Raw genomic sequence first — 72,089 nt, forward strand, 5'->3', positions numbered from 1 at the left:
CCATAACATAAAAACTGTTTGCCACCTGTTGTTGCTGTCTGTCAGGTGTGGTATGGGCATGCATTGCCATAGACTGTCAGTTGCCACCCAACTGATTTGCATAGCTGATAACTCAAAAACTATAAATTGTTACCAAATGAAAGGGGTTATACATTTACTCTATATACCCATATCTTTAATATTCTACAGTCCTTTCTGTGAAATCCTGTTCTGAGCAATTGTTGCTGTGTTTCTAGTGTGGGGTGGCCATACGTTGCTATTGACTGACTATTATGAATGCCTACCCTGCACCTGACACACAGCAACAATTGCTGGGAACAGGATTTCACAGAAAGGACTATAGAATATTAAAGATATGGGTCCAGCTAACAAATGTATACCCCCTTTCATTTTGAAACAATTAATAGTTTTTGAGTTATCAGCTATGCAAATGAGTTGGGTGGCAACTGACAGTCTATGGCAATGCATGCCCATACCACACCTGACAGACAGCAACAACAGGTGGCAAACAGTTTTTATTGAAATTTGTGCACAATTTTATATTCTCTGCAAATACATCACAATCATATCCAACTGTATTAATTTAACAATTACAATTGACAAAATTACAGTTCATACATAATTTTATTCACCGAACTTTTATTTTGATAAATGCGAACCGGAAGTCTCCAATTGTGGCCAGCAACATTTGCCAACTTCACGGAGCTGAAAATATAAATATCTGTTGCTTTAGTTAGCAAGTCGGCATTTACTACATCGCATTTTCATCTTGAAAATTCAGGTTAAAGTGAACTTCTATATTGTCGTCGTCAAATGAAGGATCGTGGTTTGGTGCTAGCTAAACAAGGTGCCTAGCTGGTAACTGGCTGCACTGTGTAAACCACGCTATTACTTTTGCCCTTCAGAGCACAGAACAGTAGTGTGCTTCAGACAGACCGTCTTCCGTAGGCCGGCATTCGCTAGTTCTTTTGTAGCTCATTTGTTCTCAGTTTTACTCAGATGATCCCGTTATTTATCTGGTAAGTTTGCACGTCTTGCCAGCTGTAAGTTGGTTAAACAGAAAATCGCTTCTGTGAAGCGAATGAACGACTGAAAATAAGTGTTGGCTAACTGGTTACAAAGTGGCTAAAAGTCTTGATGCAGTTCAGAAAAACGCAAATGTCATGTCAATCTGTAAAAATTGTTCAGTTAACGTCGGAAAATTGTTATGCTGATGTTGCTCTGAGTAGGCCAGCTGCTAAGCTATCCAGACCTGCTGTCATTACTGTATGAGGTCGATTTGGTTTCTATTGATTAATCTGTAAAAAAGCCATATGCAGATGTACTTACCTGTGGATATTTAATTCATAAAATATATACTGCAGTGAACTGGCTGAGAGAATCAAAACCTATACCGACCTATAAAGAAATTAAGGAACCCGCCTTCTCCTCCATAAAACAGCTGTACACATGGCCTTTTTTGACACTGCAGTCTAAATGTTTCACGGCTAAACGTGAGCATTCAAACAGATCTTATTGTGTGCAGGTAGTTATTCTTCCGTTCATATTGTGCCCACTGCAGAGGATTGCATACTCATTCTATTACATTGTCATTGCCGCTAAGTGAGCTCCCTCAGTGAAAGTCAACATGGGTGCTGAGGACGGAATGGGCTGGGGAGGTAGCAGTATCCTTCACTGCTTTAGTGTGCAGTTTGATGACTTTTGAGGAAAGCTGGGACAGAAAGAATCTGTTCTCTTAGTTTGTCAACAATTTGAAACTGCTGATAGTTACCGATGGTAGGATCACGTGTGTTTCTTTCAGTATTATTGGAGAGGTAGGACCTTAACTCAGGATGCACCCAGACCTTTCTCCACATTTGCACACGGATGAATGCAATGAGCTGATCACGCAACTGAAGCAATGTCACACGGAGGTAAGGAATGTTTCCGTCTGTTAGTATACATTGTTGATCGCAGAATAAATGCATTAGTTATGACAGTAGGGACATTTGGACGCATTGTTATTGGCAGGGATCACACACAACATGCTTACAGATACAGTCTTATTGTAGAGTTTTAAGTACCAAATGGGAATGCAAAGGATCTAATTGAATTAGGTAGCATAAGGTTTTTCTTTTTTGACAATGTTAATACAATTATTTGAGTTTAAAATTTAAAAACGAATGTACTCATCAAGCAGCAATATTTTAACATGGATGCATTCAGCTTCTGGTGTTTTTTCAATAACTTTCTTTACTATGAATGATTTGACACTGGATACATTTCAATTCCTGAACTGTACACAGAATAATCCCATAAATGTAGTTTTTCTTGTGTATGGATCCAGTTATAAAATGGTATTCACTTTAACCTGCATCCTCTCTGACTCGCACCACTGCACACCTTGCAGTTTTAGAGTCCTAACAGACACACATAACATTGATACCTGCACCCTGTTGTCATTTGCCTATACACGAGTGTCGTCACAATATAGGGGTTACACAATTACATCATTGTAGGCTATACATGCCAGATGCCTGTCCACGCTTACCCAGATATAGGGATTAGTATAGAGCCATACTATTGGCGGACATTTGCAGTTTTTTATGTTTAACTGTAAGAACAGTTAAACTATTAGTCTTCCAGTAATACATGGTAATACATGGTAAGATGACACGCATTTCCTTTGCCTCTCAGATACTTCCGCTTTTTGGTATATTTTGGTATATTTCAAACATTTGATCACACAGGTGTGATTAGTTGTCATCGGTAGGAATTTTACAGTATCACTATGACAATATAAACTCTCATAATGCTGAGCATAGGGTACATTTGATAAACAAAGTGAACATTATTCAGTATTTATTTATTTTTTGCTCGTATTATTTGAGTGCCAATAATTCCCGAGGGCACTGTTTGCAAATTTGCTGGGAGTTTTGCACTTGGAAGTTGCTGCTGCTGTCTGTGGTGTGTAAAGAGCATAGTTATGCTTTGAGGAGTTTTATGACATCTCTTCTCGTTCATTGTCATCTTCCATTCATATTTGCAGCACAATGTCCTCAGGTTCTTTGGGACTTGTAACGATATTGACCGAGCCATGCGACTGTGCCTGAAGAAAGAGGTGAGCTTTCTAGAATGTTCTTTAAAAAAAAAAAAAAAAAAAAACTCTTAGTAATGTCTCACCCACACCAGATCATTATTTGCGGATGCGAGTTCTGTAAATACATGGATTTGGATGAGTGCCACCGGCACCGATTGTCAGATTTTGGATAAGTGAAGGAAAAGGAAAAATCTTGTTGCATGTTTGACAGCCAATCCAAAAACTTTGCTTAATGGTCGCTTTTAGAATGGATTGGCATGGGCAGCATGTCGCATCACACACATAAGTCATGAATATTCATTATTTCACACATCGCTCTGCTGCCAAAGTGAAGCTGATTCAATGAATAACCTTTTTTCTGTGCTCAGAATATGGAAATGATGGAGTATGGCAGTGCATATAAACTTGCGCACCAATTTTCTCCCAAATTCGGAATGCCCAAATCTGCTGTTCTCCTCTAAAGCACGTTACAGCATGTCACCAGCTGCTGCTTTTCACAGCACAGCACACAGGCCAAGGCGCTACCGCTAATGAGGGCCATCAACAACAGTTGGCATTGCACGGCTGGGATCTTCTTGGCCCATCCCTGCACATTAGTGCCTTAACCGGTTGAGTCACCCAGCAAGCCCCCAGTGGCACTTTTAGAAAGGGTGGCAGCATTAAGCGCGGAGTCCAGGTAAAATTTCCACAAAAAACGTCACTCTACAACTGGCTGTTTTGGTCACCCCCCCTACATCTATGCCTTGCATTTCCAAAAAAACCTTGGTCCCCAGGTAATTACTGCAAGTGAGAATTGAGGTACTAGTTGTCCTATTGGTAAATAAAGATTAAATATGTGGTTGTCTGCATGGCTCTAGCTGTGCTGTTGATGACAGTGACTCTGCTGTGCAGTGAGGTGAATGTAACCTCTGTCCGTCTGTCCTGCAGTACAAGGTGAGAAGGCAGCGGAGCTGGGAGCACGCACAGGAGATGAGGCAGAGGATAAAAGAGGGCCCCAAGGATCAGGACTGAGCCGCATTCAGATCGACAGGACTTCAAGCACCAGAGGGTGCTCATGGGCACTCACAGAAGAGCTTACCTTGATTTTAAACGATTCCTTTAATCTGAGGATCTGATCATTAAACTATGAAAAAATCAAGTTTTGAAGACTCTGGACTTCATGCTGCAGTGAGCCATGTTGAGTTCTGGCAGATCACAGTGAATGGACGAGGCAACTTTCCCACTTTCCTGGTGTGTTTAGGAAATTCATAATTTAAATGAATGGGGTGGAAAAAAAAGAAGAAATAAAATGAAGATGCCCTCTTCACATTGTTCTTGATTTAATCAGGAATATATGATAAACATGAACATGCAACACCATGTCTTCCGTTAACCCCATGAGTCACAGGTTGGAGTGGGTTTATTTATTTATTTTTCCACAGTGACATTTTCAATCAATATGGTCACGTGATGTACAATTTAAAAGAGTTAAAACCCACGGTTCTATATGTATAAACTATTTTACGATACCTTTGCAGTGCATGTGGGGGGGAGGGGACATGCACAGATTACATGAATCGGGTAAATTTGGTATTTCTTTCATGGCAAGGGTCCAGCGAACCCTTTTTTACATTTTGCCTTTGCGTACTTGTGTAAAAGTACTTTTTTGTAGGCTCTCCGGAACACGATCAGCCTAGCTATAATGTTCTCTGACCAGTACCGGTAAAGCAGTCACATCGTATAGCCAACGTCCCTCTCCGTGCGTAAAAACTAGTGTAACTTCTGCTCAGCATACAACCGGCTAGGAGTACGGTATAAAATGGAGGACCAAGTAACATTTCAGCATATGAAACTAAGCTTCCAACAGTGTGTTGGGCTGGCATAAAATAAAATTTTTTCACCTGCATAAACAAACCGTAAGTTTTTCAGGAGGCAAGCTGAGACTATTATGCACTGGCAAAAACAGTTCTTGAGACTTAATGCCTATAAAGGTTGATGTTTTACAACAAAAAATTATTAGTCTAAGTAGAAGACTCTGCCTTTGGAGGCCTTGGAAGAAATGGTGAGCATCTAATTACATCCCCAAAGTATTTTATTATTATTCAGTGTACTAATAAAAAGGTGCAGGCTTCCTTTTGAATAATAAATGGCATGTGAAATTGTGGGATCTTTGATTTGTTAATGGGGTTTGGGTATTTAATAACTTCAATCAATGGACCTCAAGCAATATATTAGTATACTAGATGTTATTATTGTACTTTTTTTTCCTTCCGGACCTGCCAGAGCGGAGAGCAAGGAGAGGGAGGTTGAGAGGGATAAGTAGGGGGAGGGTGACCAGCAGGGGTCCTGTCTGCCACCAACCACCCTGTCTGCCACCAACGATCATTCCATGGTCAAATGTGACTTAGATCACATTTTTTCCCCATTCTGATGGTTGATGTGAACATTAACTGAAGCTCCCGACCCGTATCTACATGATTGTATGCATTGGACTGCGGCCACACAATTGGCTGATTAGATAATCGCATGAATAAGTAAAAATGTTCAAAATAAAGTGATCGGTGACTGTATATTGTCTTAAACCTCACTACACCTATAATATCATTTACTTACCATGTGTCCTTTTGGAGTCCCCAAATGGCCTATTTGTTAAGCTGCCTAGACATTGCTTAGAAATATTTTTGGTGATCTGCCTGACTCTTAAATTTGTCTGACTCCTGGAAAAGAAACCCCCAAAGTTTACTTTTCAGAAGAGACCAGGATTATTCCTTCAGTCAAAAGGGTTCAAGAATAGTAACCATTTTATTTTGGGCATGTCATACTCAAACTTCTGTTAAGAAAAGGGGGCGATACTTAAAGGGTTACTTGACCGTATTTTGTGGTAAATTTCTTGGATTTTGAATGAAACGTTGAAAGTGGCTGTTACTGTGGTTGTGTGGTTACTGTGTGTGAAATAAAGATAAATCTGCAGTGGCCTTGTTTTCCTGGGGAGGGTGATTACTGCTAGCTTACTGAAGTGACGCTCTATCTGCTGACCAGGAACAGGGCTAAGCACCCTCACTGTGTGGTGTTAGCTATCCTGTAGTGCGCATAGCAGTAACAATCAAGAATAACATACAGTAACTGCCCATTCCAAACAGGAATGGATTAAAAGGACAATATCTTGTCAACAGTTCAGTTACATGTGTTTTTCAGTGCTGAACTTTCTGGGAAATGTATTTTGAGAAACAAGATTTAAGAAGTTGGCAATGTTTGTATTATACAACAAAACTCAAATGAAGAACGATTGAATTGTTCCTGCTGAGCAGAGTCCAATAACCCCAGAATCCTATACATGTCTTCCATTATCTGTAATGAACAATGAAATTAAATTGTGATTTCATGCTGGGCCTGTTCTTGTTGACTGCAGCTACGCAGATGGCTAGCCTCTGCTCCTAATTTTCCTGTGGTACAATCTCTTCTTGTTTTGGTACACAGCCTGCCTGCCTCATTTCCCATGAGGACCAAAATCAGGACCCTTTTTGCCTTCAGTAAGAATTTGGGTGCACATTACAATCTTCATATTCCAAGATAATCATATTATTGCCTTGAGAGCAAATGAATGCATAACTCATAAGAAAGGCATATATAGAGTATTATACAGCATACAAAATAAGTTGGCCTAGTGCAGGAATGTATATCTCAAATACAAGCAATTGTAATTTTAAAAATGTTTTTGCACAAAAATGCTTCCGAATCAACTTCCATTTGTTTGTTCTGGAGACCAAAGGACCTCATGTTTAAAATGTTTAATTCATTCCAAAACACTGGGCCTTGCAATGCTCCAAGACTAAAAATCAGTTGTGCATTCAAAGGTTACAGCATTTGAACAATGCATTAACCTTTCTCAGTTCTGAAGGTTATTAAAAGGGTATGTATCATGATTAAGGTGCAGATTTACAGGGAAAATATTTGTGCACAAAATGTATACAACACAAAAAAATTAATAATCTTTTCTAACTTGGCAGTGACTTCAGTCTCCACTTTCAACTAAAATGTTTTTTCAACTTACTGTAAAATGTAGGTGAAATACCATGGTGTGTAATTTAATTTAGTTGAAAATAATTTATGTATGGTTTGTAGTCCCGCAGACTTGAACAGAGTAATGAACAGAGCTGACAATGGCATACTGTCCAACAATGCAACTTATTTTGACCAATCAGAATTGGGAAACCATTCAGTCAGCCAAGGACTGTTCCTGACTACACACAGTAACACATGGGCCAGAGAAGTCAGTTGTGACTATTCCTGACTTCACACAGTAACACACAGGCCAGAAGAGTCAGTCATGACTATTCCTGACTACACACAGTAACACACGGCCAGAGGAGTCAGTCATGACTATTCCTGACTACACACAGTAACACACGGCCAGAGGAGTCAGTCATGACTATTCCTGACTACACACAGTGACACATGGCCAGAGGAGTCAGTCATGACTATTCCTGACTTCCCACAGTAACACAAGGGCCAGAGGAGTCGGTCATGACTATTCCTGACTTCACACAGTAACACACGGCAATAGAGAAAACCTTAGCGGGAGAAAGAAAAAGCAAAACTGTTGAATCAATTTCATAGTTTATTGAAAGAAGCTTTCCCCCTCCACTATACATAGATATATAAATAATGCATCTCATTGACACACATGAAAAATATGACTTCTAAGGCACCAAGAAATGTGTTCCTAAATTAGATACAGGAGCATTGACGACACATGACTTAGAAACTAAAAATCTGAGGAGCTTTAGCAAAGTTGGGCAATTGAGAGAAGTCCATTTCACTTAACAGTGCAACCAAATCATACAAATATAGGGTCATTACGCATCAGTGCCCTCTACAAACGGCACCCTTGATAAAGATGAGCAACAACAGCTGCATAAACATGACAAAGATAATGAGACAGTGTCTAATGTGATTGGTGGACATATTGAGGAAGGGGATCTTATCCATACAAGATCCTTCAGATCCTTTGATATTTGCTTATGGGCTGCCCTCTTCTTTTCCTGATTTTTAAATTCTAGCCAGAAATCTATGATTGGGTTCAGGAAATTGAGATGGCCATTGTAATAATTTAGTGGTCATTTAATCATTTCTTGGGTGATCTTGAGGTATGTTTTGGATGATGCCATATATTCTTATTTCACACACATAGAATAAATATTGGCTTAACTGCACTTCTCACAAAAAATAATCAATTATTTTAACCCATTGCACCGAAAAGGAAAGGGCTGATTTAAAAATGTTTTTATACTTATAAATAGGAAAGAAAATCTCTACCCTCCAGTGATATATTATTTTCAGTGTGTGCATTTCAGTATTTCACAATATTTCATATTCTTTCCAGGATGTAGTCAGTAATGTGCTGGCTTATGGAAATACTTCATTTGCTGAGATTTAAGTTTAACATGCTTTGTACAGTAAATAAAATAGACAAAGTGTCTTTTGCATCATAATTATTGAAACGTTTGTATTAAGTCTTAAACTTCTGGACACATGAGGAAATTAATGTGCAGTAATTAAATATAAGAGTAATTCCTTTTCTTTCACAAAATATTATATAACAGACATCGGCAGGAATTGAATAAATGAGTGAATACATTTCACTCTTATAATATTTACATATTTTCCATAAAGCTGCTAGAAATTTTAATCACCAAAAAAATCTACTATTAATTAATTCTGGGAATTTAACTAGTTTAATTAAATCCATTAAACAAATGCTGTACAGTGATAGACAGATTAAGATACCACTTTCAACCAAATGCTTCAAGGGCACCATGAACTCTATTGTGGTCAGTACTTCACTTTTCAATTATAATTCACCATGACATTTGCAATCCGACTGGAACTATGACACAACATTTTTTATGTTGGTAATGTTGTTTTGACTCTGTACTCCAGATCTAAATAATAATGTGAGGTTAAAGTGCAGACTGTGAGCTTTAATTCAACTAAAATTGCAGACTTGTGGACTAGTTAGTATGTAAATCAAGTGCAGAAGTTAACAGTCATGTGATCAAGTGCGTCCCAAACTCAACTACAAAAACTGGCAAGCATGCATTGAATTCACCGGAAGTTCTCTTGTTGTACTTGGGAGGACCGAAAATTCTAGTCTACTTTGGAGCAAACTTCCCATTCCCAGTAGCCATTGCTTTTTCAGGGCCCACAGCAAAGAAAAAAATTGAATTTTAAATACGCAATCAACTATAAAGGAATGTAAGCTATCTAGCTAAAAATACAATGCTGCAGCTAATGTTGGCACAGAATTTGAGACACTGCCCCCATTCTAGGGGAGCAAAAATAATTGGGCAATTTCCTGCTTGCTTTTTCTTGGCCAGCTGTTTATGTTGGCATCATTAATTAATGTACAATAAAACTAACAAAGGGTATCGAGGTGATTGCAGGTGTGAAATTTGCATTTGGAGTCTGGTGCTGTTGTCTCTGAACATGAGGACCAAAATGAGTGTCACTGCCAGTAATGCAAGGCATCATGAATGTGAAAAATCTGAATATATTGATCAGAGACAGAGCTAAAACAGTGTGTGTGTATTTCATACATTGTTAGGAAGCAAGGACACACTGGCAGACCAAGAACAATCATCCGGATGCATAGATGTGTCTACACAGGAAGACTACCATAAAGAGAAGACTCCACCAGCATAACCTTAGACGGTTCACTGCAAGATGCAAACCACTGGTAAGCCTCAAGAACAGAATGGCCAGGTTAGAGTTTTGAGTTATGGACAGATGAGATAAGTATTAACCTGTACCAAAGTGCAAGTGTGCAGAAAGAAAGGAACTGCTCATGATCCAAAGCACCCCCCTCATCTGTGAAATGTATGTATGGCCACTACTGGAACTGGTTCATTGCTTTTTACTGAGGATGTGACTGCTGACGGCAGCAGCAGGATGAATTCTGAAGTGTACAGAAACATCTTATCTGCCTATTTCCAGCCAAATGACTCAAAACTCACTGGACAGCATTTTACCTTGCAGCAGGACACACACATCGCGACAGCAACCAAGGCATTTTGTGGAATGTTCTAGACTAGCCAATCCAATCACCCAACCTGAATGGAATTGAACATGCATTGCTAATTCCTACACAGATCACCTGATATGGAAGTAAATATCTTCAATTTAAAGCCGACAGTCTGCACTGTAACCCACTGTATAACCTCTAACCTATTACCTTTTCATTTCAAATCCAATGTGCTGGAGTACAAAGCCAAAACAAAAACAAAACAAATATCACTGTCCCCCTTCTGCATTTAACTGAATACCATTAATCACATTAGAATAGTCAATCAACAACTGAACCCCAGAGAAACTGTTTAGTTGGTTATGCAAATAATACATGTGTATTGCCCTTGTAAGTCATGTGTACTTTTCTATAAAAATGAAAGGTTTCCTAATGAAAATGTACACAACATTTTCAAATGTATATATAGCATATAATTATATAAATTACTTTTACCCAGTATGTGTGGGGTTAATTTATACTGGAAGCTACTTGTCTGAGTAATGGATTTTTTGCAATGCTAGTCAAAAGGGATTTAATTTAACATCATCAAGTATCAATTTGATGGCCAAGCTCATTAAATAAGAAAAACAAACAAAGGAATACAATTCCATCATATGTGTTCAAATCAAATAAAAATAAAAGGTGAACGCATTTTTATACTTAAATGATTTTTGTAAAGAGAAAATGTATGGCACTATAAGCTCCTTAGGAATAAGTGGACATTAATTTTGCATTAAATAAATACATTGTGCAAGGTTTCAAACATTGCTCACTATGGCAATACAAAAAGCCATACCCTGAAAATATGATTTGACAGGCAACTCATTTATCTACAATAGAATATTTACAAGCATAATTACACAAATAATAGCAAACTTTGTTTATATATGCACACAAGTTGCAACATTTTTCACAAACCTACAACATTGGTGGTTACTGTATTACCCAATATAGATAGATACCCATACAAAACATAGATTAGCTGAATCCATCTTCACATGCAATTCCACTCCTACTGCACAAGTATTTCAATAATACACACAGCCTAACTGAGGACAAAGTGCAAGAAGTGAAAGAACACTTTGGGAATAACAAAAACAAAACAAACCAAAACTACTAAAGTATTAAAATAATTTGTCATTTAAAATAATATTAAACATGTTATACAATAAGTTAAGTATATTCAATTAAATAAATGTCATATATTTGTGTGCCACAAAGACAAACCAAAATTAAGCATTTCACAGCAAAAAGGGAAATAGACTTTCTGAGATTTTCTGGCTTCCAGAAAAAAGAAAAGATTGCACTAGAAAAAACGTATCCAGTTAAAAAGGTCTGGTGCTTACAAAATGACTAAACATCTTGCGGCAGGATTTAAAGTGGCTTCATTAACTAATGGAAAATTAAATACAGGTGGTGAATTTTGAAATAGGACTCTTATTTTGAAAAAGAAAAAAAACAGAACAGACTGATTGAACTTCAATGTTTAATTCTGCAGTGCTGCACTCTACTGCTGGTGCCACTGGCACTTCATGAAGCCACAAATGACTTAATACACCACAGAATAATCAGTTTATATTACGGTACAACATCTGTCCCTCACTATGGATTCAATATGGACTCAGTCCATAGTCCCTGCACTGCACTGATTTAATTCAAATAGACTGTATCCTGTTGGCTCATAAGCGTGTTAACCCTTCATATCCTCGCTGTATGATCTGGGATCAACTGTAATTATTGTGAATGATTTTTTAGAAAAACAAGGTAATCAAATAAATAAATAATAAACATAGAGATTTAAATCGGAAAGTTCTATATCACAATGGTTACAATAACATTACTTCGGAAAGACTAACGAGAAAAACTGCTGCTTCAAGTCATTCAACTCTCAAGGGGGACCAGAAAAGAAAGGATTTCATTACATTAGGAATTCACAAACTTGTTCAAATTACAAATATACACTGAATTATGTAAGTGACTAAGCCAACTTTTAAGCCTGTGCATTTATGCAGTGATTCTCAATCTGGCTGCAGTTTCAGACCACATAGCCAACTGAATCAACAAAACGATGCCCTTCCTGTCATCCAAGTCATCTTGCTTGTATATTGTCTGTTTTTCTTCTTACAACCAGTGATAATATCGGTGCCTTTCCAAAGCAAATCTCTGTGAATACCTATTCCTGACTACTGTCACTTCGTCAAGGACCCTGAGCCTGATCAAATATCCTTATCAGGAAATTTTGCACACAGCATGCCATAAACGGAAATCATATGAAACTTAGAAATTCTTTGCTCTTAACTCAAATTAATTAAACAAAAGTCATCATGGGTCTAAAAGACACAACAAGGAACTCATGATAATTTTCAGTTTCTTCACTACCGGACAACTAGCCTGTTAAACCTCTTACTATGACATACAGTGTATTGGCATTTTTCAGGAATGATACAATGTCATAATTAGTCCATCTAGCCCTGTCACAGACCTGTCACAGACCTGAAACACACTCACCTCACAGTATCCTTTGGCTTTCTGGTATGTGGTTTGGAAATCATGCAATTATAAACATTTTTGGATTGAATACAACTTGTTCGTACCAGTAACTTCACTTGACTAGCACATAAGACTAGCACATATAGTATTTCAGTTTATGCAACCGATGTGAATATCATGTGCAGTGGATATGTTCCTCTTCTTGGCATGGCCAATGGGTGACTGATTTCTTATGTCTTTATGTTTAAAAGACATAAGAAATCATACTTTATACTTTTAACTTTGCCAAAAAATGTTCTGCTATTCAAGCTGCTTCCGAGTTATTTGAAGTATATTTTTCTCCTCCAAATACAACATACCACCAAATACCCCAACACCAGCAATTTTAAAGCCAGCAGGTCATCAGAAACTCTTTGAATGTCCTTCTGTGCGCATAAGATTATGCGCACAAACAAACAAAAACATACACTAAAACTGAAATAATGTAAGAAATCAAACTACCTCTTTGAATCTCTTAATTTATGTTGGCTATGACTGAAATCTTTGAATATTACTCAATGTTATCTTATATAAGCTCTTCTACCATATGGAAGCCACATCAGGGACTACCCATTTGGTCTTTCCAACCCCTCCAACTGCTAAAGGACTGATAGACATACTACAGTGAGGTGAGCACATGATTCTTAAATGCCACGCATAATTGTTCCATACAGGAAATGCACACTGCATATATGACTGTTAATCATCAAACTACACACAATATAATATACTTTTACACAATTAATTTGCTGACTGCATTTCCAACAGTTACATACTGAACACATACGGCGCATTCAGTATAAATGGCTCATCTCAAAAACTCACCAAGGATCTGCACATTCAAAGAAATCTTCCACACATACGTATGTGCACAGGCACATATACAAACACACTCACACACACACTCACACTCACACTCACACACAAACACATACACATACAAACACATACATTCACACACCCACAGTGAAACTATCTGTGTGGTTCACTCCCCTTTCCATGGATTCTCCATGTTTGTGATAAAACCCACAATTCTGTAATTAAACCCCATGACAGCATTCAAATTGCTTCTTTCCGGGGTATTTCCCATCAATTCATTTTGGTTCAATTCAAATCAAATCAAATATGTATTAAACTCACCATCTCGAGACTGACAATTTGGTGGGCTGAGTACTGTATCATATCTGACCTCAGGCATGAGAATAATGTCCCTTAGACCAAGCCTACCCTTGGACTTGGAATAAGCCAGACCTTGTTCTCGGACAGGTTAATAACCTGTGTGTCAAGACTACAGAGAAGATTAAGCAGCTGGCAGTTCTATCTTAGAAAGGTGACAGCTCCTATATACAGGCAGTTGGCGCTGCAGTTCCCAACATATAGCAGCTGGGAATCAGTTCAAGTCTGGATGAGCCCTTAAGTGAATAGTTAAAAAAGAGGACAGACAGAATGTATTTGCAGTCATCTCTATTGTAAGGTGCACTCTAATGCAATTTGAATGCAGCCAAAGGATGGCAGGAATCTGATCAAACTCCTTTGTTCACTTCAAAGGATGGCTGGGACCCCACCATACCCTGTTCATTTTTAAGTCCCTACTCCACCCATATGACTACTATTACCCCATAACCGGCAAGTGCCTATAATATCATAAATAATCCACAAAAAATTCATCTCTACATTTTTTTAACAAGTCTCCAGCATAAGTCAGCTCTGTTGCACAGAGAGGAGGAATGTGTTTGTGAGAGAAGATAAATATATATATATATATATACATATATATTTATATAGATGTCTTCCAGCTGGTCTGTGTGACCAATAAATGAAAGATGCCCTGCGTAATGAACCAATGTTAATGTCTCCTGACAATTCTTGAAAGCATAATAATAATCAAAAACAAAAAAAAGAAAAAATATTTTTTTTTAGGTCTGTGGAATGCAGTGAATGGACACCACCGGGCTGGAGTGTCCAGCTATGGAAATGTCAGCAGGTGTAATCATGGTATCAAATGGGCTCTCGCGCTATTCCTTGGTGGTGGAGCGTCTCTCACCCAGAACGTCCCGCCCCAAGCTCCCGTCATCCATTTGCTGTACATCCTCTCCCTGCCATAAGGGGGAGACACCACTCACTGAGGCAGGCGGTTGGGTGCGCCTGCCAATATTGCCACAGTAATTTGCACAAGTGGGAGGCCATGTTCAGATCTTCTCGAATGTGTTCTGCAGGTTGCCAGAGGTTCCTGACTTGGGCTGTAGAGATATGACCCTGCTGTTTTGGGTGACAAATGGAATTCAGACATCATAGACCTTTTCCTGTAGGTAGGTGAAAAGAGACTCCAGGAATTTGGTTGAGCTCCACATCTGTTTCAGCATCTGACACTCCCTCTCGTTCACCTCCTCCAGGATAGACTTCAGGAAGCTACGCACCAGGGACTTGGACTCCTCCAGAACCTTCCGGACCCAGAAATAGACCAGTGTAGGAGAGTGTGAGCCATACTCACCTTTTTAAGTAACACATTTGATTTATGTTTAATTTATTTTGGAATATCCACTGACAGACACATGAGATCCTATTCTTGGTTTGTTCACTTCACAAACTAGAGGGATGTCTGAATTGAGAAGCAGAATAGTGAAATGAAGATAAATTATAGCTTTCACCCTCTCCCTGTCATAGCTTTTCAATATTGCATTTCTGGTTAAATATTCTCAAAACTTTAGGAATAGTGTGGCCTGCATTGAATTATCACGACTCTAGTTTAAAAATAATTTTTTTTTACTGGCATAAGATCATTCTCAATATAATCAAACTGTTCATAGTGTTCTACCTTTCGATAGAATTGTCCTTTAAGACAATAAGTCACCAACCAATATTAAATTACATTACATGTCATCTGGCTGACACTTTTGTCCAAAGCAACTTACAGTTGAATAGACTAAGCAGGGGACAATCCTCCCTGGAGCAATGCAGGGTTAAGGGCCTTGCTCAAGGGCCCAGCAGATCTTAGTGTGGCTACTCCAGGGATCGAACAATCGACCTTCGGGCCCCAGTCATGTACCTAAACCACTAGGCTACAGACTGCCAATACTTAACCAGCGCACAGTTTCAGGACCTGGTGAAAGTTCGTCTTACCACAGCGCTGCAGTTTGCCATTTCCTTCACTCGTAACATCACTTCCTGGCTGAAGGTGGTTGGCCAGAAGACCTGGGACACTAAACCCCGACTGCAGGCCTCCTGGGCAGTGAGTTTCCTCCCGCAGAGCAGCATCTCGTTTGCCTGTCGCAGAGAACAATGTGAGCGAAACGGCCGAATGTTTTACTTCAAAGTGAACAGAAATTGTGAAACTAATCAGCATCACATCAATATCTGTATTGGCTGCGAGCCCAGCGTTCCAACATTGGTGCACACTGCACCTGTTCCACGGAGCTGTCTTTCAGAATTCAAAAAAGCGTTTGTCAATGAAAAGCATTTTTGCACGCGGGCGTGTGATTTGTTGAAAACAAAAACCTTGGTGTTGCCTATCAGAAGCAGAGACAGCTCTGTTATATCTTCAGAAGATTATCAGGCCCAACACGCCAATCAGACCTCTTCTTCTGCTGCCTCTGCATACCTGGCTTTGTTCTGGAAAAATCTCTTGTCTGTCTCGGCTTTGCGATGGTGCAATGAGCATCCCACTAGAGTCAGTACAGCAGGCCTGCCCATCATCCAAAACAGACTGAAAGTCAGACTGCATCCCCTTTCAGATACTGTTACTGGTCTGGTTGCATAAAGACAAGTTAGCCGTTAAGCTGTATTTACTTTTGTTGTTGGTGAATTAATTGTTGGGTTTTTTGGTTAGCTTTACACATCTCTAAAATAAATGGGCCTTCTATGTCTTCTTTGTGATCTCCACATTTATATTCCTGGGACTAACACTGAAGTTCTCCACTTTTATAAGGTGCAGTGGAGAAGAACATCTTCTGAGTGATAGTAATGTAACGTAACATAATGTAAAATACATTTCCAGATAACTGCAGTCTGCAAGTGTCATAGGCTAAAAGTGTTAATGAAAATGTTTGAAACAGGGTGATCTGTCCACTTGTGCAGAGAGTGAAGTGGGAGCAAGGTAGCATCCCACAGGCAGATTTACAGCTACAACACTACTGCAGCTTGAAATCAAGCAAACATGAAAGCAGTTATCAGCAGTTATTAAGGTTGTTACCTTAATTATTAATGACCTATTAATGAGTATAGCCAAGCAAGCTCTTAACCCAGCTCAAGTAAGATAAACATTTAACACACACAGCTGTTTAGCTTTCTGTGTGAACAACTGCAGTGTTACAGACTGATGCAATAGTGATGTAGTATCCGGTAGTAGTATTGTTGAGACAGATCTCTATAAATACCTTATAGGGATTTTCCTTGCCGTGTGGAAGGGGGGGGGGGGGGGGTGTTTGCAGAGTGACATAACACAACACAGTCACCACAGAGACATCTGGTGCTGACCTCATGGAAGCCACCCAGACTTCCATGAACTATATCTGACTCCAGAGTTGCTGACTCACCAAAGCCACGCCCAGGATCTGAGGAAAGGTGTAGGACGAGCAGCCAGCCGGGGTCAGGCGGATGGAGGCTGACGGGGTCTGGAACCAGGCCTTCTCGCTGGCCCACACTATGTCACACAGTGGAAGGATGGAGGCTCCCAGGCCGAGGGCCGGCCCATTGATCGCCACCACGATGGGCTTCTTGAAGTGAATGAACGCCTTCACAAAGTCCCTGCGGTCAGACACAAAATGAAGAAATGACCACCGCCCTGCTGGGAATGCAAAATGTGCAACAGTGACATTATTTAAGTTCTGTGTTTTAGCACTTGAAAGAATACAATGACAATTCTGTACAGACTGTTGTCATTTTTGGGTGTTTTCATATCAGATCCATATCATATGAACCGTTTCAAAATGTTATAACCTTTCTTTACATACAGAAATACGCCCTGATTTTCCTAATTTGAAATAGCCAATTTGCATGTGTTCCTGCTCATCGTTGTGTGGCAAGTATGTACATTCAGATGTTGAATCAATGCTTTTTTGCTTCTTTTCACCTTGTAGCCTACTGCTTATATTTGAACACACTGGGTCACAGGAGGACACTTAATGTATAGTTTGACTTGTGGACAGTAGATCTCTTCCTGATGCTACGGCCAGTTGTGTGTTGCAGTGTGGGGCTGCCAGTCCCAGCCAAAACCGGCATTGTCCAGGGTTTCTGTTGGTATTTAATGGAATAAATATGGGGAGTCTGGGCAATTGCTGGATGCAGTAATTATCATTTCACTTTACCAATAAATGACTGCTAAATATATCCCAGGTGCAGACTGTAGGAAAACTGCCCTGGTGTGACTTTTGCAATTAACTGATTGTTTTCCACTATCTACTGTTAAACCAGAAATGGGCCTGTTCATGTGTCAGATACTAAATAGACAGCCTGTTTATACATCCTTATACCAAAATAAGGTGTTTTGATTGGTATTACTATTCCTATAGATTAAGAAACTGCAAAAGTACACAATTCAGTAGCCAACAGTATCTGCATTTCTGTCAGGTTTATGGACGGAATAAACTTTTATGCACACACCTCAACATCACCATTTCAGATCCTTTGGATTACAGGACTTTACGTCCATCTGTTTCCAATCCCAATAGAAGTGGCTCTAAATGCAAATGTAATAAAGAAATCATTGTCCCTGAGAGTGCCTCTGTTTTAAATGAGCCTGTGTGTTTTAATTAGTTTAGGAGAAGCAGAGGAGGCTGGTGCAAGGCTCCCTGCTGGATAGAGAAAGGGAAGTCTAGGGTCCCTAGCTGCCAGAGCAAAGCAGGGTCACAGCCTTACCGTCTGTTACAAAAACATGTTCATACCATCCTTATTTTCATCTCAACTAATTATCACGATGCTGGGCATAAGCACATTTGCACCAAACCACACATACACACCTTGGCCTGAATTCAGCCAACATTTGCCCTCACAGTCAAAATGAAAAGTTTCTGTCTTTCTTCACAAACCTAGTTTTATTAGTGTTGCCATCACAAAAATAAACGTGCAAGGTATGTCTATGATGAACAAAAGAAACGCATGCCCTGACATGCAAGTCAAAGTTAAAGGCAAGTGTTCAATCCTGAACTTAGCCAAGGGCTCCTGACTTGGGCATTCATTTCAAAAGAAATGTCCTTGTCATTTTTTGCTATCTTCAATTTCAATCCAGTTCAAATGAGTTGTTTTTGTTGGGCTTTTAGCTTCGGAATGCACACAATACCACACCACCATAAGTGGGCTGAGCTAGCTAACATGTATGAAAGACTTGAATGTGTAATATACAAAGTATTTGGATTTGTATGCCCAAGCTAGTTTGTCAATGGATCATAGATCCCAGTCTAGTATTGAGCCATTTGTAAAAAGAAAAAAGAAAAGACTCTTTTAGACATCTTAACGACCTTGAGTGCTGACACATATCCATACTGACAATGAAGAACCCACAGTTAACGGAAGAAAGAACGACTTCAACTATGTTTCACAAAGAGACCACATGCCTGTTTAAGAATATGCAAACCTGATTCATGAAGGGGAAATGGCATATGGATGTTTAACCCTAAGAATAGACATGCATTTACATACAGATCTGTATAATAATTTGAATGTATCTAATATATATTTACATTTTGATTCACTTTTTGATAACGACATAATGAAAATTTTCACATTCACATTCCATACATTCTGCTGCAGGGAAGAAATGAAAGAGGTTATAAACATCTCTCTCCTTAATTATAACCGCACAGGCAGTTGTGTAGTTTCATTTACAAAACAGGGGATCTGAAAACATCACAAAGAGGAAAAAATAAAACAAATGACTCAGAACTTAAGAGTAAGACTGCAACCCGATCAACAGCAAAAGGAAGATTGCGTGCCAGCCTTCCAAAACAATTTGTTGGTATGGAGGCGGCATTTTATGGTTCTTTTTGAGACCTGGATACCTCAAAATGCTACCAAGCTCTGCAATTCTTAAATTGTGATGTTGGGTTCCTTATTGCCTGCCACACTACTACCTGCTACATCTACCTCAATGTCTGTGGGGACAATGTGTACTTGACAATGTCCTCTTCCTGGCAAGTTTACAACCGTTCCATACGTTTTGCATTTTTTAAATTATTGCCCTCATAGTAGTATGTTTAACTGCATGCTTCTACCCATTACCAGACAATTTCCATCTATCTCTTGAATTTAGTTATTTGGCTTTTCCAATGCTGATGGATGACAAAGGGATTTAGCATGTTTTCTACCTAATTTTCATACTTTCATACTTCATAATCTGTTTGATTTTATTTACAGTAATTTTTATGGGTGCAAAAAATTAAACTTAATAAAAAACATAGAAACATGAGAGTAAATGTATTGAAATAAACATACCGTACATAGTTTTCCCACATGTTTGAACATCACACACAGATTATTATCTGTAATGTTTATCATAATTATGCTTTTTTCTCTTTTATAATTTCTTTACAATTTAACAGGTGCTCTGTTCCATGGATTGGTGCAAGGAGCAGTGTGATGGTGGAGAGGGTTCAACCACAAGGCACAGGCTCTCGGTCTCCCTGTGACTAACATCCAGCCAATTTCAGCAAAGAGGATGGTTGCCAATCCAGGTTACATATCTCTCATGCCCTCTCCCGGACTCCAGCTTTATACCAAGTAAACAGCAGGCTGGGGGGCTCCAGTGCTGTGAGGAAAGTGTTTTGAGGTAGCTTGCTCTCCTAAGTAGGATTCATTCAGGACAGCTTTAAAAAAAAGTTATTTCTTATGCTGCAATATTTCACCAGTCTTGCAGAAAAATGGTAAACTGAACCCTGGTGCAGATATTTAGCAATTCAGAGAGCAGAAAAGCACTGTCCAATCAACTGAAATGTATGTTTATATAATTTTTTATCCGCCTGGACTGCCATCGCTTGGGCTGTATGCTGAACAGCCGAAGGACTGTGGGCATTCTCACCGTATGGCCTCAGCAATCCGGCTGCTCTCTTTCCGCCGGTCCGTGGACAGCCGGCCTATAAGGTAGGAGGGATCCACCCCGCTACAGAAGTAGCTGCCCACTGCACTGAGGAGCAGCAGCTTGCTGTCATCTGCTGCTGCGTTTCCCAGTGCCCTGCTCACCTCCTTCATTATCTGTGGAAAAATAAGGAGAAGAAAAGTTGGGCTGCAGAACCAAAATGGCTCCCTTAGTCACCACTAACAGGATCGGCAAACACATGGTAAAACTGTGAGTGCTAAAAAGGAACCTTTGGACTGCAGAATAATTACTGCTATTTCACTCTCTTATATTTCTCATTCCAAATGGGTAGAAAGTTGATAGCCTTTTCAAAGCTGATTTGGCAATTCCTATGCAACAACACCGGTTCAAAGGATTTCACTTTTTATTCCACAGAACTCTTTTGGTACTCAGTAAAATGTCCGACTACAGGGGCTCCATTACATTTTTATATTGTCCAACTGCTACTGATATTGTGGCAAGTGTACCTTTCACACAGATGATCCGCAGATAGGGACTTCTATTAGCAGACGCTATGGGCTGGGAACAGATTAAGATGCTTTTTTTATTGTAGAATAAGGCCCATTCACAAAGCATTGGGCCTCATCATATACTTAAGTGGAGAGCAAATAAGCAGTATATACAGTGTCTTTGCAAGGCCCAAGGTCACTGTCATTTAGTTTGTGTCTGGGTACCAGCAGTTAAGGTTGGCTGGTCAGTGTAATGTGTCCCACATGGATAAAGTGGGCTGTTGGTTGGAGATTCATGACTGTTTTATTGTTCAGGATGTTGACTTTTCTGGCATATCTCTACAGTGACACTGGTCCAGCACCTCATGTTTCCTGCTGCACTAGTGGCCTCACTATGATTCATGCTTCAGGTTTGGTCAGGGTCCCAAGGGCAGGTCAGTGGAATAAACTTTACAAAGCTTCTTCCACGTTTGAAGATAGCCTTTGTGGGCTAGGATGAAATAATAAACAATAGTAATGTTCACAGTTAACCTCTATAAAATAATCTGTTTATGAGTGTGAGAGATGGCAGTATTAGAAAACCAGATTTCAGGGCTTGGTTTGTGCACTAGCATCACGTGGGTGAGCTGTGTCAAGCACTAGGTTTGTGGTAGGATGTATTAGGATTTCTAGTCCACTTGGTTCCGAAGACACAGTCGTGTAATGTGATTTTCTCCATTTTACACAGCCACCATCTTGGATTTCAAGGTTGACCTGAAATGCTAAACCACCAACACCATTGTATCTGCTGACCTACATTCATGTCTCAAGCCCATCTGGTTCAAACAATACAGCACATCCAATTTATAAATGGCCAACGGCGGTCATCTTGGATTTTGCCCCGTAATGAGAGTTACCAGAAGTTTCCAGAGGAGTATAGGAGCTATTTTTTTCTTAAATCGTAAAGCAATCACCAATAAAAAAGGTACAAACAAAGTGATCACAGAATCCACTGAAATACTAAAAGCCTTGTCAGACAAATGAAAATAGAACCATAATTCCAATATACCTATAACCTACAAAATATACAATTAGGCATTTCCTAGATGACAAAAAAGACTATATTCACACCTTCAAGCCATTTTACAATTAAAGAGATCAATAGCAAAAGATTTTAAAAAAAGATGTATGGCCAGAAATGATAGAATCTATGAGAAATGTTAGGATTCATTATTTGTGTGTCTATGTGTGTTCCCCTCTCTTAGTTAATTGATGTTTTCATCCATCCATCCATCCATCCATCCATCCATTATCTTAACCCGCTTATCCTGAACAGGGTCGTAGGGGGGCTGGAGCCTATCCCAGCATACACTGGGCGAAAGGCAGGAATACACCCTGGACAGGTCGCCAGTCCATCGCAGGGCACACACACCATTCACTCACACACTCATACCTATGGGCAATTTAGACTCTCCAATCAGCCTAACCTGTGTGTCTTTGGACTGTGGGAGGAAACCGGAGTACCCGGAGGAAACCCACGCAGACACGGGGAGAACATGCAAACTCCGCACAGAGAGGCCCCTGCCGACGGGGATTCGAACCCAGGACCTCCTTGCTGTGAGGCGTTTTCATTAAAAATGGAAATAAAAAAAAAAATTAAAATAGTATATGTCTATGTCATATGCAATGTGGTTCTAAAAAAACATTAAAGTAATTATAATAATGCTGATGGGTATGGAAATGTATGAAAAAGGGCAGTAAATAACAAAGACTACCTCAGAGCAATGCAAACACTTGAGATGCCTTTTGGTGTTTTGCATAAAATAGCAGCAAATGATAATGAGGACCCTTCTCTCAGGTGTGAATCACAATCACAAATTGGCAACAAAAAAAGGCTTCCCAGGCTAGAAGTAATTCACAGCATAATAGAGGGAGGGCAAAACAGACAAAAACCCCAGAAACTCAGTATAAACTCAGAGTCTTACAATCCAAAAATTCTCTCTCAATCCAGGATAAATATTATTTAAGATATTGTGCCTTTCATTGTGCCAACTGAAAGACAGTCACTAATGTGCTTCTGGTTATTAAATCAGTGACATCAATAAGACGTCTGTTCGGAGCATAATAAGGTGGCAGATGAATTCTGTCATTTGACAAAGAGGCCCTGTGCTTGAACTGTCATCCAAACTCAAATCATGATGACTGAATGGCCCTGATTTTTAAAGTGAAGGCGGAAAAGCTCAAGAGGGAACAGAACACTGACTGAAGTAGTTTACAAATCTGTTATCCTTGTCCTTACTTATCACTAATGCACTAATTTCAAGGTGACTTATGGCACAGCTACCAATAATTCACACACATTTAAACAACTTATTAGAGTGTCTGAGGTTATGTGCTTTACTCCAGAGTGCACATATTGTGTTTCCTGGGATTCCATTCCAGAGGTCTAGGCACAATTTATCATATAATCTAGGCCATGAGTATAATCTAAACTAAGAATGGAGCTCACTGCTACTTGTGGAACTACAGCAGAACAAAGCAGAAGACTGTAGTTACCTGGTATGCATTCACTCTGTTGCTATGGGTCCAGTCAACAAGGGATTACATAATATTATGGAGGTAATTTAAATTATAACCTTTCAGATCTTTCTGATATTTGAGAACCATAATATAACCTTGGAGTAATGCTCATTGGTATTACATTTGAGAAAAAACACAAACCATCATTAAAACAAATTGTGACTGAGTATCCATTTTTACTGTACTTTTGGCCTGCCCACCACTACTCCCAAGATGTCCAGTTTGAAAAACGTAAATGGTAAGAACAAAAAAATATCTTGGTAATCACAAAGACCTGTTTGCAACATAGGTGATGTTTGAATACTTTGACTTCATTCTTGTATAAAAATGTTTTTCATATGTTGCTCTGTAGATTCTGAAGTATACACATGCCAATTTACAGTGGGATCTCTTGTACACTATTACAAGGGGTGATTGACTGGTTAAAGGAACAATTCACCCTAAAACTTATATCCAATTTTGTTCTGAATTTTGATGAATTGTTTTCACATTTTTACCATACTTTTCTCACTGACAGGAGAATTACCCATGGCAGATAGACACTTCTGTGCCCATCCAATTACCTCACTCCTCATTACATGCAATTATTTAGGCACAACATAGGTTTCTTGTGTTTTTATCTCTTCTTTGTGATGGCATAGAACATGTGAAAAACTGACAAAAGTTTAAAAAGTAGTGTTGAGATAATGATGAATTTTAATTCTTAATTAGAAACATAGATTTACACTTTGTTCCTAATTTTCTTAATGATGGTGTGTGTTTTTTTCCTTAAAAGTATACCACTGGACATTACTCCAAGGTTAGGCAACTCCCAATGAACTGCAAACTATGAGTGACATATGATAGGATTACAGTACGTGGATATAGTATATCATAATACTGTCTTAAAAAAAATATTGGCTCCAAGCTTGGGGCTGAACATTCCCACTCTTATGCCTCGTTGACACCATTGACTTGTTGAGCACAGCAACGAAAGTGACAAGTTCCCATTCGAAGGCTGCATATTAAACTGAAGGCAGCTGCCGTGCTACCTGAAGGTGTCTTTGGAGGTGCTTAGGCAGGAAGATGTCACAAAGAAATAACATGATTACGTGATGCCTGACGACGCGTGATTACAAGCAATTTAGCTAGCTAGTTCATGGCAAACTCACAGAGACTTACAAACATTAAAATATGTTATTCCAGTGTATTAAATAATCATCTGACAGGGATGTTAATACCCTCAAATTAAAGGTGACAGTCTGCAGTTTAACCTTTAAGTCTCACCGGCTCAGGGTGGTGAGGTTTTTTCACATTCATTCCTTTTTTTCAGGGTGCAGTTTGGTAGCAGGATATACCGTTTCAAAGTGTTAAAACTCACGGTTCTGTCTGTATAACCTATTTTAACATGCCGTTGCTTTAGTGACAACAGTTCTGATTTTGTAACATGTGGGTGGCAAAACAAGGGCGGGGGGACCTTGCCTTCTCTGCATATTGGAAATCCACATACTACAAGAAATAAGGTAATGTCAGTGTCCTTTTCAAGTGTACAACATTATAGTTTCTCTTTCATTCTAGCAATTTAGCTAATGACATTACTTTTAGAATGGTGTATAATTTGTTAGGCTAGCATAAAACAAGCCTTTATTTCTCACAGCATTTTTTAGCCTGCGTAACAAAACTGTAGCATTTTCAATATTCACGCAGTCTGTCGCACATCTCGAGATTTTGTGCCAAAAACGGTCGACGTTTTACAACAAAATAAATATTTTGCGATGTCTACATCTTCCTTTTCAGGCCTTCGAAGAAATTATTCCTCTGAGTGAATAGGACATTTTCAATGACGTGACCCCATTTTACATCAATGAGCATATAAATACATTCTCAAAATATTATTGCCGTGCTGTTGCAGTTGCACACAGAGGTTCAATTCCCCGTCCTGCCAAAGGCTGAGTTTGGCCGGCTCACGTGGAGTGGCATAATTGGCTCGGCGCTCTGGGGGGGGGGCTCAGCGGGGGCAGGCTTGCCGCGTACAACAACAGCGCCCGTTTGCCTGGGAGTCACAGTCGTGGTCAGAGATGATGTGGCTTGGAGAATGTGTCACTCTCCGTGAGATTCATTTGTGCTGCCGGGGGATGTGGTCACATGTATGCGGCTATCTAGGTTATCCTAGATAACATGGGTAATTGGTATAGATAGGGTACAATTGGCAACCAAAAAAGAGAAAATCTGAAATAAAATATTAATAAATAAATAAATAATCTTAAATTAATGAACCTCAATGAAAATAAGTACAAGATGGTATTATTGTGATTACTGTACTTAGATTCATCTTCTCGACCTGTTGCTGTCTGAGGGTAGGGGACAGAGAGGTAGGGGAGGCTGACAGGCGGGGGGAAGTGCAAACACTTCATTTCAGGCTTGGCTCCATTGTGCTTCTAAGTGCACAAGCCACAGCTACAATGATCTGTATCTAGGCAAAAACAGAACATCTTTTCAGTGACAAAACTTCCACTTTTACTGTGTTTGAGCTTCTGTAATATTGTTTCAGTAATACTTGGGAGTAATTCTGACTTTCAGAAGAGACTAGGATTATGCCTGTAGTCAAAATAATTATTTGGGTATGTCCTTTTTCAGCTTGTGTCAAGAAAAGGGGCAATACTTAAGGGGTTAACCTCATATTCATTGTTTCATTTTAAAGCCAATGTGCTCGAGGACAGGAGGAAAAGAACAGAAATTGTGAAACTGTCCTAATACACTGTATATTGCATGATGTATGAGTAAACAAAGAAGAGGGCTTCAGCTATTTATCATTATTATGCCAGAAGTTGGCTGTATGCTGTATGCATTGTACAGATGGAGACCTGGACGAATCTTGATGTAACTGAATAATAAGCCTTTTTTATTTTCCTTGATTATCAAAGGCCTAAGAGCATGTTTTTTTATGGCATGTCAGTTTTTGCCCCCCAGGCCACCGTTTGAATAGCCAGAGTGTACTGTAAAATATTACAGTAAAATGCAGGCTGATGTTTTCCAAAAGAGACAAACTAGCTAACATGTTCATATTATTCTTTAAAAAATGTAATCCACTACCCAAATGAAAACCAGAAAGGCCAGAAATGGTTTCCAGACACGAGGAACATGTTGTGTAGGTTTGGTCTGGTTGTGCCACATTCTACCTCAGTAAAACATGAGATAAAAACTTTTTTTTCAGTCAAATGTCCCCTTTCCCAATATTCTGCTTTCCAACGGTTGCCTCAATATTTAAACAGAAACCCATGAAGGCTGCATATTCCCACTAGCCGAACTCACCTCAGGAGTGAGTGCATTGTTGTCAGACGTTTGGCTTGATAGTAGCACGTGCGTGAAGCCGTCTTCTTTCCTCACCACAATGTCCCGAAAGCGGCAGTTGCTCTCGTTCTGCCGGACGCTGTACCTCAGCCTCTTGTCAAACACATAGCCCTTATCTTCCACCAGTTTTCGCTTCACAGAACTATGCAAAGTAATTCCACCATTCGAAAGTGTAGATCCTGTTTGAGAAATAATAAGGGACGTGAAGGATGAAAGATGAGAGGTGGGAGTGGTTTTTAAAAGTTTTCTATGGTCTTTAAATATGCAAAGGCAATGACCTTTTTTTAAAGCAATGCACATTTATACAGTATGCAATAGAAATAATTGTTTGTGATATTATGAAATAATACCATAATCACTTGCATACGCTGAAGTACAATGCTGAAAGACAATCAGTTACCACTTAAATCCTATCACAAAATAATATAAAGAGTCAAAAAATGTTAAGACATGTATGTAGGGATCCAAATCAAGATAAAAATAAAAATAAAATGAAATAAAAGCTGAAATTCAGATCTGCCATCTCATGTACATCTTTTGACCCCAAACTCAATTGACTACAGCATATAGCAAAAACAAAGGAATTGACCTCCAATACTTTTGCAGGGGACTGTACAAAACATTAATATGTACCAAACATTATGGTGCCCTAAAATGGATGTGTAAATTGTATAAAAAATGTATATATGTATAAAATGTGCTGCAATTTTTACAATGTGAAAACAAAAAATATATAGGAATATGCTTTCATAAAAGCTGAAAATGTGTACTTTAACCACAGGTGAATGGTTTGATTAGAAAACTACAATTGTGGAGCTCAGAGCTGAATCAAGAAGAAATATGTCCATGTCCCATAAATTATTGAGTTAACAATCTCATCTATCCAACAGTAGTATGATATCTTTCTCTTGTGACTTTTGACTGTATAACTCTCATAAGTGATTTTATGGTGTGCTTTTCGGCCTTGACTGCCAAATGCTGAATACGACTTTTTGCCTTAGTGCGCCATCTGATATGGCCTCTATGTCCTATTAAAATGAGCCTTTGCCAAGGTCAAAGTGGCCTTGCCCAAAAATGTTGAAATTCAAGGCCTGAATAGTGTTTAATGACATTTACGAACATAAGGTGAGTGATCATTTCTCCACAGACAAGATCCTTCAGTGGCCTGCACTTGTGGACAGCCCATTTCAATTCAAGCCACACATTTCTGACCAGGTTCAAGTCCAGAAACTTCTGCAGCAATTCTGTGGACAGTTTACCATAATCTTGGTTGATTTGAGGTACGGTGTTGGTCACAGTCTGGTTGATCCATTTGTGGCCAAGTTTCAGAGTTCAGGTTAATTTTGTTTGTACAGTGCTTTTTACAGAAACGCTTATTTAGGAATAAGTAATAGGTTTAGTTTTGGTTAATTTCTCTCGATATTGGCTTTTTCTATGATCAATCATTCATTCATTCATTCATTATCCTAACCTGCTTATCCTGAACAGGGTCGCAAGGGGGCTGGAGCCTATCCCAGCATACATTGGGCGAAAGGCAGGAATACACCCCGGACAGGTCGCCAGTCCATCGCAGGGCACACACACCATTCACTCACACACTCATACCTATTAGACTCTCCAATCAGCCTAACCTGTGTGTCTTTGGACTGTGGGAGGAAACCAGAGTACCCGGAAGAGGAAACCCACGCAGACACGGGGAGAACATGCAAACTCCGCACAGAGAGGCCCCGGCCGACGGGGATTCGAACCCAGGACCTCCTTACTGTGAGGCGGCAGTGCTAACCACTGCACCATCCGTGCCGCCCTATGATCAATCAAATTATTCTAAAAAAGCAATTCTCAGGAGACCTTTGGGTACATCATGGTCACAATGAATTATATTAATCACATGCTTAAAGGCACAATAGGTCATATTTTTGTGTTCATTGTTACAAGACCATTGCTTCCCTTCCTATCATTGAAAAAGGCTCGCTGACATGCTGACTCACCCTCTGCCTGTGTTTATAGTCTTTAAATTTGGGTTTCAAAATATACAATTGACAGATCAAAAAAGTACATTTTTAATCTTACTCCATCATATTGTCATTTAGCATATGCTGTTATTCAAAGGGATATACCATACAACGTGCAAAGATTGGGGCTAAAAGTTTTGTAGTTTCCAAGAAGGGGAAAGAATAGTTCCAATGGAGAGAGCAGGCACTGCTGACCTGATTGGGAACTAATGGTCAGGAGGCTATAATTGACACACCCTATTGAACATTAAACAAAGTCATGCAGTAAAGAACAATCAGTTGCCATGGCTACTGTATGTTTAAGGGTGGAGGTGGAAGAGCTCAGGAACAGTATGGAGAGGTGGGTCTTCAGTCTCTACGGGAAGACTGCCAGTGCCTCTGCTGTCCTGCCCACCATAGGAAGCTCATTCCACCACTCACAGGCTCGAACACACAGCAGACCTGACTGGGAATTCCAGGAATGGAAAGGGTTTGTGGAACAGAGGGGTTTGGCTGGTATGGTTAAATTATGGACACATTATTTACAGTTAATTGTTATGTTGCTATCCGTAAAATGCTCCCCTCGGTGTAAATTAGTTCTCTTCCCAATCAAAATATATACAGTGGAACCCTGTTACAATGTGAAATCTGATATAACGCAATCGCATCATGGCTCCTGTAGTTGCAAGTTCTAAGCCACGTAATCTAAGCCTCATGGATCCCCAGATGTAGCTTCAATGAGCCACAGACGCCAATGAGATTAATCACAGGGCTTTAAACGTCGCCTGAAACTGCATTTACACGTGGGACTGCCTTTGCAGAGAAAGAGATTAAAGCCTGTTTCAATGCATTTTCATTGTTTGTGGTGACGCGGATGAAAGCTGAGGTGAAAGGAAGGAAGATTGCAAAGTAACTGACAGGTTGTTTTCAAGCTGTATGATCCAGTCACGGACACTATGATCTCGATTTAGAGCATCACCTATGTTATCTGAAAAAGTATGCTCAAGCAGTTAAGTCGATGTCATATGTCTTCAACCTTAATCCCTGTCACTATATTTAGTTTCACTGGCAGTATCAGCCTCCTTAGATATCAACCAATTTCAGTGAATTAAAAAAAGAATAATCCACAGAAGTTTCAGTGAAATATTACATCATTAACATTTACTTCTCTTGAGAAATCTGGTAGAAAATGTAGTTAAAAACAAAAAACTTTTAGTGTTAAAGATAAACCGTATGCACTAGGTCAGCAAAAAAATCAGCAACAAAAGCAGTTGGCTCCTGTTTTATGCATAACTGAGGCTACCCTGCGTGGTTGGAAAAAAGAAGATAGATAGAACCTTAGAAAACAACCTTCAATAGAAACTGCTTTACAAAGGAGGCTGGTTAACAATGGATTTGCACTAGATGAACCACAGTGCTATACCAGCGTTTTCTACTAGCACAATCTATGCAAACTATGCAAAATATTGAATGTATGAAGTTTTCGTGGTGGTTTCGGCATTAGACGCAGTCAGTTCAACAATCCGGCTATAACAACCCAACTTTCAACGGCAATTCATGCACCCAGACTATCGCATTATAACAAGGTTCCACTGTGCTCTACAGCCTTGTCTGCCTCTACAACATCACCCTCCACTATTAATAGGCCCGCAGAGACAGCTAATTCTTCCATTCATCAGCGAATATTCTTTTCCTAACACCCATAATGAGCAATCATATTGTTGACTTTGAATAGGACCTATCTGCACCACAGAATGGAGATCCTCTGTTTACCTTCACTCACTTTACGGACCATGATGCAAAGTGACAGCGTGAAGTCTTAACGGGAGATAACCACAGACAGGAATGCAGCACTAGGAAACGAAGGGCTATTAAACTACAATATTCATGGAAAATCACCCCAAATATCCAGTACCTTCCTCTGCAGGCAGTTTTTAAATCATTCAGATTCCACTTCCTATTACTTTGTAACCACCGCCGGCTATTTCTTCAACACTAGTCTATAGAGTTCTATTTTTACATTATCTCAGAAATGTCTGAAATCCAGCATAATGTACACATGAAGAGGGTCTTGGACAATGTGATATTTCATAGGATAAAATAATAGGCAGTTACTTCAACACGACAACATGCTATTCCACAGGGATTATCAGGTTGTCATCCATCCAATTTGATCTGATCTCCCATCTGAATGCCATTACAAGGTAAAAAATCGAGTCCAGAGCTTACATTTTGTGCTTATAATGATACCAGTTGGGCTGCTAACTCTGCAAGCAATGTTTTTCTTACTATCCCCTCTGTGAATAGGGCATAGTAGCCTTTTAATTTTCACTCAGCTGCTACCCTGATAGCACTGAACTGAAATGTTAACAACCTTATAGCAATGACAGAAAGCCATACAGCTACAGCTACAGACAAGAGATCTAAAATTAAATCCCTTGTATTGACAGGCTGTTTCGTGAAAGATACAAATAAAAACATAATTCATGTATAATGGATAGGCTGAGGGGCAATAATGGACTGGTCTCTATAGGAAGCTCTATGCAAAAACATAAACATGTACAATTAAAATATAAAGAAGAGATTTTTTAAAAGCTTATCTCTGAGTATGCGAGTGCCTGTGTGTCTGTGAGCATGGGTTATTTTCACATTACTTTGACAGCATTTGGTCTTTAGTTTGGTCTTTCGTATTACAGTCAATATTATAGAAATTAGGCTAAGGAAAAACTGTGTGATTTTCATACTGCTCATATGCAATAGTTAACTATGGGGAAGAAGGTTACTCCTTCAATGTCCCTAATACACAAATTAATCTTACTGGATGCCACTGTAATTAACAGATGCACGATAATGTCCGAATCACACTTGCATTCAAAACATATTATAGGCTACATTTCAGTTGTTTTGCAAAATAAGCTTGTGAGGATGCCCAAAGCACATAAATAATATTAATATCATCTAGGCTAGGCATCTCTAGCGATGGCCCAATTGTTCCCACTCCCTCATGTGCTGGTTATACTCAGCTCCAACAGTGATATGGTCGGATACAATGGGCAACTGTAGGTCCAAAGTCCAAGCATTAACAGGGCGCCACCGAGAAAACATTTAACTATGATGCAAATGATTCCACCTCAAAGTAATTGTAAAATACTGTAGCTTAACCTTCTTGATGTCAACTAACATTACATTACAGCTCAATAATAAGCATAATACTCTATATGAGTAGTTACAATGAATGCTTGAGTTAATAAAAGGAATATATCAGTTAAACCTCTTTCCTGTGGTGCCATAACAAAATCTAGTCTTGTGAGGCTGGCGAATGAAAGAAAGTGACCCAAAAGAAAAGAAACAGTTGAAGTCATACAGTTCATACAGGAGGAGGAAACCTTACCTAATTCGTTGACGATGGGTGTCTCGCTGACGTTGAGCTCCAACACTCGGTCCACAGTGTCGGTTGGGATTTTGTGCGCTCCGGCGGCGTTCCCGAAAGCAGGGGCGTCCAGGTCCCCGTTCTGTATTCCGTTGTGCGGCTTCCTGACGGACACAAACTGCAGCCCGCCGGGCGTGCTCCTGTAGGTCATGGCTTTGGTCACCCTGTCCGCGGCCGGCCTGCCGCCAGCCCCAAGCCTCTTCTGCTTCTGCCCGCCGGCCGGGCCGGAGGCGCCAGGTTTTTTCCTCTTGCGCGGCTCCCCTCGGCCCCTGACCGCCTCGCCGGGCGCCGTTCGGCTGAGGAGGCGAGGCCCCCCGCCGTGCTTGCCCTGCCGGGGCCGGCGGTCCTTGTGGAGGTGCAGGGCGTTGAACTGGTGGATGAACTCCTCGCAGTGCTGGAGGTGGTGCTCCGGCTCCCAGGTGTCCTCGTTGCTGCCGTAGCCCTTCCACCGGATCAGGAACTCCCACTTCCCCTTTTTGTTTTTCCGCTTGTCTACTATTCTGTCCACCTGCGATGGCACCGTCGGGAGCAGACGTGAAAGAGACGGAGAGAGACGACGTCAACACAATTGCCAGAGCAGACGTACGACTGAGATGGAATCCAGGATGAATTCTGCTCTGAAATTCTGTCTTTACTCCAAACAGTATGGAAGCAACATAGCCTTACATACACCAGCAAATAGCACAAACTTTAAATTTTTTTGCTAGTAACCTGTGAATCTCTGCTTCTGTATGTCCACATCACCTCCTGTCTGGCTTAAATGCTTCTGGACCTGTATCATTTACAGTATATATACAAACTATACTTAACCCTCTATAATTACACATTCCCCCTTGTGGTACCAAACTGAAACACAAAACAGTAAATACAAGCTATTTAAAACTAGACCACACTTAAAATCAGCAACCAATTAAGACACAAGAAACCAGGTCAAGTGATTTAAATATGTAATGAGCTACTGTACTTCAATGGATCATATGAGCATTGAGTCATAACAAAACTCAACTGACCCAGCAGCTCTCCGGGACCAAGGGTTTAGTCCCATGAACTAGAAAATAGAAAACTAGTTAGCCAGATACAGTAGCTTTATGTTCACAATAACATTCATTGGACAAATTCCAGGAAGCTTTCTTTTGAAGAGCGGTTGTTTCATGTGGTAAGGTTTCATGTTAGGTGATGCTTCAATGTACTGGTTAAGGTTACACAAGATAGTACACATATTTCAAGCTGAAGTATTTTTTCTTTGCTTTTCATCTTGCTGAAAAAATAAATAATTCATCAATGTCATTAATATATTGTGCATTGTATTAATATTTTATGTTTTGACTGTGCAAAAAATAATTATAATTACACAGAGAGTATTGAAAAACTCTTTACTCCTATAGTTTTCATTAGTACATCAGGGTTATTCTTGCGTCCAACATGCTTTCAAGGGGATGGCACTGTACAATTAAGCAAGGACCAAATGTGGGAACTTGGGAAATATAATTTAGATATACTGTCGCCTAACTACTCAACGCATCCCTTCAATTAACCTCGGTTTCATTGCTGTTTAGATCGCACATTTTCATTAGGATCCCCTGACCCTAAACGTTTAGTGAAAACAAAATCAGGTGAGCTCTACCTGCCACTTGGATAGAGACCCAGGTAGACTAATTAGATTAAGCCCAAAACAGTGTAAAACAATCAGGGAAAACAATGTAGCACAATATCAACCACTTAAAAAACAATCGCTATCTAATTTGCTCAAGTTAGTTAGACAAGACAAAAATAACAATGACAAAAAAAGGGACTAAACTGATTCAAAATACTGATGCAAACTGTAGGATGAGAGTTCATTTTCATGTGAACTGTCTGTAAGACGCATACAGTGCTGTGCAAATGAATTTGCCCCCTTCCTGAATTCCTCTATTATTGCAGAATTCTCACACTGGTTTCACACTGGCTTGAAACAGCACATACTATTAGACAAACAGATCCTGGGTAAGCATTTTAAAATTTGTATTTCATTTAGTTATGAAACACCATGTTGGGGAACTGAAGTTTAAAGATAAATATTTCTAATGTTTGAATTCAGCAGTTTTTCCAAATAACTCCCTTGTTTAACTTTTGGCACTCTGAATACCAAACACAAGTGCATCAACTGTTAGAACTCTTCACTTATCCAACATGTAAAATACATTTATTCAATATAATTAATTTAATTAAAGATATCAATTATCAAATAAATTGCCAAATTCCTTGATGGGCAGAGCAACCTGATAGATCGACCTTCATCAAAATGCACAACTCACAACGATTAAAGTTATTATTAAGTTACAACAAATGAATGAAAAGAATGAAAAAAACCCAAACTACAGCATGTGTCTCTGAAATTAAAGTCCAAAAACCAAAAGACAGTCCTCTAAAAGTCAGGGATGAAACTGTGAAAATGTCAGTTCATTTAGTTAATCTGAGACTGTGTCCAAAATGGCTCACTATTCATTGAATTACTAATCCATATCTAGTGAATGTCCGTATAGTGTGCTATATAGTTTACTAAATAAACAGTGAATTCGGACAGCAGATGTCATCTTTTGGAATCGTTCAGCATCATCATACAGGCTTCACGCAGCTGCTTATAGCCACAATACCATTAACAAGCATACTATATAGCCAGTTCTTAAAACATGACTCAAGAGATATTAAACCTATTTTTTCTCTTACAATGCCCAGTCAAGATGCAGCTCACATAACCGTGAAATTTTATTTTTACGAAAACATTTTTTAAAGCATGAAAGTACATGGCTTATTCTATGTGTGGAACATGTAAAAGAACACATTTTCACTGAGTAAACATCTACAACACATCCCCCCTACGGGGCGACATGGCTCAGGCAGTAAGAGCAGTCGTCTGGCAGTCGGAGGGTAGCCGGTTTGATCCCCCGCCTGGGCTGTGTCGAAGTGTCCCTGAGCAAAACACCTAATCCCAAAATGCTCCTGACAAGCTGGTCGGCGCCTTGCATGGCAGCCAATTGCCGTTGGTGTGTGAATGTGTGTATGAATGGGTGAATGAGAAGCATCAATTGTACAGCGCTTTGGATAAAGGCGCTATATAAATGCCAACCATTTACCATTTACATTTATATCCAAAAATTGAACAGAGCACAGCTCCACCTTTCTAATGACCACAGTTGTACACTAGATTTTACAGTGCATTGTGGGACATTTCTAGTGCTCTCAAAAATGTGAGTAAAATGATTTCTGAATTCAAACACTTGAACAAGATGGCTGACGGCCAATCTAGTTCACTATTTAGGAAATAGGCAGCCATTTCAGACATAAACAAATATCTAAATTAACTATATTGAGTAATTCCATCAATTCCTGCATCACTAGTGACAAGCCAAAACTGTCAATTCAAAAGAGACAGGTGGTATTTGACCTTCACAAGCCTGGTAATGGGTACAAAAAATACAGAAACGATTATACATACCAATCATCACAATACAAAAATGGAAAATACATGGAATGGTTGAAAACTTCCCAGGTAGAGGACACAAGAGTGCGGTGTCCACATGGAGGATGAGGAAGATTGTGAGGGAGGCCATATAGAACCCAAGGAACATAGTTTAAGAATTGCAGAGATTGGTTGCATCTCGATAGAAAATGCACTGCTGTTACATTTCAACATTATTCCTGGGTGATGAATGTAGAGAATTACCTCTCGTCAAATTCACACAGCAACCACAGCACAGCAGACATCTTCAGATGGAGTGTACATTCCCATTGTGCATAAGATCTGTGAACTATCTGTTCAAACATTCTTTCAAGGCATCTGTTATGCCTTTGTGACACATTTCCAAAGGCTTTCTTCACCTTCTCACTCTCCCAGCATACATTTGATTTTGGCTGGATCACCATTATTGCTTCTCGTTAGTCTCCACATGCCTAGCTCATTTAGGTTATTTTCTGCATGTGTGTCTGTGTATATACTATAAACTTTCCTGCTCTCCACCAGTCATGTTCCTGCTCGCTCAAGTTTTCACCCATGTATTTTCCCTATTCCGCAGTGTCTTATGTGGATTATTGGATTTCAGTATTCAGCCACAAAGCAGGAAGCTGGCATCAGGAGGCATGAAGAACCTGCCAGCGCAAACCACTACATTGCAGGACCTGCCTACTGCCCCCAGAGCAGAAACATCCTCTGAACCCTCTAGTCCTCCTGCTCCGCTATCCTCCCGGGAACCTCGTTCACTGTCCCAGAATGATAGGATGGTTGACTGGGTGGCTCTGCAGCCTTTCAGTTTCCTTTTGGAAAGTGCCATGGATGCTTTTGTCCTGGCCTAACACCTACTGATGAAGGATGAACTGTCTACTAAATACCTCCTGGGTGACTTGGATCAGTTCATCCCCCTTGGCATTCACATTGACGATAAACTTTGCGACTGTGGGGTAAAACTCCCAAACTGCTACCAGCGTCTGATCTTCCCCTTAACCAGGGGCGCTGCCGCCCCGGTACCAGCTGGGCATCTGGGAGTGTCACCAGGACCCCCTGAGGAACCTGTGCACCTAGGACCCACTCGTCTGATCTGTCAGGACAAGAAGCACAGGGTGAGATAAAGGCTGTGCATTGGGACACTTCCACCTTTCTTGTCCTGCATTACAGGGAAACAAGGCTCTATCTGGTTTAACCCTTCCCAGTGCCGGTATGGGTTCCAACCCCTGCTTTTTGCTGAATTGGAGGAGGAGTTGGGGGTACTATTCGCCATGGCCCACTGCTGGAGAACCTGGCGGTGAGCTCAGGTTGCACTCCTCAAAGGGCGACTGTGCCTCCATAAGTGCTCTGTTCTTTTCCACTCAAAAGGTGCGGTTACCAATACAGCACATTCCCCTACAAGTGGAATCCTGCAAGCTGGCACTCAATTTTATCGACCGAACCTGGTTACTTACTCTCTCCTGCTGCCCAGATCCATACACATACACCCTACATTTCAAGTATGCCACCTAAGGCTAGTTGTCACCAGCCCCCTGTCTTAGCTTCCTCCTCCCCCAGATTGTGGCTGGTCAGCCCACCTTCACGGTCTGCCAAATCCTGTCCAGTTGCCAAATGGGTCGGGGCACCCAATACCTACTAGGAGGGCGGTAGTCCTGAGGAGTGGTCTGGGGCCCTGGTGCCTGTGCTTATTCAGGAGTTCTGCAACCAGAACCAGCTGAGGAATGTAAGGAGCCCAACCAAGGGGGGAGGAAGGGTCCTTTGTGTTTTTGCCTGTGTATTTTCCCCTGTTCCCCCATGTCTGGATTATCTCTTGTGTTTTTGTTGGATTCCTGGATTTATGCATTTTGTTGTACGTTGCTCTGGATAAGAGCGTCTGCCAAATGCCATTAATGTAATGTAAAAGTAAGACACTTGTATGACTTTTATGCCTGCCTTCTGTGCATTTATGAATTTGGGGTCCACACTGAGCCAGTGTGACAGAATAGGGATAGAATTTTAATACTTCCCTTTTCTCGATGTTCAAAAAGGCATGGAACCACAAAATTTAAAATGGCCTGAATCCACATTATGACCATTCCTACAACACAAAAGCTTATTCTATTGCTGCATTTCCCCATTTCTGTTTTCAGTCTAGTTTATAGAGGAATCAGGATTTGAAATCTTATTGTTTGCTGGGCTGTTGTATAACATTGAGATTTCTTGCTATGTTCGTTGGTCTTGTCTTCACAATTTCAAAACAAGCTTTTAATAACGGGGTAATACCTACACCGATATGCATAAATTTCAGACCTGTTCAGATTAATTTCAGAGAATAACTTGCAAAATCAGCAGCTTGCAAGCACATATTAAAAAGTAAGTAGTTGTGGAAAACATTAATAAATCAGCATTTTTCCAGCAACAGTTGCAGAGTTAAAGTTTTTGTTCTCTTTTTAAAAAACTCTTTAAAACCATTTGCATTTGGAAGAAGGTTTGTCAGAAGAATCAGTAGTTGCAGATAAAGCTTTGGGCAAGACAAGATAGTAGAATGCTGTTGTGATAAACTTAGAGACAATATAAAAACACAATAAAAGGGAATTAGATGAAACTGTAACCTCTAATACAACAGACTTGACAGTTTGATTTGATAATTTACCTTTAGAGACCAAAATTGAATGTTTTGGTCAGATACATCATCGGCATGTTTGGCATCAAAGCAGAGAGGTGTAAAAGGAGAAAAGGATGTCTAGTTTTGATTCTAGACTTTGCAATTGCCTTAGGAGATTGTTGTTGGGGTGTAACAACATGAGGAATGCAGCAGTGCCGATGCAAATTAAGCTGGCCATCATAAGGCTCAGAAATGAAAATCAATCAATCAGGAACATTGCACTGTAGTGGATGACCAGAGAAGACCACCCTGACAACAACCCAACAGATCATAAACATTATCCTGGATGCAGACTACTGTACGTAGAAGAATACACCAACAGGACAGAACAAGATGCAAACTACTGATAAGCCTGGAGAACAGAAAGCCGAGATTACAGCTAAAAGAGCCCCAAGAGTCTTGTGGACAAAAGACAAAGATTAACATGCACCAGAGTGATGGAAAGAGGAAAGTGCGGAGAAATAACGGAAATACCTGTGATCATGTAATGATTAACAGGAAAATGCTGAAGGAATTAATCTATCACAATCCCCTCCAAAGAAAGAAGTGTGAACATTTTGCTGTTGAGTTTTGCCTAAATTGGACAGATGCGTTTCAGACACAGCACAGAAATAAAAAAGGCCTGCACCCAGAACAGGCCCAAGCTGTTTTTATAGTAAGGAATACATGAGCATGTTAGTGTTATAATATTTTCAAGGTGAAAATCCTGCATAGTATGCCTTTAAGGAAAGGCTGTTCAGCTTACTTTCCTGCTTAAATTCTACTGAAAATGAAATTCTGCCTTCTTGTAGTGTGGCAAATTGCAAAGTGAAACAAATACACTTTTGGCCTCTTCTTGGCATCACCATATTAAATATGAAGCCATTTCACAGCCTAAATTCTCCTCCGATAGTGCTCCAGGGATTGAAACGAGATAGCTTGTTGTGGTGTTGTAATACATGATGCTGGAAATCAGTGATAGTTGGCCTGCCTGTCTATACTGTAAAAAAAGTTACTCTTACAGTATAGACAGGCAGGCCAACCCAGACAGTTTATTTATATACATATTCACTGTAAAGAATATACTGTACATACTGAAGTAATTTATTGGCAGCAGAGTTGCTAGTAAAGTACTGTAATGTGTACAATTTTTACAGTGCACCTGGGGTATGGGCATAGGACCCTTCTTCCGTCCTTGGTTGGGCTCCTTACATTCCTCAGCTGGTTCTGTTGCAGAACTCCTGAATAATGGTATTAGCCAATCAGGTGCATGCCTTCCTTTATATAATCTTCCTCTCAGATTAAATAAAACTGACATCCACATCTTTGTGGTGATCTGTGGAATCGTAGCATATGCTCTACTCCAGATTCACAAAGGCAGGGAAAATACCTGCTTCGTAAAGTAATTTACCTCCTTTCTAGTTCTTGTAAAGTTCTGTTATCTATTCCCAAACTCTTAGGTGACTAGCTGTAGTAGCTAGCAGCCTACCGGCCTAGCCTGTAGGGACTCCAACAGAGACTTCTTGGTTGGGTTTGTAACGGCCCTGTCCTTTGACTGACAGGTCTTTTGACTTTGAAAATGCAAAGGAGGGTTTGCATTATCAATTCCATTCTTGGCAGGGTTTTTGACTGACCGCGTGAAAATGATAATGCAAAGGGAAACAATGCAATTACATTTGATTTATGTCACCCTTGTGCCACAGAAATATGAAAATGAAATGATAAAGGGCCAATTGAATTATCATTAGATTTTTGTCATGGGTAATGCAATTACAATAAGAAACTAAAATGTGTTTTTTCATTTTGACGCAGATATGCTTCCATATAAAGAAGCCCTTCATTATTTATTCTGAAATACATATTTTAAGAGACCAGAGGTTTGCTGATAAAGAAGGCGATACATTGTTAGTTAAATGTACTCAATCCACCACGAACTGAACCAAACCATATACTTTCGATATGAACGTTCTTTATATTCCTCCAGAAAGTGAAATGTTAAAGTAATATTTGGAAACTACAACATTTGTGTTAGTGGCAATGGCTGAATACACACAATAACTGTATAACATGCTGCATCACTGTCAACCAATACCCTTAAACATAGTTTAGAGGTCAGACCCACAGCTGGCTCAATGGTTTACACAACAGCACAAATTATTATGCTGTAGCTTCCATACAAAAACAACACAGTCGCACACTGACAAACCACCTAAAAATGATACAATACAAGAAAACGCATTGCAGCACAGAAGTCCTTAAAGGTACAATAGGTCATTTCGGACTTTTAAGGGTCAAGACAGAAATTGCGGCAACAAACACCTTCCAACCACAACACTGCCCCCCCCTCCCCCCCTTCTCTGTGAACGTGCTGACGTTGAAATGCCATTGGTTGGCTTGAATTATTGTACAACTATACAATGTTTTGGTACAGTACCAGCCCGTCAACTGCATATTCTGAAACCCGAATTTAAGGACTATACACTCAGACAGAGAGTGAGTCAACATGTTAGTGAGCCCTTTTCAATGACAGGAATGGATTTTACAATGGTCTTGTAATGTTTTAACATGAAAATGTTACCTATTGTACTTAAATAAACACAAGAAACATTATTACAATGAAATGTTACAACATCTTGTGTTTCTAAAACAACTCAGTATTTTGTGTGACCACACTTGTCACACAGCAATTAATCTAAGTGAGAGATCGACTGATTCTGAGTTTCAGTCGTGAGCTTCCTCATTATTCCCTGAAATGGTGGAATGCAAGTCAACAGCACTCCCACTGAGAAGACCCACTTCCTCCCTCCACTGAAGGGCTGATTATGTGATGACAACCAGGCTGCCACATTAAAGAAGAGGCTTGATCTCTCAGCTCACAGCCACATTATTAATCAATCTCATCTGTTTGGGGGGGGGGGGGGGGGGGGTGGTTCACGTTTTATGAGATGCACTGAAATTGCAAACGCATCTCCATGTCATACTCTGTGGCGTCCTCAGTGGGTCCCCAGCCAGTGCTCCTGTTGCTAATTGTAAGACTGAAAGCTGAAGCGAAAGCAAACAATGAAAGCTCTTTTTCACCCAGGGCTGACAGAAATTGGCTCTGTGTGATCTCCTCTGTTTGTATCTGCTCGTCCAGGGAACAATTCACCCCATGGGTTTCCTGCAACAGATATTCGGTTGCAGGACATACTGTATGAAAAAAGAGATGTTTATGGAGTTCATGGAAATGCCATTTTCTTTTTCTTTTTTTTTTAATACACAGTGTTCTCTCATGAGAACCAAAAGGAAGTTGGCAAAAGCTTTGTAAATAAATGATGCAACTTATTATCAATAACATGTGATGCAAGGCAAATCAAAGCGGAATTACAGCTTTGAATGTGTTGAAGGTCTGGCAAAGGTGTGACTCTACCGTGGTCAATAAGCATACTTTCTCCATTCCCTTAAATAAAAAGTTATGAGAAGTATCCTTGTTCTCCATTCTTTATTTAAAAGATTAACCCTTTATGTAAACCCTTTTCTTGACACAAGTTTAAAAATGACATACCCAAAATAAAATAGTTATTATTCTTGAACCCTTGAATCCTGGTCTCTTCTGAAAGGTAGCCTAAACCTCAGAAATACTTCAAATATTACTGAAACAAAGTTACAGAAGCTCAAATACAGTGAAAGTGGAAGTTTCTTTTTCTCACCGAAAAGATTTTCTGATTTGACGGGACAGATTATTATATGTAGCTGTGGCATGTGCGCTTAGAAACACAACGGAGCCAAGGCACAACACTAGACAAATCCTCTTTCAAATTTGAGGACAATATCACCAAGAATTAGAATTCTGCATTGTTTTTTCTAATCTATATCCAGGCAGTTTTTCCCAAAAAGGACATTTGGAGACTCCAAAAGGACACATGGAAACTAAATTATATTACGGGTCTTATGAGGTATAAAATGCTGCATTTTGCTTACTAAATTATACAACAGTTCCAGAAAAAGTGTTTGCATTTTCTCCCCCGTCACCCTCTCCTACCTTTCTGCCCCAAACTCCCTCCCCTTGCAGTGAACCTCAGACAGCAACAGGCCGAGAAGATCAGGGACATGACATGAAATTCTAACATCCAACAATATTGTCGTTCTCACCGATAGTTTGTTTCACCCACATCCGGAGTGTATTTACTTTACTCGGGGCTTTAAGCGAATATAATACAATTTAAGAACAACGGATTATTTCACTAGGTGAAACCAAAATGGTAAAAATACCCTTTCTGTGAATCTGTACGTCAAGCACGTGTGCACTGTTTGATTACAATTTTAAAATGGTGGAGCACAGAGCCAATAAAAAAGTACGACTTTTTCCCTATCATCCTGTTAAGTCGCTTTGTAGTTGTCACATTAATGACTAGATTAAAAAAATAAATATTTATATTTATTAGGTATTTATTAGACTTATTTTTTAGACTTCTACTGCTGTAGCCTATCCACTTAAACGTTATGATGCGTTGTGTGATCAGAGATGCTCTTCTGCATACCACTGTTGTAATGTGTGGTTATTTGCGTTACTGTCACCTTCCTGTCAGCTTTGACCAGTCTGGCATTCTCCTCTGACTCAAACCACCCTGTCTGCCACCAACAATCATTCCACGGTCAAAGTAACATTTTTTCCAACTATTTATTGTGGTAAGCATATTGTTTTGGTGTATATTATTTTCTAATTTCTAATTTATAATGACTTCCTTGACTGTCACTGGCACAAATCTGGTCCTCATGTTGGCTCCAAAGGCTATCAAAAGCCTTGAATCAAGACTAGATCCTGAAAGCTTTCTTATACCTGCACTATGCAATTGAATACACCTGACTAATCAGAAACAGCGGAGAAGCCAACTGTCCAATTACATTTGGTCACCCAATAAGGCTGTAAATGCCCTCAAATTAAAGATGACAGTCTGCACTTCAACCTCATATTCATTGTCACATTGAATATGAGGTTGAGTACAGAGCCAAAAGAACAGAAATGGTACCACTGTCCAAATACTAACAGACTGCACTGTAGTCCCCCACTTCAGGACACCCAACATTTTGGGACATATTAAGATGATGTAAAATAAAGTAGTTGTTAATTCATTATCATATGATATCGTATCTACTTTTATCTACATATTATCTACTTTGTGACATCTTCTCTTGTGATGCTTTTCCAAGCATCTTTAGCTTTTGCCTTTTTTCAGTGGTTAGTTGCCTTAATTCCTGTTCAGCAGATGAATTTCATGTACAATTGGATTCAAATCGGATGAATGACATAGCCAGTCAGAACTTTCCTGTTTTGGCTTTGAAAAACTCCTTTGTTGCTTTAGCAGTCTGTTTAGGATAATTGTGTTGCAACAGGATGAAGCAACATCCAGTGAGTTTGGAGGCATTTAGTTGAAGCTTCAGAATTCCTTCTGCTGCTGCTATCAGCAAATACACCATCAATGAAGAATAGTGGGCCAGTACATGTGGCCACAGTAGATGCCTAAACCACGAGAGCCCCACCACCTTTATTCAGAGATGGGGGGGTTCTTTGGTTCTTGGGTGGTTCTTGGGCAGTTCTTGGGATGTTCCTTGGGCGGTTCCACAGTTTTCTCTTGCCATCATTCTGATACAAGTCAAACATGGTCTCAGCAGTCCGCAAGACCTTTTTCTAAATCCCTGCATGCTCCTTTATGTACTTAGCAAAGTGTAAGCTGGCCATCCTGTTTTTGCAGCCAACTAGTGGTTCTGGTTTGTGGTAACTTGCAGTGTAGCCTCCGTAGTTCTGTACCATAGTCACTGACACATTTATTACTGCCTCCTGAAGAGTGTTTCTGATCTGTCAGACAGGTGTTTGGGGACTTCATTATAAAAATAATTTATCAGTCATCAACTGTAGAGGTCTTCCTTGACCTACTAGTTCTTTTATGATTATTCCTTAAAAATGTCCCAAACATTCGGCCATCTTGAAAACATTCAAAACTATTTCAGATGGTTTCTCAATGTCAAAACTGACATTCAGAACCATTTCAGATGACAACAAATGTGCAATGAAATTTTTTTATTGGGAAGTAGATCATCAAACAAGCATTTCACATCCATAACGCAATGGTGTCACATCCATAACTCTGGTATCGCCTCATAAAAATCGAGACAAAAATTCAAAATTGCTATTTTAATGCTCAGCCAAGCCTCCTACATTTCAAGGATATCAGACTTTCTGCATTTGATTTTTAAATTCAGAGTTTTTAGAAGTGTATAGTCTCCTCAAAATACCTGTCTTTAAGTTATTTGTCAATATCTTTCTGGCTTAACAATATTTCAAAAATTATTTTTTGGCACTTCCCCTGAGTTAAGGTGGGTGCTATGATCATATTAATTTTTGTGTCCAAATGTCACATCCATAACGCTGTGTGCCCAGCTCATCTGTCCTCTCAGGGGTGTGTTACGGCCTCATGTTTTACGCAAACGTGCTCATACAAGCCTACAGTAAACCAGAAGAAGATACTTGATCAAGGCAAGCTATCACAACACTTTAAATGAAAACAAAAACAAATGATATAATAAAAAAATACATATTAGAAAATATAATACTGAAATATCAAAAACATTAGTGTAGATTATTTTCTGAAACATGTAAAAAAAAAAAATTAAAAAGATTGGTAGATATTTCACCCACTGATGAGTGATGAGGCAGTCTATTTCAATGACTCAAACAAGGATATCCCTCAAGGACAGCCAACATTTTAAATTAATTTTCTAAGATAAGATAAGCTGATCATATAAAGTTACAAAAAGCACCACTACTCTTGAAATTAATGGAAAATTATACCATGCACAGTTAAGAATAACAAAGGGCAACTACTTTACATTTCTTTATTCCCATGGAAAGCTATTGACCTGTCTAAATACTCCTTGCTTCTCCAGGACATTGATATCATATTCTTAGATATGTCACCACTTTGTTATAGTACTGACCTATAGGAGCTGTTGATGACTTGTGAATTCAAAGGACAAATATTAATTAACAAGTCATTCTGTTATGAGTAATTCGAAAATGGCTGTGCCAGTATAAGGATCATAGTTTGCATACATGATAGCTTTTTAAATAATGATAATTTTGATTATGTAATCAAGTCTTCCTCAATAAAATAAACACCACACCACAGCAGTATCTCCATACATCCAGACCATATTGTCAGCCCTACTTAGGATAAGCCTGAGTACAATGAGTCATGTGCCGGAATACACTCACAAACGCACTGTTCATGTCTCAACATTTTCTCCTCTGTGATTAAACACCACATCTAGTAAATCAGTGACTTGAATGATTATTATATGCAAACTGAACATGCACAGAGACTGAATGTGACAGCATGACAGCTCGTTTAAACAAATGATCAATGAGCCCTTCCCCTTCACGGCCAACCCCTCAGCACATATCAGGGTCGGACAAATTGAAGACACATGTCCCCAGACATGACAAGCATATTGAAAAAACTCCTTCCCCAGCAATAAGCCAAGTGTATAGATTGTGCGTATGGCCATATTTTTAGTTGCCTGAAGCATTTACCAAAAAGGAATGGTCACTGCAATAGCCATAAGGTAGTCTAGCAGTCCAAACACTTTACAGCAGGTGCCCAAGAACTGCAGATGCCCAAGTTGATGTCAGAATATAGTTCAACTACTCACATGCAATTACCTTCAAGGCCATGCAGCCTAGTCTCACCTCTGAACAGAGTGGATTAAGCACACAATGACAACACCAACAATGTATGCAACATCAAAGGTATGCCAACTATGCAATGAGAATAGATTAAATACATTTTTAAATCAATATTTTGGACCCGATATTCCACAGTAGTCGCTGTTAATGCGATTGATTGATCCAAACCAAAGCGCAATGTCATTCAATCAAAACGACCCCCAATGATCAAACTCGCCACAAACCACGCATGTAATAATGGCAATTACAATAACAAGTAAAAGGACAGCTCATGATGACCCAAAATGGTAACAGGTCTAGTGGACTTTAAACTGCTCTCACTGCGTGGCGGGGTATACTGAATGAGCAAGGTTTGTTTCTGACGTGACAACATGAAGAGAAACTGAAACATTATCGTTGTGACATCACTACTCCAACATAAGAGTTGAAGTCGGCAGCACTAGTCATAAATCCGTCCACAACGCAACAGTGCTTGGTAGCACGTTGACTTGACAATGTAAAGTCAAACTGAAGTGCAATCCGACAACACGACGAATGCTGTAGCCCTCTGCCTCACATTCGCTAAATGCTGTCGATGTGATTAATCAACTTTTAACCATAAAATTGTTGTTCAACTAGTCTAATGGAGTCAACTCCATTAAAGCGTCAAGGCAACATCGACATAAATGTGCTCACCTACACTGCAGTCCATAGCCTATGTCACGAAGCCTCACAAATATTTGCGAGGAATAAATATCTACTGGCATTTTCAACGTTCTGATCATCTCCCTGTCTGTCGCTATTTTGCGTGTAGTCGCCCGTTTAATCCATCTGTCATCTTTGCACTTTATCACGACTTTGAAGACTGACGGGGGAGTGGAGAGTTTACATGTTCTGATGCTGTCGGTAATTGTATCTCACCAGGCCTATTTAAAATGAATATAATTCAAAGTCGCTCGAGGTAGAAAAAAAACTAGCGAAAAGCTTCATCTTAATATCGTTCGAAGGACTGATTGCTTTCGCAGGTTCGCTAAAGGGCTTAGGACATTGTTTTTTCTCATGCAAAGGGAGCTCCACTTACTTCCTAATTCCATTATTTGTACATTTTAAAGACATATATCCATTGACAGGGCATTACAGTACCTCGTAAAGGTCTCCCGAAGCCATGCTGGGTTGCGGAACTTGGACTGTGCAATGTGCTTGGCAGGCTTGCTAGCTTTTTTAGCTCTCTCGGTGTATCAGAGAAAACCCCCAATAGACGGGTATTAGCGAACTGCCTTGTTATTCTGATCCAGCCGCAGTAGCAGATCATCAGACAGCGTCAATCGAGCCCGGCTACGATAGATTGCTTTTCACTTAACACAAACAAGTAGATAGATTGGGGCGGTGACGTAGCCTACATTGGAATAGAACAAAATTTTCTTCTGAAATTGGTGAACCTAATCATCTGTGAAATCAACACGGGTTATGATACTTCCTTGGTAAAACGCACTTCTACAGTTAGGTGGTGGTGAGTGGAATTTGGCTTCACTCCCAAGGTTATGGCCACTGACTTGTTTGCATTTGTAGCTAGCTATGAGAAGATAAGAGTATTTTATAGTAAGCTATTGAATAGTTGATTCAATAAGACCTGTTATAGACCCACAATGAATATGGCTTTTGTTCACATAAAAAAGCTTCATTTTTTGCAACAAAATTCACACTTCGACAGGCCTACAGTTAATTACAATTACAAGCTAATTAGGCATTCAAATCTAGCACTATTATGTTGAATAGCCTACTATGTCATTGGAATCTTATGGAATGGAATATGTAAATAGGGAAATTTCTCATGCAAAGACCTCATTAGCACAGTTTGTACATTTGGCTTTACTCAGGGCTATGATGAGTAAGTTGTATAATAAGATTTATTATACAACAAATTATTTTATTCCATTTTTGTTGTAATGCCTTGAATGGTTGTGAATGGTCATGGAAAATATGTTATTAATGAATAGAAATTCTAAGGACATGACTGTACTATGAAGTTTTAGGAGTTTACTTTTGGTTTGGTTTTGGTTTGACAGCAATTCACAAATGGCATGTACTGCCTGTCTGTATTATACAGACTGGAAACTGTCATTATCAATGCACACAAAGCCAAAATAGATTTGCTCCCCCTCATTATATTGTAAGGATAATTTATTCCTTGGTTATTTACACTCTTAAATGAACTCATACATTTCTGCAAAACTTGCATCAAGCCTGGCCCCTGCGTAGCAGCTGGTACAAAGCCAAAGTGTTGTTTCCCAAGAATACATTTCAACGTGGGAGGAGTTATTCAGAAAATATTATTTTTAGCTCTTCCTACAAAATTGCTGTTTAATTTCAAGTTTCATAGGGAAAAATAAATTACATAGCTAAATATTGTAGCCCAAGGCACTTCTAACTGCCATTAATAATGGTGTCCCCAAATTATTACATTACATTACATTATTGGCATTTGGCAGACGCTCTTATCCAGAGCGACGTACAACAAAGTGCATACCCATAACCAGGGATAAGTTCGCTGAAAGACCCTAGAGGTAAGTACAATTTCAACTGCTACCTGTACAACAAAGATAAGGACAAGGGCCATTTTTTTTTTTTTTTTTTTTTTTTGAACAAACAAACAGAGCAAAAGTCACCAAAGTTAACTATCCAAACACTGCTTACCTAGCCAACTAAAATACCGATACACAAGTCACAGAGACAACAATTAAGGTTCACAGGGAGGTAGGGAGGGATGGGGAGAGGTGCTGTTTATGCATATGAACAACCTAAAACATACAAATCTGTGGAAGATAATATTCAATATATGTTTTTGGGGTTGTGTAAACATCTGTACTTCAAATGCATTATATCTGTATGAAACATTTGTTGTTAAGAGTATGCGGTTATGCAGAAAACTGACAGTGAGACAACTTGCCATTGTTATTTCAAGTTACAGGTCACAGTAAATAATCGCTTTGTGGATATTATTGAACTGCTCAGAAAGCGAACAGTGAATAATCTTCCCAAGATCAGAAATCAGGGTGGAGGCACAATTTTCAAGCTATAGAGAGGGTCTCATTATGGGACCTTGTTATCCTAGTTTTCCATTCAACCTGATACTAGGTATACATGTGTTTTACATTTTGCCACATGACATGAGGATGCTTAAAGCCAAATACATTTTGGGTGATTGCAAAAAATATATATTTATATGGATATTAGCTATATAAATCTGATTTGTGCAATGTTCTAGGTTGGCAAAAGTTAGCTTGCATTTAGTTCTTTATCAGACATGGCAAAATTGCAGTTCAGTATATCGCTCATGCACAGGCATTAAAGGAAAGAAAGCAGTCACAGATGTATATGGAGACATGCTGAATCAGGTCAATATCTCGAAACCACTCAGATAGCAGATTTGGTGCTCCATACAGTCAGGTCCAGAATTATTGGCACCATCAATACAAAAGCACAAAAAATACTGTAAACTAAAAAAGTTATTTGTGCAACCACTCCTGGCAAAGATGGGTCTTTTCCTGTAATTTGTGCACATGAGGGATTTTTTACCATTCCTACTGTACATGCAGAACTCAGTATCATTTATATCCTTTGGTTTGCACTGATGTGCTCCCCTATTCAGTTCACACCACAACGTAGTTACAGAAACCACCAGGCTTTTTATGGGATTTGAGTCACAAAATGGAGGTTGTTTTCACTTAACCATTTTTTTGTGGATTTTGATGTATGTTGCAAGTCTTTGTTGAATTAATTGTGCCATTGCTTTAAATAGTGGTAGCAAAACATCTCCAAAACATCAATGACCCACCTCCATATTTGACAGTAGGTATGAGGTGGTTCTCCTTGTATGCATTCCTCTTTTGCCGCCTAACATGCCGATGGTGTGTATGGCCAAACATTCAATTTTGTTTATTGTGCTCAGTAAGGACTGTCTTTGTGCCCCCTGTTTGTTGGTATGGAGGTGCCATTTTATGGTTCTTTTTGAGACTTGGTGACCCCAAGATGCAATCAATCTATGCAATTCTTGAACTGTGATGCTTAGCCAACATCATCATCTTCCCCAATGTCTGTGGAGACCATGTGCACTTGCATCCTCTTCCTGGCAAGTTTGCAACCATTCCATATGTTTACATTTTTGTATTATTGCCCCTACAAACATTTAAAAAAAAAAAAACCTTTACCAGACATTTGAAGGTCAATAACAATCTGTCTCTTTTGAATCGACAGGTCTTTGACTTTTCCCATGCTGGTTGTAGGGGTCCTCGCACGGGCTCCAAATAACGTAGGGATTTTACTCTCTACGAAACCGGGGCGCCAGTTAATGTTATGTAGCAGTATAACTGCAAAAAGTAATCAGTCTCATAAGATTACTGTTATCAACCACAAATTTAGTATTTCAATTAATAATTAAAATAACCAATATTAATGATTAAACAACGTACAAACACAGAACAGATAAACTAACGGGAATTAGTAGGGGAAGTTAGGGTGTGTGGGCGCGCGCAAGCTCGCGTGTCGCTTGAACAAAGGAAAGGTAAAAGTTGGAGTAGCTAGCTTGGGTAAGCTAGAGTTCTGGGTGTGTTAATGAGTGTCAGTGTTAGCTGTGAGAAGAGCGACTACTTGCGTAGTTCACTCTATATATGTGCGAAAGACGACTAATAAATTCACGTACATACACGGCTAACAGAATACATTCAAATGGTAAGACGGCAAATAAAGAACACAGATTCACAATTTCAGTCAAGACTAAACTAAACACTGGCTATTTCTGAATGTTTGTTCTCTTACTGAGTCCATATGCATTGGATCCAAAAGATGTGCTGTCCTTATAGGAGCCGCGACGGTGTTGTGAATGCGTGTCCTGGAGAGGTGCGCAAAGCTGGGGCGTTCCCGTCTTAGCCGTGCGTTGTTGTCTGGTCCGCTCGGTTGCTGGGAGGATGTTCGTTGGTCACTTTTCCGGCTGGAAAAGTTCGTTGCTGTTGTTCTTTGGTGAGCTTTGCAGGGGTAAACTGATGTAGCGTTCCGCGTACACCAGTTTCCACTCGCTATAGGCAACGAAGTTACCGCGAGGTAACTGGGTGTGTCCGTAGGCCTGGTAGTGCGCTGTGCAGCATTCAGCCTCTGTCCGAGTCTCGGAGCAGATGAGCTGAAACGAATGGCCAAAAAGGGTGCGTCGAAGAAGTGGGCGAAGAGAGTGAAGAGAAGAGAAGAAGCAGAAGAGAGATCCCAAGAACGTGTCTTGGTCTTATACGGGAAAGTTTATTGCTCCCGCCATTACGGAATTGGCTGAACCAAGCTAGACGTCATGCGGGGTGGACGTCGCGGAAAAGGGATTTTGCATGCATAATACCTCATTTTTATACTCTATGTTATGGAATGACACATACAGTATATAAAATGTAATTGGCAATCGTTAAATCGTTAAAACATGAGAATGAATGGATTTTAATAAAAGTATATAGTTTTTCTATGTTTGAAAATAACATATACGCGTTTTGTGTTCAGAGATGCTCTTCTGCTTACCACTGTTGTAATGTGTGGTTATTTGCGTTACTCCCACCTTCCTGTCAGCTTTGACCAGTCTGGCCCTTCTCTTCTGACCTCTCTCATTAACAAGGATTTTCTACCCTCAGAACTGCCCTGTCTGGCACCAACAATCATACAGTCAAAGTCACTTAGATCATATTTCTTCCGCATTATGATGGTGGATGACCATTAACTGAAGCTCCTGATCCATATCTGCATGATTGTATGCTCTGCACTGCTGCTACACGATTGGGTGATTAGATAATCACATGAATAAGCAGGTGTACATGTGTTCCTAGTAAAGTGCTCAGTGAGTGTAGATTATTATCTGGGTTGTTTACTAAATACAGGGGTGGCAATAATTCTGGAGCCCATTGTATGCAAGTTTTGTATGGGCAAGTGCATTAATCTGCTTACTGAAGATATGTGCTTAATGTCCGTTGAATTCCTCTTTCAAATTTCTCACATTCGCTTGTGTATTACACCCTGTAATATGTAAGAATTTGCAGCATCTGTTCTGTAATTTTCAAAAACAAGTTTATCATTCCAATGTCATATGCAAGCCAACTAACTATCCCTTATCTCTACTAATATGAAGGTACAGTTTAAAGCCACCCTATTAATCTTTCACCAAATGGTAATTCTACTCAAGTAAAGGACAGGTGATTCCCTCTTACCCTGGATTGACTGGTAGTTTGCAATCACCCCATACCCATACACTATTTTATGTTTCAGGAAAGCATACAGAGCAGCCCATTTACTACAGTTGACTGCTGTAAAAACTCCCTGAGTCACTAATTTATCTAGCTGTTACTGTTGCCCTCAGCACAGGCATAAAGCACAGGGTGGGGTTTACATAACTTTGGTAGAGCCCGTTTTATAATGTGCAATTAAGTTTGGTAATGCCAGTAAGCATTCTGAACTCTGACTGAAACACGGCTGTGTTACTGTAAATAACCCTTCCAGAACATTCAGTTAACATTTCAGTTTAAATTTCCAAACTAGTGTCTCCCCAGCAAGGCTGGTCCTTTTCCTAAGAATACATTAAAAATTTTCGAAGAATACAAGAAGACTAAAGGCCAGTTTCACAGACATAAAGCAGTAAGCCTAGCCCGAGACTAAATTCAATTTTGAATGGAGATTCAAAACTCAATTTTGTCCAGGACTAAGCTTAATCTGTGTCTGTGAAACTAGCCATAAATGTTTTAGTTCTACCATTACACTTAACTTTGTGATTCTCCCTTTTAGGTAAAGTGACTCTTAACTCGATGTTCTGAGTACAGTTTGTAGGTACAGTTTCACCTTTTGAACCTGCAAAAACATAATAATTCACTTTCCCCCTCTCCTGCAATGCCTGGTTGGGTTCTTGACAGTTGTATAGATGTTGCAGTGCTGACTCTTTTGCTTCTCCTGTACATTCCCCAACATGGATCTCTGCAATGGGACAGTGACACTATTATCTCCACCTGTAGAGAAGACAAAACAAGCATGGCAGCGAACAAAGTCAGTGAAAACACAAAGGACAAAAACACTGGGACGTAAAAAGGGATCTCAAACTCCAATCCTGGTGGGTTTTAGTGTGCTGTTTTTTTGTGATTTACTTTCAGTCAGCAGCAATTAAAACGCTTAAGTGCAGGAACACATTAAAAGCAGCAGACACAGCGGCCCTTCAGGGTTTGAGATCCTTACCTTAGAGGATGTTGGCTACAGTGAGAAACGTGTCCCCCACCTCTGCACCTCTGATGCCGTATTTACACAGGGAGCGACTTGGTTGACAGGTTGCTCAAGTGTACTATAGGCTGAGGGAGGGGCAAGAGCTTCATGTTTCCTTTAGTGTATCCATGCAGCCACACATTTTTTGATGAAGTGGAGAACAGCAATACACAATATAAATATATTTACCACATAGATTATTGTGTCAGTTCCTGTAGTTATGTAATAAGACTGATAATTATAATTTGCTACTTATTATTTTCTCTCTGTATCGTTTTCTTTTAATCTTTTTTGTTATTAGAAATGTTTAATAAAGCAAAGTGAATTGCTTTTATTTTTTAGTGCCACTACACAGATATATATGCTCTTAGCTTAATTTAACTTGGGTTACTATTCTCTCCATACCAATATCTGCATTTCATTTCTGAGTTCATTTCATTTACAAATAAGAGTATGTTATTCATGAACCATACCACATAACAAACAGCAAAGACAATTATTTCTGGCCAGCTGGCTGCCAGAAACTACAAGAGAAAAAAATAAAGACAATTTTTTTGTAGTTGGATGTCATAATTTCTTTAGCTGATGCAACATATATGCACACGAAATGAATAAGTAAATCAGAGAAGGATCACAATTAGATCGGAAGAAATTCAAACAGGAAACAGCGAGTTTGCTTACAGGAGCTGAAAATTGGATTGCAGGAAACAGCTCACATGAGGGAGTAGAGTTACGTGTCAATTTATAACCCTAGGCAAAACCAGTTTAGCAAGTTGTGGTATTAACATATTTTGACTTTAAGGACTCTGTTTTCTAGCCAATGCATAATGTGTGGCACACATTGGCATTGTCGTTATGGATTTTGACGCTTGTGCCCGTTTGGTCAGTTCGGAACTCGGCATGCTCTTAAGTGGGAAGAGAGGTATGGTTGGGTGGTTTGAGTCAGTGAAGGTCAAACAATTTTGGTGCTCGAGTAGTCTGCGAGTCAGGCACTGCCCGCCTGGTCAGACCTGATCTATGCCCTGCTGAAAAAAAACAGCTCAAGCTAGGTTTTGACAGCTAGTCACTGGTTGACCAATTGAGACTAACTCCCAGCACGGTTTAGGCCTGTAGTGTAGTCATTAAAGGGCATGACTGGGCCCCGCAAGGTCGGTTTTTCGATCCCCTAGTGTTGCCACAATAAGATCCGCACAGCCATTGGCCCCTTGAGCAAGGCCCTTAACCCTGCATTGCTCCAGGGGAGGATTGTCTCCTGCTCAACTGTAAGTCGCTTTGGATAAAAGCATCAGCCAAATGACATGTAATGTAATGTAATGTACCAGCTCAGACAAGCTACCAGCATTAGCTAGTTAACCAGCTCATACCTAGCTAGACCACTAGTCATACACAGCTAGAGCAGATTATGACCAGCTCAATTTTCAAACTGGTGAAATTTTACAGCACAAGTGGCACAAGTAGCAGCATATGATGAGTTGCTAATAATCTCAGTCAATGCCTACATGATCACAACCTATTGGCATTGTTCCGGTCTTCTCTGCTTTCATTTTAACAAAGCTTCAAGATATTGTTGCTATTATTTATTTTTAATAGTTTAAGCTATTGAGTTACAGTACATGTTTGAAAGGATGCAAAGAGAAAGAATAAGAGACTGGAATGAGCCCATAGTACCAGCCTTGATGTGGACCAGCCTTGATGACTGTGCTTGGTGTAGAGGAATGCTTGTAGCAGGAAATATCAATCATTGCCTACCTCTTTTGCTTTTGAGTTTGGGATGAGTCCTTTTGTTTTGCTTTTGTGTACACGAGGTTATATCTTAATCCCTTAGTAGTGGCACCAGTTATTGCATGTTTAGATTTAGCTATACTTCTGCACGCATTCCGAGGACAAATGGACTTATTCGTAATGCTAAATAAAGTGATTTGATTGCTGGCTTGTTCTGTTACATTACAAAGCCTCACTAAGAAACATCCACAAGGGAAGAGCAGACTACAAGACACAATTTTAATAAACAAGGCTAGAGGTTTTGTGGCAGAAAGTAATATACTTAATGCTGTTCTGAACAATTTTCTGAAAGAGGCTGGTTAATGCATGGATTTAGCACACAACATGGGAGGTGGATGTCTTTTCTTGCAAATCCAATTTTGCTTGTGGAAATGGAGTAGACATAATGAAACCTGATGAGTCATAAAGCTTGTTGGTGGGAAGAATGACTTGTCTTCATTTCTTGCTCATCTTGACAGTTGCCAGACTCATATAAAATCCAAATCAATTGCAGCATAATAAGATGACAATGTTGATGTTATATGGCCAGAATTTAACCTTTGTGCAGATACGGCAAGCCTTGCCCCTTTTTTGCAAGTTATTTTAAGGCTTTAGAACTCCAGATGTGAGCATCACAGAGACTTAAATAGCTTAAATGCAACAAGACACTTTTACCATTTACAATACAAATACAATACTAAATAAACATAATCTAGTTTATTTATACCTAAATTCTGAAAATGAAGTGCTACAAATACAAAACAATGTAGATGAAAATGAAAAAATCATTTGCGATAAAGTCACAAAATGTATACGTGAACATATACATTTTCTGAATCATAAACTCCTATAAACTCTACAAGTGTATGAAATCTGAGGGTGATATGCAAATCTGCTAAAGATCAATGTAGCAAAATGTAAACAGTGTACCCTGGTGTCTCCAAATCCATCCAAAATGGTTAATGGTAAATGACTGAAATAATAATCTACAAATTAACGAATTGTCTCATAAAACTCACTTTTAAATCCTTCTCAAGTATAAATTACTATCCATTCATGCGTACAGGTTTTAAGATACAATGGCTTCAGAAATTATTCAGACCCCTTCACTTATTACATTGCTTTCTAGATTTCATTTTGAATGCATAAAATGTCAGGGTTCGGGATCGAGGAACCAATCGCAACCAGGAAGTAGACAATAATGGAGTGTTTATGTTTAAGTCAGACAGGCATGGATCAATCGTTGGTAGACAGATACAGAAAAGATAATCACAATCGCAGTCGGGGTCACTAGCCAAGGTTCAAAAACAGCTAGACAATCCAAATAGGAGAAGGTACAGAATGTGATCCAGTAAGCATTTAACAAGAGGCCAATCAAAGTCCGGTAACAGAAATGTCAGTCAGAGGCTTGTCCTGAAGCCACTCCCGCATTGTCTTGGCTGTATGCTTCGGGTCATAGTCATGCTGAAAGGTGAACTGTTGCCACAATCTGAGGTTGAGTGCACTCTGGAGAAGTTTTTCTTCAAGGACCTCTCTGTATCTGGCTGCATTCACCCTCACCTCATTTCTGACCAGTCTCCCTGTCCCTGCCGCTGAGAAGCACCCCCATAGCATGATGCTGCCACCACCATGCTTCACCGTAGGGATGGTATCAGCGATGGAATCATTTTCCTCAAAGTCCTTTAAATGCAGTTTTGCAAACTCCAAGCAGGCTGTCATATGCCTTTTACTCAAGACTGGCTTCCTTCTAGCCACTCTACCATAAAGGTCTGATTGATTGGGTGTTGCTGAGATGGTCGTCCTTCCAGCTGGTTCTTCCATCTCTGCAGAGGAAGACCTATGAATGAGGACATTTGTAGAAAACTGAATGACTGAATGACTCGTAGGTACAGGCTGTGCAGGGACCATCTTACTATGTGGTGCTCTTTCTGTCACACACATTAAAATGGGGCTAGAACTTTGCAATAATATTACATTAATTACCATTAACTAATCTAGTAACTACTGAGAAGTTAATTGAAGCCATAACGAGTAAATCACCTGGGTCTGGGCCTTAGTATTCATCTTTTTTAAAAGTAATGAACAATATCAAACAAGTGCTTGGGAATAAGGGTTCCCAAACTTTTGCATAGGCCCCTTTTCCTTTAAAAAATAAAATTAAGAAAAATAATTTATGAACAGTAAAAAATTTAAATAAAAAGCAATCTTGCTTTAAAATTTGCACAAACGTCTCATGTTTAACTCAACCATTTACAGTTCAGTTTTGCTTTCGATCACATAGATTCATTGTAACAGACATTTAAAGCCAAATGTTTGCACCCCACTGTATGTAGGAGTATGAAACAAGGGAAGAAACAAGGGGAGAAACATTGTTTTCACTTACCTCATGTTGTTTTCTGATGTTCCAAGTATGGTTGGAATTTGGCAAAAGGGAAGTCCTGTTTAGCCATAGTCCACACATTCATGAGGACGGCACCTAGAATGATTTTTCATTACAAAATATAGCCAGATCTTATCCACAAAAGCCTGATTATTACAGAAATTGGTTAAGGCATAAGGCATGGATTGAGCATGGAGGGAATATATTATGAAATAATTTCTGATAAGCCTAAATTTGACTCAAGATGATCTGAAGCATAAATGCAAATTAATAAACTATTAAACCCATTTTAAAAAGTTTGAAAAAGACTGAATCAGATTACATGTGGACATCCAGAAGATGGATACTACATGCTATGAAAAATGAGTAATAAAAGAAAACATGGGGATACAGTTAAGGAAACTGTAGATGCAGAGGTCTATTAATTCTGGAAACACGAAGGATGACACACGCCTGTAATGAGTCAGAGCTGCTTGACGCAGTTTCTTCTCAACTGACCCAACGACTTAAAGTTGTTCAGCAATGATGGCCCAATGATGTAAAATAGGAAATATGAAGTGATTTTAAAAGTAAGATCTTAAAGAATAAAATAACAGAAACTTCCAGCTATGCTCTGTTCTTATAGCAATGGGTGATGGGTGATTATGCAAATACGGGAACTTTTAGGTCCTTTGTGCATAATTTCTGAAAATGTTCTTTCATTTTTTCCTCCCTCATGTTAACACTAAAATCAGCTTTCCACACTGAATTTTCAATCCTTTTATCTTATCCCAGTTTTGTTGGTATCTGAAGCCCAGAGTTTTGATCTTTCACTATGTATTTTAATGAGAAAAACATTATAAAAGCCAATAATCTTTTTAAGTAAACAAAATAATAAAATACTACAAAATTAAATATAAGTATGCCATTTATTTCATTTTTTTATACAAAATATACCTGTCCCATGCCAGTGGTGTCATCCCCATCACAACAGCAACAATGCTTGTAAGTCTTCTCAATTTACTCTGTTACATCAACATGTCTGATATTTCTAAATGGACTAATTTCATTCAATTGTGTAATGAATTCAAAGCTTACTTTAATTTTGGATATTTAGTGTACATCAAATGTTAGAAACAAAGCTTCCACAAGTCATTCCGAACACTGATTTGGCTCTGATGGAATTGACCGGATGTGCTGGAAATGACTAGATCTATTACCTCTGTTCCTATATAAAACTGGCAAATACAAGAAAATCATTGATATTGATGCAGAGGATGGTGCTCTTGTCAAGACAATGAGCTTCATTGTCCCCAACAGATTATTTTGGTCAATGAGAGATGAGGCTGCTCATTTAAGGCTTCCAAAACATATTAACCAGCAGTAACAGTCTACTGCTCATTGAGCGAACAAACATCTTTCCAGACCAGTGGGAAGTTTTTGTTATTGCTGTCTAGTTATTTTTGCCTGGAACCTGCGAGGGGGAAGGGCAAAGGCTTCTTATTCATTTTGTGTTGGTGTAGGCGCTCTCTCTCTCGCTCCATGCAGCAAACAACGGTGAAAATCCCGGAGGGCCGCATCTCCCTCCCAGGGGTCTCACATGGCGTGTGACAATGTTATTGTCAATTTAACCTCGTTTGATTCTTACTTACAATTATTGTTCGGGGTGCCAATCATTTTGACATAAGGTAGGCATTACTAGAATTAAGAAGTTTATATTTTTAATAGAATGGAAAATTATTATCAACAATAAATATCAGCCAACTGTAAAGTAGAGTAATAAAACATTGTATGAAGAGCCTTAATTGTATATTTTACTTCATCCAAAGCATTGTTTTCATTTTTCTGATATTAAGATCTATATCACAGGACAGCCATTTTCAGGAAAGGAGCACATAAGATGAGGTCTAGCACAGATCAACAAACCAGAGCCAAGGCTTTGAAAGTGATTCCCAATTTTTTCAGTATTTGTATTTGTAATATTTTTATTTATTTTCACTCTTTAGAGGCCACAAAACCCAGCATAAAATACATAAATCAGAATTTAGAGAAAGAACAAGTAGTTGGCTGAAAACATGGTGGTTGTTATTCAAAAGGACAGAACAACAGAGGCAGAGCCATTCATTGAGTGGGACGGTTGCTATGGTTGAGTAATACACAAGTTAGTACAATGTGCTGTAAGCTACATGGGAGCACTGGTCCATGTTGGATTTCTGGTGAGGGAGGCAATTATTCACTTGGATTCTGGACGACAATCAATAGGTATTCTTTTTCTGAAGAAAAGGAGAGAAACAAGAGATAACAGTATACTGCATTTGTCAGGCCTCGGGTCTGCAGACACAGAACAACCAAAAACAGAACCTCTGCTAGACTGAGTGATAATCTAGTCCTGCCTCAATTGTGTTACAAAGACCACAGCCTTTTGAAAAAAGTGAATAAAAAAGAGTAAGCCATTTTAAAACAGGAATCAAATGAAAGATCCAACAAGTGATATATCACACAATACATCCAGCACTTGTAATTTGAGAACTGTCAAAACAGATTTTATCGACTCAAGCCAGGGAATATTATGAACCATTACATTTCAACAGGATTTATAGAAATACTGTAGAGTAAGTGCTAAGAAGGTGTCACAGAAAGTGGAAAAAAAAAAAACATGGAACCAAAAGGAGAATCAAGTTGCAGCTCTCACCTGGTGCCACCATTATCTCATGTTTCTTTGATCTGATGCGTAAAAAGGTGAGGTCATTCTGGGGGTCGATGTCTCTGACGGTGCCTCTAGCTTTCATTGTGAGCTGGTGCAGCAGCCCTGCGTACTGCACAGTGGTAGAGTTGTCCAGAGTGGTTCTGATTGGAATTCCTGAAAGATGTTGATAGATGTTAACATATCAACATCACTTTGTAAAGCATTCTTTAAACATGAGTACTTATATTATACAGGGAGCACCATAATTCATTGGACAGTGACATGTTTTATTATTTTGGTTCTGTACTCTAGCACAATTGAGTTTGAAAGGATATAATGACAATGAGGTTGAAGTGCAGCTGGTCAGCTTTAATTTTGAAAGCATTGTCATCCCTATTGGATGAACCGTTTAGAAATTATAGAGCCTTTTGTATATAGTCCCGTCCCCCCAATCTTCCAGCAGCAAAAAATATTGGGACAGTTTAACATAATGTTGAATAAAGTAATAATTTTTTATATTTGCTTGCATATCCTTTGCATGCAATGAGAGCTTAAAGCCTGCAACGCATAGGCTAGACATCACCAGACGCCGGGTGTCTTCCTTGGTGATGCTCTGTCAGTTCCTGCATGTTTCGGGGACTTCAAATGCACGTTCAATAGGATTAAGAGCCGGTGACAGACTCAGCCAGTCAAGGATGAAGTGCCGTCCAATAAGTTTGGAGACATTTGGTTTTATTGGGGCAGATAAAATATTTCTGTAGATTTCAGAATTGATTGTTCACATCATTGATGAAGACAAGTGAGCCCGTTCCACTGGCCCAAGCCATAACACCTCCTCCACCATGTTTCAAGGATGAGGTGGTATGCTTTGGATCATGGGCATTTCCTTTTATTCTCACTCTGGTACATGTTCATCTTTGTCTCATCCGTCCACAAGACCAGAACTCTTGGGGCTCCTTTAGGTGCTTTTTAACAAACTGTAGTGGTGTAGTCGTATGTACGGTAGACTTTGACACATCTACACCTGCATCCAGGAGAGTGTTGTTGGGCCATTGTCAGGGGTGTTTTCTTCACCATAGAAAGTATGTTCTGGTCAACCACTACTGTGGTCTTCCCTAGTCTACCCGGTCTTTTGACACAACTGAGTTCACCAGTCGTTCTTTTTTTTCTTGTTAATAATGAACCAAACTGTTGACTTGGGTATGCCCAGGGTTTTTTTGTGCAATATTCCTGACTGATTGATTTTCATTTCTGAGCCTTATGCCGGCCAGCTTAATTCTCATTGACACTGCTGTCTTCTTCATGTTGTCACACCAATAACAATCTCCAAAGGCAATGGCAAAGTCTAGAAACAGGAAAAGACATTAACAGCTCTTTTCTTCATTTAGCTACTAGCGACACAAATGAAAACACCTGCCTAATGAAACACATCTGCGAAGCCAATACAACAAATACTAATAGTACCTTAAAATGTACAAAAGGTGCTGTCATTTCTAACGTTTCAAACCAAAATTTATGAAAATACCCTCAAATTAAACTTGATAGTCTGCACAATCTCACTGTCATTGTATCCTTTAAAACTCAATGTGCTTGAGTACAGAACCAACCAACAAAACGTCACTGTCCAATGAATTATGGTGCTCACTGTATGTCATTAGCCATAGCCATTGTACAATTGAATAAATCACTGTCTAATATGTATCGATCTGTACAGTGTAGTGTATAAAAATATTTACCTTCTGCATTAGCAACTATTATGCCAATAACACCTTTGTGCGTCTGAATTCTCTTAAGAGTCTCCTCGACTTCCGCCTGAAAAACAATGTAAAGCATCACGTTTTGTGAAACGGAAACTTTAGCTAATGATTTCCATATATTCAGGACAGGCTTAGAAGATGGCTAGCAAAACAGTAAACCGGTGCCTGCAACTGACTGATTTACGATTTTAGACTGATTTATGTATCATGGTAAATTCTCGGATAACTTTACTGTTTATCCAGCTAGCCAACTAGCAAACGTTAAAACGTAGCAAGCCAGCTAGCTATCACGAACGTTGGTTACATAAAACATTCATTCAAATTTAACAGGAATTTAAAAAGATTAAATACATTTATTATGCTCCAATATCGTACATGTCTAGATAGCGAGCGACCGTAAATCGCCAAGATAAGCAAGTAGAGTAGTGAAGTTACATTACCATCCTTATGTACTCTTGTACGGAAGACAATGCTATCAGTGCTACAGTAGTTTGATAAGTGCCTACAGCGTCTCTGTTGCTACGTGGAAACGGAAGCGGGCTTGAACGCGGGGGGTTGGTGAGGAGAGTACATTTGTTAGTTCACTTCACAAACATAGGCTCAATCCTGGGGACCCAAGTGTATGCCGGATTTTGTTCTAATCCCATATTCATGAACTTTTTTTTTCTTAATTACAGTTCTTGTTTTGAGGGATTTATTTTTTATTTTTTTTACTCTCTTTAGCCTGATTATGTCAGAACTAGCTGCATACCAAGACCCATATTCACATTGTCCTGGATTGTGAATGATACATAAACAGAATAAATACAGGTTTTAAACAGATGACGTTAAGGTGAATCAAGTGGCTCCTAATTGTTTTGCAAATTCTAATATGCCAAACCTGTATTGTGTTAACACAATGCTAGTTTTTCAAACAAGTCAAGACTTGTTATTATTTGCTTTAACTTTGAATACGTATTATCAACCAGTGACCACATCTTCACATTTTTGCCAATTAGCAGCCTGTTGATTTGCCTCAGCCTTAATTTGGTTTGGTAAAAAATGTCCCAATGTGAATATGGGACTTCTATTATTTACGCCACGCTACTTCTGACGATGTAGTTGACGTGGGTATCTCTCAAAACAGGAAAAGTGTAATTAAGAAAAAAATACATTTTGTTAAACCTATGGGATTGCAGTTGTGGTTGGAACAAAAACGAGCATACACATGTGCCCCCAGGACTGAGTTTGAAAACCACTGGTCTACTGTTGCAGTATACAAGCGTGTTGATGCCCCTTAGTTTTGAGGTACAATTCAGGTGTTCGTCCACTTAGTGGTGCTGTTTTATCACAGATGAACTGAGGGCAATTTCCTCACTGCAAAGAAATGAGAGCATGTTTCAACAACAAATGATTAAATGTTTCTTGAACACGCCTCATTAAATTACTTGGAAGTGGTAATTGCATTAGCTGCAATGAATTGGATGCCACTGTTAACTGCAATGGATAACTTGCCTGCTCATTATATAATTTGTATGAGACAAATGTGTGTCCAATGTACTATCACTGTTAATGACTTGGAGGACCTGGCATCAATCCCATGCAGTGTACTGAGTAGAAATAATGAGACTTTGAAAAAATCCAATAAACCTGATAAGTTTTCTTTATAAATGCTGTTAAAAGTAAACATGATTAAATTAAATTGAATACTATGCGTTACTTATTTGAAAAGGGATTCATTTGACCAACCTGTTCCTAATCAAGCTGAGCAATGTGAATGCTTAGAATGGCTAACTGTACCCATCAAGCAATTGGTGTATTTATGTGGTGTATTGAATATTTATCTTACCAGTAGAGGGAAGACTAGCTCTTTCGCATCCCTAAAATACTGAAAGTTACACCCGTCTTACAGAAATGTATTTACACACATGATTGTTTTGCATACAGTTCTCATACATTTGGATTACATGAAGTAGAAATTAAAAAGAAAACAAGAAGCTATCTCAACTATAAAGTTAACACTTTATATTTTGTCCCATAATAAGGGACCTCATTTCAGTGAATTTATTAAAACACAGTGTCATATACAGTATGCACTTGATATGGACACCAAATGACAGTTATTCAAAAATTAACAAGGTATTAAGTGTAATTGAAGGCAATACATGAGTGAAAAAAGATTACACAATTGCAGTAAATGTAAGACTGAGCTGAGTACTCACCTCATTTTATTTCCTGTGCACCTTTGTAACAGAGAAGCCACTTTTTAACCTTAGTTACATTACATTGCAGTTATTTAGCTGAGACTTTTAATCAAAGCAACTTAATTATTTGATTAGACTAAGCAGGGGAAATAACTGCCACCAGAAATAACTGCCACCAACACAGTCCAGATATTTTGATTACATACCCACATATGAACACACTTTGAGCATTTTGCTGTGGGTAGAATATGTCCCACAGTGGTCAGGTATACTCACTGTGGGAGTCTCAGCTGCCAGGGACTGAGTAGTATGATGTATGTTTGATGGTCACTGTGCACAAATGAGTGTACTCTGGCACACAGTGGCAGGCCCATGTGAATTCTGGATCATTTATTTTCACAACTGTCATATATCTATTTATAAGCATCCATTATATGTATCCAGCTATGCACATGTATTATTCCATTTGGGGACTAAAATCTTTTTTTTCTTTGTCAGTACTGATATTTCTTAGTTTATGAAGCCTGACCCTATAACCTTGAACCAGCAGGACCTTGGAGAACCTTATTGTGTTCATCTCTGTGTACATCATCAGGCTGGTACATGATGTTACAAGTACAAGTTCTATGAACTTCAATTTGTTCAGATACTGTAAATGCAAAAGGATAAAAATGCTTAAATTATGTTTTGAATCTTGTTGGGTGTTAGTGATGTCCCAAAGCTAGATGATGTCCCCCAGCTCTGGTACTCTCTTCCTAAACACAATCAGCATGCTGACATTAAGGGACATTTTTTCATCTAAATGGAGAAAGTGAGCAGTCAGTCTTAAAGGTGTATTTTAAACATTTCTAAAACATTGATATATTTTTTTACAATTTCAATTAAATGCAATTTAAATAAAAATGTATCTGGGGCGGTACCCTATAGGCACATAAAATTGCAATATATCATTAATTTGTACCCTTTTTGATTGGAAAGAGTACTCATTTGTACAAAAGTGTATTATTATTATTATTATTATTATTATTATTATTATTATTATTATTATTAGTAGTAGTAGTAGTAGTAGTAGTTGTAGTAGTACTCATAGTAGTAGTAGTTTGGTTAGTAACACTTATTGGAAGGTGAAAGATAATAGAAAATTGGATTGGTTGCTAGGCAGCTCTGAATGCAGTGCATTGTGATTCATCAATGGGAACATAATGGGGGGAAACTTTTCTCACTGGGGTTCAGGTACAGAAACTCCTTTGCTCAAATTCCTTATTGTTTTCTGTTATGAATCCTATATTGCTTTTCCAATGGGGGAGGCTTGACGGAGGAATAAGAAACAGAGAAAACATTATGCTGGATTTGGAAAGGATTCATATGATGTATATTGCTTATGGTTCCCCCTTAAACACCAGTGTGTGTTTTTAGAGATTCATGTTTCAGATTTGTATGGCAATATAATATGGGTGAGATTAAACAAGTGCATTTGTTTCACGCTCCCACAATCATAAACCTATTTCCTTCCTCCTCTTCTTTTGAATTTGTCTTGGTTTACGAAAGGGCTTTTTCCTTGTATGTGTTATTGTAACCGGTGCATGGGGAAATAAAATGGGATTTAAAAAAATTAAGAATCCGTTTATTGGGTCTGTAATGACTATCACATGTGATTGGTTTGTCAAATTATTGCATTTTATCAGCAGATGAAATTATTGTGCACTTAGAATAGTGTTGTTAACATGCAAGGAAACTACATCCAGGCTCAGAGATTCAACAGTGATTACAGTTTCAGTCGTACTGGAATACTGTAAACGATTGCATACATGCATAAAATAATGTTGAGAGCTTTCAAATGTTGTTGTGAAATCATCTAGGCATACAGATCTATTTGGCAGACTCTATTTTTTGGCAAAGTAATGTAAAGTATAGGTTTAGACAATGGCTTCAGAATTCAGGAAAGTGACCATTGTGAAATAGTGGCCAGAGGTTTCATACATGACTCTTTCATTATTTTTCCTAAAGATTTATCTTGTCAACGCTAGCTTCAAATCAAACAACAGATGCATGGACTGTGATTTTTAGCAGGAAATAGGTCTCCACTGCAGTCAAACAGATATGTATATTGTTTTAATCGTTTCCCTTTTTCTTTAACTTCATTGTAAAAGCTTTGTAAATGACAGCAGCTGAAATTTCTTTAAAGTCACATTCATTGGATTGACCTTGTGCTACATTTCGGTAATTCTAGCAGATATCATCTGTGCCTTTAAATTGGTCTTTTGTGCATGAAAGAGACTCTGCAATTGTGAAGCCCCTTTGCTAATGAAACACAGTAGGAGATCCAGACTGTCACCATTAGGGCTGTTTGTATTGCATTGTGGTACTTTGTCTGAAAATCTGTGTTGTGTATTGTCTGAAAGGATATGAACAGAGGTTTTCATATCCAAATAAGCCACTTTATTGCTGTTATAACACAGGGAAAATGTGTTCACAAAATGCAATGATCAGCACTGGGCTGTAGAAAACCATGTTGAAACAAGCCTTCATCATGATATTATTATTATGTAGGGCAAGTAAATGGACTCGTAAACATTGAATTTGAAAAGTTTTTGCACACGCTCTTCACAGTGGTTTGTTTAACAGGTAAGTTTGTCATAAGTGATGTTTTACTCTATACTTCCATTTGCTTCTTATATCTATACATACTTATATCATTGATACAGTATGTATACCCTAGTGGCGCCTTTGTTTACAGAAGTTACAAGTTACAGTTCACTTACAGTAAACTTAAGAAATGAGGTCTTTTTCAGAACAGAATGGATGCAATTTGTTTACTAGGATGGAGAGCAATGAACAAGAGCACTGGCAAGCCACTGATATCTGAATGCCTCCTGTGCCACTGTGACTGTATGTGATCTGAAGATACAGATAAGGGCTTATTTAATAGCGCAGCTCTGCTTTATGGGATAAGAAAACTCCTTGAAAGCAAACACATTCTGCCTGTGGGTTGTATTTTATGTTTTCCCTGGTCTGATTAATGTGTTTTTTCACAGGGTCCTTCACTTTCAAAAGGAAGCCAAGCATGCATAGTTCAGAGGGAGCGGGTTTCTTTATGTCATTCCAGAATAGCTCTTATTTGTCACCAACAGCATCAGTCTGCCTCTGCAGACCGTAAAGGAGAGGAGAGAAATAAAAGGGCACACCCATCATGTGAAAGTGGTTAACGTATTAATGTTCAGAGAGTGGCGATGTGGGGCCCTCGCGTCAGTCAGCCCCCTTTCATTTTGCTTGGCGCCCACTCTGTCAGCTCCTTCCAAGAACAACAGGGCAGTCGCTTTTACGCTTGGCGGGGCCGGGACCGGGATGTGGCCTGGAACTAAATAGAAGAGCTTTCAAAGAAAAACCCCCAAAGGCCTTCTGAGGCATTCCGTGCAAAGGCCCTGCTCTACCTGCTCCATCTCCATTCTCTTTTTTTTTTTCATCCAGATCCTTTATGATGTTCTCTTAAACAACACCGTTCTGCTGCTAAAATGATCATTTAAAAAAATATTTTCTCTGAGCAAGCCCCCACCCCCTTTAAAATCACGAGCTTGGTGCAGAGCGGAGGCCTGTAGTTAAGAATTTGAGAGAGTCGCAGCCTTTCCCATAATGCCTTGTTTTTACAGTAGTATTGGTATGCCGCCGTCAGAGCGATGTCTTTTGTGCAGGTGCATAAGCAGCTTTTTCAACCCTCATTTGTGATTGGTAATTGAATCATGTCCAAGGTTTGTTTATTTGTGTATGGTTAGTCATAGGCGCGGTTAGTACGTAAAGGCTGATATACCATTTGATATCAGCCCACTGAGGTACCATTTCATTAAAAATGAGTGGGGTTCACTGGTGTGTGTGTGTGTGTGCGTGTATGCATGTGTGTGTGTATGTGCGTGTTGTGTGTGGGGGGTGGGGGTGTGGGGCTGTGGGGTTACTTGGAGTGAATCCCCACCCATAGAATGTTTTTGTAGATCTTCTCCTGATGTGTGTTGAGTGATGTCTGAGGATGTGTACACATTTCCATGTGAGATCATGCAGTTGGCCACAGCAAGACCCTGTGCTGGGACTGGAAGGATAGCTTTAGCACTGAGCTGTATTGGGGAGGGACTAGCTGTGGGTTCAACATCATGCAGACACAATGCAACCTAGCATTAGCCCACCCTTGGTACAGATAAAATTAGCGCGACAGGTGGTGAAAGAGTAACTAAACATATTGCACACAGAGCTATAGAGACTAGGAGAGGGAGGAGAAGCAAGGACGGGTGAAACCGGAGAGCCAAGAGAAACCGTAGTCTCTGAACAGACACATGCAATCAATTGTAAGTCAATGTAAAGGGCACATTGAATACATGCCTTAGTCTATGAAATGCTTTTTCAATCATCACTTATTTATTTTTAAGTCGTACACATGAAATATATGAAATCTAGCTTGATGAACTTCAGTGACTGAAAACATTGCTATTCTTTGAAATTAATACATGTTCCTATATTCCATTCCTATATGTCCCATTTGACTGGAAATAATTCATGAATAAGTTAATGATATGTATGATAACACAAATTAATGTCAATTATTTTGGAGTTCTTTGAAAATCATGGGCATGTGATTTACTCGTTCCTGTTCACATTTCCTGGGTGCGGTGGCAAGCAGATTTTGCAGAAAAACTGTGGTTAATGCATCCTTTACTTTCCGTTCCCATGAAGCCTCATAGGCAGAGATGTATTAACCATGACAACTTTTGCCAAACACGAGTCATGTTCCATTATAAATGGGGAAAAACAAAATAATGATAGCTGCATGAAAAGTGTGTGTCTGATTTCTGGGTTCAGGGGCTGAAGGGATGGCCATCTGAAGCTGTATTTTTATGAGAAATGTAAATGGGCCTCTAAAACTGCTGTGACTTGGCGTGACAGTTGGAATGACAGAAGCTCTGATTGTCCTAACCCCGCTTCTTTATTCAAACCCTCTGCTGACCTACTGTAATGTTTCATAGCCTGAACTAAAAAAATAAAACACCCTTTCCAGTTATTTATCTTGGCAGAAGCTCATACTGGCCCCAAAAGAAGTGGGGGAAGGGTGAAAGGTCAAGGCCAGATCTATGCGGGAACACTCAATCAGATCAATTGAAAATGAAGACCTACTTTTATTTTCTCACAATACAATACAGAGCTCCGTCACCATTATTGTTTGCTTTCACTTTGCAGTCTTTGCTTTCCCTTATATGTTTCCTTAGAGAAAAGAGTGGATATTAATTTAAACACTTTATTTGCACAAAAGAGAGAGGAACAAACATTTTAAAAAAGTGTTCATGAAGGTGGTTACTTTGTCAGCTCAAATATTAAATGTATGGGTCCATGGTTTTAGACGATTTGTTATTGATATTGCTTTCTAAGAATGACTTATTTACATAGAAGGCGCCTGTGCTCTTTTGATTAGTTTTGAGTTAGGGGTTAGCCAAGAGAAGTATTAGATATACTTTAGTAATGTAAATGTTATTAAATTACTTGGGTAAATGTTGGCTTCACTGGGGTTGAAAGTAAAGAGTCTACAGCAATCTTACTTAATACTTGCAGCCCCAAAGTAAATATATAGATCATAAACAAATAAAAGAGCCAGCCATTTTGATGGACACTTGTATTTAAATTATAAATTGTGCTATACCTTTTGCATATTCCTGCTTGTTTGTAGCACTCGAGCAGTGAAATTCTGATTGTACAGACAATATCTACTCATCTGCTTACATGATGCTGTACTTGATATTTTGTTCTAAAGGTAGGTTTAAAAAACTAATGAAATCACAAGTGATAAAATGAACAATTGCATCCTATTTGCTAAATATGGAATCATAGATTTTTGGAAGACATCTCACTATAATACCAATAAAAAGCTGATTTCACTACTGTGCATCCAAACAAAAATATTATACAACATCTAGAGGCCTTATTTGCTCCATCAATGGTTAACATGGATGACAACGCTTAGCTCCTACAGTTGCTCTGTAAAGTGAGAGATTTTAGGCATGGTGTAGCTTGTACAATACCTGACCATACTATGTATATTTAGGAAGTGTGCATTCACTGCCTAACTTACATAGCCAGCTGACTAGCTGTTTAGGAGGCATTTTTGGGACATTGGCCCTTATATCGCAATAAGCTATAGCTTATAGATACCACAAGCGGCCAGTTTAATTTCCTGTACTTGTTTGTAACTGCATTCTTTTTGGCTTCAATAAATGGCTGTCTGGCTTGTCATTCACAGAAATTGCTACAATATCTTTAGGCTGAGAAGGTGGCATTGCGGGGCAGGGGTTAGATCCACCTCTGTTAACTCACAACATGTTTATCATTCCTGAATGTCTGAATGTCTGGGACCAAGAAAAATAAACTTTTGAAGGGAGAATTATTGCTTTTTGCTCTGAAAAGTCAGGGCTGAATATACTACAGAAATGGGGAATGTACTAGGAAATGTGAAATCTACTATTTCAGGCTTTAATAGATCTTACACTTTAACACCCATTTCACAATTTTGCTTCCCAGGTTCTCCTTTAACCAAACAGTGTTTACAATCATCAAGTTGAAATAGGTTTTAATACATATAGGGCATGTGCAATTGACTCGCTTGAATGAAATACCATTTATGTAGCAGGAAAAATAGGTTTTCAGAAAATGTTTTTGTGTGTCTGTCTGTAAAATGTGGTAGACACAATATCTGCAATGTCCCTGACATAAAAAATGGATGCCCTTTATGTTTCACTGCTATCCCAAATTATGAGTCAAAGTATGTGTGCATGTACGGTATGTTTGTGAGAAGCATGTTCTGCCTTATCATGTTATGTGAATACGTGCGCATGCAAATATGTGTACACACAACTAAATACCTTCTCTTACCCAGCTCTCCCCACTAGCTCAATCCTTTTATGTTCTATGTTTGTACATCTGTTTAATTAATTTGTTTTAGTAAACCTGGCGTCTGTTTAATGATGGTGTCATGTGAACATGAGAGCTGAGTCTTTCGAAGAACTAACCTTCCGGTTATCTGAATATATTTGACCAAATATAATGTAATTATTAGTTACATTTCCACATTTTTGGTTCGATAGTTTAGATAATGGTAATTTTATGAGAACTGAGGATTTTTAAGGTGGAAACTTTTAAATGATCAGTCCTCGCAATCTACACATAGTGTTTAGGAGCATATCCCCTACACTGGTTATTGTAACTAGAAGTTTCAATAAAGAACATCAAATGTCTCAGCCATGCTGGTGAGTTGATACTGGGGCCAGGTATAGGTAAGTATTGAACAATAGCCCTGCACAGGTGATAACTGAGCCTTTGTGGAAGAAACTGCGGCAAGCCAGGGAAGAGCTCCTCCTTTGTAAAGAGTAGAAAGTGCACGAGCGGATGGGTGGCTGACATATTTAGTCTCTCTGGCGGTATGCCCAAGGTGCCCACCCCTCTTAACTGCGCTAGGGTCGGCGGCAGTGCAGGGGGAAGTAGGGCCAGACCCGGTGTGTTTTGACAGCTGTGAACACTCGTCCATAATCCGTTTCGACGGTCAGGTGTGCTGCCGCCCGGCGACCACACCCTCCCATGGTTGGCCCATGTTACTCTGCTCTCTCTCTGCGGTTGAACAGAGTAACTGGACCGGACGGGCGGGAAAGGCTAACCGCTTACACGCCGAGGTTAACCGATGTTCTGCAGGTCGTCACCCGGACAACCCAGAGCAGAGTGTAGATTTAATGTGACTGTTGCACTTTTAACCTGGGGTTTCATGTTGTTTCTCTTTGA

General features: G+C 39.3%; 3 protein-coding genes across 4 annotated transcripts; 1 reads left to right on the forward strand and 2 right to left on the reverse strand.

Annotated features, from left to right (window-relative positions):
• The first annotated feature begins 664 nt into the window (after positions 1-664).
• cmc2 (C-x(9)-C motif containing 2) lies at positions 665-6,028 on the forward strand. 2 transcript variants are annotated; one of them, XM_061246147.1, is made up of 5 exons: positions 665-1,019; positions 1,562-1,664; positions 1,843-1,913; positions 3,029-3,100; positions 4,007-6,028. In XM_061246147.1, exons 2-5 carry the CDS (start codon positions 1,628-1,630, stop codon positions 4,088-4,090), a joined length of 264 nt encoding a protein of 87 aa, XP_061102131.1. In that variant the 5' UTR covers positions 665-1,019; positions 1,562-1,627; the 3' UTR covers positions 4,091-6,028. The 2 variants fall into 2 exon arrangements, with proteins under 2 accessions (XP_061102131.1, XP_061102132.1); XM_061246148.1 differs by lacking the exon at positions 1,562-1,664 and having other exon boundaries at positions 1,802-1,913.
• An 8,547-nt stretch (positions 6,029-14,575) lies between these two features.
• On the reverse strand, positions 14,576-47,505 carry LOC133131370 (chromodomain Y-like protein 2). The gene is made up of 7 exons (XM_061246690.1): positions 47,421-47,505; positions 32,436-32,982; positions 27,015-27,232; positions 20,659-20,831; positions 17,183-17,393; positions 15,771-15,914; positions 14,576-15,091 (listed from the first exon to the last, which is right to left on the reverse strand). Exons 1-7 carry the CDS (start codon positions 47,442-47,444, stop codon positions 14,933-14,935), a joined length of 1,476 nt encoding a protein of 491 aa, XP_061102674.1. The 5' UTR covers positions 47,445-47,505; the 3' UTR covers positions 14,576-14,932.
• Positions 47,506-58,573: 11,068 nt separating this feature from the next.
• On the reverse strand, positions 58,574-62,652 carry LOC133131180 (dynein light chain roadblock-type 2). The gene is made up of 4 exons (XM_061246399.1): positions 62,547-62,652; positions 62,086-62,161; positions 60,356-60,523; positions 58,574-59,936 (listed from the first exon to the last, which is right to left on the reverse strand). The coding sequence occupies exons 1-4, from the start codon at positions 62,547-62,549 to the stop codon at positions 59,893-59,895; spliced, it is 291 nt and encodes a 96-aa protein (XP_061102383.1). The 5' UTR covers positions 62,550-62,652; the 3' UTR covers positions 58,574-59,892.
• Positions 62,653-72,089: the final 9,437 nt, after the last annotated feature.

This window comes from Conger conger, chromosome 6 (assembly GCF_963514075.1).
Source record: "Conger conger chromosome 6, fConCon1.1, whole genome shotgun sequence".
In the NCBI taxonomy this organism is placed as follows: Eukaryota; Metazoa; Chordata; class Actinopteri; order Anguilliformes; family Congridae; genus Conger; species Conger conger.

Excerpts from the sequence above, each read along its gene's own strand:
- cmc2 (XM_061246147.1), top strand. The coding sequence starts at position 1,628 with ATGGGTGCTGAGGACGGAATGGGCTGGGGAGGTAGCA. Across the intron at positions 1,665-1,842 it reads AATGGGCTGGGGAGGTAGCA|ACCTTTCTCCACATTTGCAC; the intron begins GTATCCTTCACT and ends GGATGCACCCAG. Across the intron at positions 3,101-4,006 it reads GACTGTGCCTGAAGAAAGAG|TACAAGGTGAGAAGGCAGCG; the intron begins GTGAGCTTTCTA and ends TCTGTCCTGCAG.
- LOC133131370 (XM_061246690.1), bottom strand. The coding sequence starts at position 47,444 with ATGGCTTCGGGAGACCTTTACGAG. Across the intron at positions 27,233-32,435 it reads ACCCATCGTCAACGAATTAG|GATCTACACTTTCGAATGGT; the intron begins GTAAGGTTTCCT and ends TTTCTCAAACAG. Across the intron at positions 15,092-15,770 it reads TGGCAAACTGCAGCGCTGTG|GTTCTGGAGGAGTCCAAGTC; the intron begins GTAAGACGAACT and ends TGGGTCCGGAAG.
- LOC133131180 (XM_061246399.1), bottom strand. Across the intron at positions 60,524-62,085 it reads AATAGTTGCTAATGCAGAAG|GAATTCCAATCAGAACCACT; the intron begins GTAAATATTTTT and ends AACATCTTTCAG. Across the intron at positions 59,937-60,355 it reads TGAGATAATGGTGGCACCAG|AAAAAGAATACCTATTGATT; the intron begins GTGAGAGCTGCA and ends CCTTTTCTTCAG.